Source organism: Pygocentrus nattereri, chromosome 7, assembly GCF_015220715.1.
Source record: "Pygocentrus nattereri isolate fPygNat1 chromosome 7, fPygNat1.pri, whole genome shotgun sequence".
Taxonomy (NCBI): Eukaryota; Metazoa; Chordata; class Actinopteri; order Characiformes; family Serrasalmidae; genus Pygocentrus; species Pygocentrus nattereri.
The window spans coordinates 35,376,369-35,448,457 of NC_051217.1; the positions used below are offsets into that span (position 1 = coordinate 35,376,369).

General features: G+C 39.5%; 1 protein-coding gene across 3 annotated transcripts; it reads left to right on the forward strand.

The window, feature by feature from the left end:
* Positions 1-3,430: 3,430 nt before the first annotated feature.
* Positions 3,431-43,994, forward strand: cfap45 (cilia and flagella associated protein 45). 3 transcript variants are annotated; one of them, XM_017701971.2, is made up of 12 exons: positions 3,436-3,830; positions 7,037-7,174; positions 7,955-8,079; positions 9,323-9,467; positions 12,012-12,182; positions 12,783-12,961; positions 13,053-13,182; positions 19,706-19,852; positions 25,003-25,116; positions 25,704-25,897; positions 31,304-31,528; positions 43,799-43,994. In XM_017701971.2, exons 1-12 carry the CDS (start codon positions 3,732-3,734, stop codon positions 43,872-43,874), a joined length of 1,743 nt encoding a protein of 580 aa, XP_017557460.1. In that variant the 5' UTR covers positions 3,436-3,731; the 3' UTR covers positions 43,875-43,994. The 3 variants fall into 3 exon arrangements, with proteins under 3 accessions (XP_037395623.1, XP_017557460.1, XP_017557461.1); XM_017701972.2 differs by lacking the exon at positions 3,436-3,830 and adding an exon at positions 5,055-5,231; XM_037539726.1 differs by lacking the exon at positions 43,799-43,994 and having other exon boundaries at positions 3,431-3,830; positions 31,304-31,532.
* Positions 43,995-72,089: the final 28,095 nt, after the last annotated feature.

The window sequence follows — 72,089 nt, forward strand, 5'->3', positions numbered from 1 at the left end:
AGCTAGCCATGGCCTACGACTGGAAGATGCTAGTCGATATTGGCCAGCAATTAATCTTTCCACCTGAGATTGCAGCAACCAACCTTAGGCCAGCCATGGTACTCTGATCCCCTTCACTGAAGTCTGTTTATAGCACAGAGCTAACAGTTCCATGGGAGAATTCCACAGAAGAGCCCTATGAGCGCAAGACAATGCACTACACAGAAATGGCAGCAGACACTCAGCAATGAGGATGGAATGCAAAAGTCTATCAAAGGTGGGATGCAGAGGTTTTGTGGCTTCTTCCACCATCAGGCTGCTGAAAGATCTTGGCATCCATGGACAGGCTTTGCGACAGACAATTAGATCAGTCTGAAGTGGCTGAAAGAAGCATCCAGTGGATATGGATCAAGCAGAAGGACCCATGCTGGGCTCAAAGAGCATCAGCATGACCCACTCACTAATCCCCCCCACCTTATTCCTCATTTGAGAACTCAGGTCACAACTCTCCAGGAGGAGGGTGAATAGTATATAGTCAGCTTTAGGCTTGACTCAGGGAACAGGATGTCCTCTGCCTTGCATAGTCCCATGGGCTGTGTCATTTAAACAACCAAACAATTTTCATAATTGGGCATGGGACACAAGCTCAGGTTTGATCACCCTGTAGCTGGTCACCTTTGATGAGGGTTTCTAGTGTTGAAAGGCCGAAATACCCTCTGATTCAAAGGTACACTACTGATGATGTGTCCTGAAATGACATCTTTCCCACATCTAAGACACAGCCCGCGCACCTCTCTCAACATCAAGGCAAACCTCATGTACCATCCATTGGCACAACGGACAGCTTACCATCACGTCCTGTGTTTCATGATTCTTCAAAAAAATCTAGAAAAGCCTGACATTGCTCAGCTGAATGGGGTCACACTGATACAGGAGGATGGAGGAGTTTGTTAACAGTTCGAAAGAGAGCTTTTGGCCTAGACTTAGCAATTTTTATGATGGAGGAGTAATAGTTGGAGCGGGCACTATTAAGGGCATCCCTATATTTGTGGGTGGGTTGACCGTAAAATAGAGAGTGGACAGTAAGTCGCCGACCAATGGCCTTTAGTACCCTTAGTTCAGGAGTCAACCAAAGACACGAGTGGGTGGCAGGGAGAAGTCCATTCTTAAAAGGGGCAAAATCAATAAGCAGTCCAGAGATAGTGTCATTATAAAGTGAAACCATACTCTCAGGGGATGATAGGTTATGTAAGTCAGACAGGGCTGAAGACTGAAGATAAGGAGCAAACAGATTGAGATTGACAGACCTAATATCACGATAGACAACAGAAAAGATTTTTTCACAGGGGGGAGGAGTAGAAATATGAAAACTACATTCAATGAGCTTATGGTCAGAGATACCAGAAATGAACCAGAGACAGAAATATCATTCAAACCAGTAGAGCAGAGTAAATCAAGAATATGACCATGAGTGTGAGTTGGAAAATCAACATGCTGCATCAACACTCTAAAACTGAAAGGAAGTGAGATGTGAAAGAGCATTCAGTATCAACATGGATATTGAAGTCACCAAGCACAATTATGGCAGAGCAAAGAGATGAGATGATTGTGAGGAGTTCATTAATTTCAGACAAGAAGCTTGCAGCAGGTTTGGGAGGGCAATAAACTAACAGGAACAGTAAAGGTGAGGAGGAAACAACCTTCAAAGCAATATATTCAAATGTTGTAGTACTGAATAGGGAAAGTTCTTTGACCATTAAACCGGAATGATAAACCACAGCTAGACCACCTCCTCTCCCTTTGAGTCAGGGCTTTGAGAAATAACTGTAGCCTCGGGGCGTCAGCATGTTTAAACGTAAGTAGTCACCAGGTTGTTGCCAGGTTTCCGAAAGAAAAAACATATCCACTTTTTTCTGGGTGATGAGGTCACTGACTCACGAGGCTTTATTGGTTATGGATCGTGCGTTAAGTTGGGCGAGGTTAAAGCAGCAATGGCTGGGAAGAGAAGGTTCAACCAGTTTTAAAAGTGGACAGAGGTGGCCATGATTTACTCCACGGATGGTCTTAATGTCATGCAGACGAGATGTCCATATAGTTGGGATCCAGGCATCAGAGCCATCACAGCCATAACTAAACGAGGGTCCTCTTTTTGAATGGTGGGTGTAACGTGGACATCAAGCAATTCCGAGTGTCCGGCAGAGATTATATGATGCAGAATCCGAGCACGTATGACAGTCAAGGTGTTTAAGTTCAGTTCATGAGTGTAAAGAACAAAAAAGCACAGCACGACTTGAGGCCAAAAACAAAGACTCTGAACACCTGCCGTGGACATGACAGAAGAGAGTGAACATGCCAGAGCTCAGACCACGCACGTTAGCCAACCAAAACCCACTACACCACCCAACCAAGACTGTGAGAAGCACAAGCAGAAATGCTGCAGCTTACCACAGAACAAACTGGCAACAGCAAGGGGGTATAAACACACTCACCACAGATGCAGTCACGGTGCAGGAGAAGAGGAAGAGGGCTCGTGCAGGTGAGAAGCAGGTATTATAGGCAATATCACAAAGCAAGTTTCAGCTTGCAAGTAAAACACAGAGAGAGAGAAAAGAGAGTATCGATACTGGAGAGTATCGATACTGGAGAGTATCTGTACCAAAAGTCCCACAAAAGAAAAGAAAAACAAAACACCGGCGAGTAGTGGCAGCCAAGCGCACACAGCGTACACTCAAACCACAACCAGGTTTATAGATTTTTGTTAAGTTTGTTTAGTAGTTGTCGATCGAAACTGCTCTAAATGAACAATCCAACAATAAAAGAAGTCCTTTATACAGTGACAGGAAACACAGTAGCTCACAGAAAGGTCTGATTCTAGGCACTGATATTTTGAAATCTTAATATTTTTAATCATTTGTGAATAATATCATGTCATGCCCTCAGGTATTTGAACACAGTACAATCTGGCCCTTTTAGAAAAAACACCTCTGATCTAATCCAAGGCCCAGCAACGTGTCAGTAGTTCTCACTCATTTTCCACAACAAACCCATTAAGTGAGACTGAGTGGTGGATCATTCTCAGCACTGCAGTGACACTGATCTGTAGTGGTGTGTTAGTGTGTGTTGCACTACGAGTACGAGTGGGTGCTGGATCGCTGCTTTGTCCACTCACTATGGTATATTAGACACTTCTTTCTTGTTGTTCCACCTCGTAGAAGTAAAATCATAGACGATAGCTCTTCTTTTGCTGCACAATTAGCCTGTTGGTAGGATAGGTGGGTAAGCAACCAGAGGTCTGTGGGTTTAAATATACTTGGTTGTGCCTTTGAGTGAGGCACCTAACACCCTGCTTCCACAGGTGGCACTGCTCAGCTTGTTGTTGTGTGGTGGAGTGCCACACCACTAGGGACATTATAGGAGACAGCACATCCTGTTTTCACACAAGCATGAGAGAAGAGTGAGTAAAAGAACAATGCAATGGTGACTGAAGACTGAAGTTTTACTTGGCATAACACCATTTTGCATTGTCCAGGTGCACCTGTCTTCCCTTTCAAATTCATGGATTCGCATGTTTGACCATCATATGCTGGTGCTGACAGCAGTGGATTTCCTAGACAAAAGGAAATGTGCTCTACAGGTTCTCTTCTTTGGCACTGAGACAGAGAATTGTCTACAGGCTCCCTGTTGATGCTGAGGCTCCCTGTTTTTTAGCTGAGGCTAAAAAAGTTTTTTTTTGTACTTTATTCGGACAATTCATGGAACTACTATGTCCGATGGATATTGACACTACAAGAGATTGGATAGATCCTGCGTTCCTCCCAAACCAAGTAATGTGGAGAACCCTCCAGCCTGTGGTAAGTAAATATGCTATCATTGTGGTTAAGATGCCCACCTTGCTTATTATGTTAAGTGCCCAGCTAAGTCTGCTACAGGGCAAAAGTGGAGCAGGGACATTTTGGAAAGGTTTGCAGGAGTGTTATACATGTGGCCAAAGAATGCATTTGCCTCTAAAGGACCCACAATGTGACCGATAAATTAAGAAGTGTAACAGAGTCTTCAAAGAACTGCTGACATAGTAGGACGTCCATGTCATTGACTTTCTTATGACATGTCATACCAGAGAGAAGGAGAAGAGAGAGAAGAGAGAAGAGAGAGAGAGATAATGAGAACGAGAACACTGGACCAGATATCCCCATCCCGGACATATAATAACCTGCAGCATGTCAGCTGTCTGATGTCAAAATCTGCAATGCCATGCATCCGGCCCCTGCCTAGTCAACCAACATAAGTGAGTCTGATCTGGCATTAGCAGAACTTGTCTATGAGCCAGACTCCTGTTCCATCTATACCTGCTCCTACTGTAAACTCACTTAGGCGTGAACGCATTCAGGCACAAGTATGATCTGAGGCCTATGTGATAAGAAGCACTAGAAACTAGTAGTTAATGCTAGTAGATCAATAAGGGGCAATAAATTATTAGTACATGAATATGTTTGTGTTTAAGATGCAGTTGTATGTTTTTATGTTGCTTTTCCAATCAGTTAGGCCTTAGTTAGTTAGTTTGTTTATGCATCAATAAATGGTCTATTGCTAGGTTACAGTACATAGTCACTTGTTTATTCACTCAAGGGGACGTGCACCACTGCACTGTCAATATTGTATTTATGCAATTTGCTTCTTATTTTTGTACTGCACATTATTTCTAGTTTTTAGTATATTTAATTGTTTTATTGTATTGTCGATATACCTTCAAAAGGGTTTTATATACACTATATTTCCAAAAGTATTCACTCACGCATCCAATTAATTGAATTCAGGTGTTTCAATCACTTCCATGGCCTCAATGGTGAGCAAGGTTGACTCGGTAAATCTCTCTAGAAAGGCACATTTCACACCAAACCACTCCGAATGATTCTGTGTGCATCTAAACGGTTGAATGATTAAGTAATTTAGCAAAATCGGTGGACTTTCCCTTTAATTCATGCAAGTCTCCCCTACGTTGTGCTCCGTTACCATAGCAACAGCTACAGCCACGGACGCCTTCACTGTTGCTATAGTAACATAACAACAAAGCGCCGTTAGCTCTGTCAGCGCTAGCTGGAGAGTGTAAACACTGTAACTCTCATGACTTCTTATCCTCAAAGCTAACGGTGGGAATTAACGTATCAGGTCGTGTAAACAGGGACTATCTCACGGTTTGTCACGGTGGGTACTCGGCCTTAATGCTCGCTCACTGAAAGCGTCCAAGAAACATGGTAAGTTAAGCCGTTGGATCCGGGTGTTGTAAAAAAGGCTCTTTATCTTTAACACATAAGAGGTGAGAATTCACGATAAGGATGTATGTGTGTTTTTTATGTTGTTCTGTTTTGTTTTATAGCCATAGCTACATTTGTACATGTAACACCACTAGAGACATTAGTAAACACACTAAGTTCAGATCCAGTCATGTGTCATATAATTCCAGATAAAATATAAACAGGGGAGAGAAAAATGATAAAAAATAAATTAATAAATAGATGAAAAAAAAACTTTTTAAAAAGATTTTTTTTGGAGAAACAGGCTACAGACATACAAATCATCAGAAAAAGAGAAAATAAATAGTCATAATGAAACCAACTAGCACAGAGAAATACGAGTTCATTCAAGGAGACAAAAATATAGGACAAAATGATGTAAAATGATCAAATAGAAGGACTATTTGAGTAAAATGAGAAAGGAGGACTCCGGTTCCAGGTTTTCACAGCGCTCTTATTGCAGAAAAAAAGATGAGGTTTTCACAGAGTATTCGGCATCTTTGATACAGTGAGGGGGAAAAGGGTGTGCTCTTTTGCATCTTGCATTTATGGTTATAATACTTGACCAACAAAATGAGTAGATTACATAGAAAATGTTCATTTCTCAAATCATTTTGGTCATTTGTAAACAGTGGTGGACAGTAACTAAGTAAATGTAATTCGTTACTGTACTTAAGTAGTTTTTTCGTGTATCTGTACTTTACTTAAGTTTTTCCATTTTGGGCAACTTTTTGCTTTCACTCCACTACATTTCACAGCCTAATATCTGACTTTTCACTCCACTACATTTTGAGGAATCTGTCGTTCCTTTTGGTTTCTGTGTGTATAAAAACGTAACATGTCAAAACAAAAGAAGCGCAAAGCAAGAACACCAATGATGAACTAACCTAATTTTGTGTAAATAGAGCACAATATAGAAATATGTCCACATATGCAGTCGTGACTGATGTGTCTTTTTTCTGAATTTATACAAACACTTTCATTTTTTCATAAATTAGTTTCGGTTAATTAATGTTTATGAACAGAGGCCTACAGATAAATACAGTAAAGGAAAACTTATTTGTGATCCTGAGTTTAAAGCCAGTTTTTATTCAACTTGTAACTAATTTACAAAGTAATCTTAAACTGAAACTTTGCTTGTGTGTAAAAGTGATTTCAGAGCCACTCGGTTCTCTCTGATGGAAACTGTTTACCTTCAGTGTTTTGTGCTTGTGATCATTTTAATAGACGTCAGCATCACTAATTAATGACGTTCTATTAGAAGACTGGTTTACCAAGAGAGACACTGGAGGACTTTCACCTGAAATGAGTTCATGAAGCGAGTCTTGTTATAAAAATGAAAGCAGGACATCAGAGCCAGAAGTAATCTTTTAGTACTTTTACTTTTGATACTTAAGTACATTTGAAGGGAAATCCTTTAGTACTTTTACTCAAGTTGAGGTCTGGAGTAAGGACTTCTACTTTTACTGGAGTAATATTTTACCTTGGGACTTCTACTTTAACTCCAGTACATGGTTTGTGTACTTCATCCACCTCTGACTGTAAAAACCCAAATAAAACATTTTCAAAACAAAAGTTCAGATTCGCTATAAGTGACCTCCACGATGAATCTCCAGATGTTTTGCCATAGTCTTCGAGTTGGATCACAAGGCCAAAATGGATGAAAGAGTTTCTTATATCAATGGGACCCTTAAATATTGACCCTAAAAGGATTTTCCAGGATAAATGTGGAGAATAAGGGATTTAGTTGTGTTTGTTGTTCGTAGCCTCGCAGCGCGACGTCATCATCCGCGCGACTCTCCTGTGGCGGGAGCAGCAGTAGCAGCGGCGCTCGCTCTCGCCGCTATCGGACGCGCGCGCTGACGTCTCAGGTGGACGAGAGCCTATTTGGAGCACCCAAACAGGTGGGCACGAGTGTTATAAACATGTGTTATAACTGTACTCAAGCGATAATCACGTTAAACCCACTTCCAGGGTGCCTTCATTGTGTTTTACGTTCACAAAAACGTCGCTGAAGACCCGCAGAAGAGCTCCAGTGCGAGGACCGTTACATTCAAGCAGTGGACGCTCCTCTTAGACCACGTTCAGTTTGTTAGATCCCAAAATACAGAAATGCCACCTAGCAAACTGTCTTTTTAGGCTGTCTGTTCAGTTTGCTAGGTGGCATTAGACTCTGTTTGGGATTTTTTGGGTCTGAAGTGAAGTGAGGGTGTGGGAGTTTCCCCAGAACAGGCCAAGAGCTGAACCAACAGAAGTGAGGGAAAAATAAAAACTCCAACTGGAAACAAACTGGAACAAAAGAGCTCAAATGACACTGAAGACAAGACCCATTTCTTTCCTCGCCTAATACATTTTATTACAAGTGAAATTGGTATCATTGGGAAATACAGTAATGTGTAGCTGGAACAGTTGCCAGGTCTTTTTTATGCGGAGGAATTCGTGCCAAGTTGAAAATCAGCTACTACAGTGGAAAAACGTGAAATGCATCACACACTGTTTATTACTTTTCATGGTGACTTGCAGAATACATGCCAAAATGGAAAAAACCCCATTTCCAAAAAAGTTTGATCGTTGTGCAACATGTAAATAAAAGCATTACTTTTATTTTTTCACTGTAGTGATTTGCTTTTCAGTTTGGCACGAATTTCTCTCCATACTTTGTGTGTTCTTATTTTCATTAACAGTCTGCATGTGAGCTTAAAGATGAGGCTAAAGGATCCAGAGCTCTGTCCCACTCTGCTCCGGCTTCCAAATCACAGAAAACAGAGACTGTCCGCATCATCACCAAGGACCTTATCAGGGACCTCAGGCAAGTTGACTGGTTTAACAATTGTATGTCAATGATACGCATCAGTGGGGCTGTTCATTACTGGGTTGGCCTCGATTTCAAAATGCTATTGCTAGATAGCTAAAGCTATGCAGAAGCCATCATTCGGGGACTGTGGGAGAGATCGGGTTGTAGTTTACTGGAAACCCCAAATTTTCCCACACAGCTGATTTGAAACAAGCAGGTTGGGTTTTCTCTTGTGCGTCATTTGCACCTGCCATAGTGTGACTGGCTCAAAGTTTATCATTCTTCGCACATATTCTCTGTAGACACGGAACCACAACATGCGTACCATACATACAAACAAACTTGCATCACTGCTCCTACTGCTTTTACTTACAGTAAGAAACAGAGCATAATTGACCCACCCATTTCTATGCATTTTTATTTGTTCTGCTGCTTTTGTTTGTTGTCATTCATTTACTTATTGTTTGGCCTTCTTTAACAAACACTAATTAGTTAATTAATCAAATTGATTATTGCTATGAAGCAGCTGTTTAATTGATTGTGACGGCACTACTCCTCGTGCCATAAATACACTACGTTGCCAATAGTATCTGCTCATCTGCCTTCACACACATATCAACTTGAGTGACATCCAATTCTTAATCCATAGGGTTTAATATGATGTCAGCTCAACCTTTGCAGCTATAACAGCTTTAACTCTTCTGGGAAGGTTTTCCACAATGTTTAGGAGTGTGTTTATGGGACTTTTTGACCATTCAGCTTCTTGTTAGAATTTTCCTGTTTGACCTTAAATGGTGCAGTAGGTACATTCTGCCACTTCAGGCATCAGAACTGCTGGACTATTTAAGGTGGAATGGGAAAGTTAGCTAGCTAGCTACAGAGACATTAGCATGCTACTAGTGATTTTATTTGTGCTTGTTATTAAGAAAATTACCATAATACACAAACACACTGAAAGAAAATTTTCATATTTGTGGGTTTCTTTGGTCTCTTGTCCAGCCATCTTACCAGCTTTCTCACTCAGTTTGGAGTGTTCATCTGAAAAACCTCAGTTTGGAGGGTCATATAGCCCTAAAACTTCGCCATACCCCCCTCAGCAAAAATTGGGACCCACTACCTCTAGACGTGAATGTGCAAAACAGATGTCTAAGGGCTGAGTGGTAGGCGCGAGGAGTGAAATGGGATTGGGCCCAAGTTTGTTGTTTCGAAGGGAGATTTTAAATGTGCCATAAATACTAAACGATTCCCCTTGAACTAGAATTCGGAACAGAGACCCGTCTGGCCAGTCCATCATCATCTGCACAGAAGAAATTGGACGCATCACAGCTGAGTCTCATGCCCCCGCCAAAGAAGAAAGAGAAGCATCGCTGGAGAGCCAGCGCAGATTTCGGGAGGAGGCTGTGGTGAGTAGACCTCAAAGTTAAAAATAAATGCTATGCTAAAGCTGCACAAATTTACAGTAGAATCAAAATACCAGATGTAACAAAGTGTGTCTGTTTAGAAACACTGGAATCCGCCCTTTGCAGCTCACTCAAGATTCAGCAGCACAGATCCTAACAAAAAAGAAAAGAGACGTTTAGAAAGAACAGCATTGACTAAATGTATGTTTTAGGATAAATTTTAAGGTTCTGTTACTAGTGCTTAAGGCTTTGTTCACGCAGCAGGTAAAAGTGGCCTAAATCCACTTTTTCCTTATATGTGACACAGATGTGTATGTCAAAGTGAACAGATAAACACACTGAATCTGACTCAATTCTGATTTGAGACGATTTCATGTGGTACTGAAATCTGATCTGTATCTGATCTGCAGCAATGCAACTCAGTCCGAACAGCCAGATTGAAATTCATGCGACTTTTGATCAACCTAACTCAATGTTCGTCATAATTTCACACTGCTGAGACTCAAAGATTTAGGCTGATGTTTCTATACTAAAAAATTCGAAGGGGCTAATTGCAGCCGCTTTTTGTTCGAAGAGTTTCGAAAGAAATGTCTGAACATAACCATAGAAGAACAAGTATGCAGCATCAAAGCTGAAAGCAAAGTTTAAACAATCAGAGGACGCAAACCGAAGAAGTGACCATGGCTGAACTTCATGGTCGATCCTTTGATGCTGGCGAAGATGAAACTGAAACTGTTCGCTTACCTCTGGATGAGCCACATGAAGCAGCGTGGAGCTCTGTTCTTTTGCTCATGCGGGTCGGTATAGGAGCTGATCTGTTCAGACTGATGTCGCATACAGATGACATTTAAAATATATTGTGAACAGCCAAACAAAATAGCTGACCTGCTGTGTGAACATGGCTTACATGACATGCTTACCTCACAGAATGTCTTTTTATGTTCCAAAACATGATCTTAGTGCAGAACCTGGCCTTCAGCAAATACCTTCCATAAAATGCTAAAAACATGGAGAGACCTCATTTAGTTATGTTTCTAAACTGTGAAGCTTCCAGAACTGTGGAGAATTCCAGCTTTTATGAGACATTATACAACAGTTAGTTCCAGCCACGCGAACTGATTGGTTGAGAAGCGTTTTAACTGTGCTGTTATTTCACCATAACATTACTCTGCTGAGGTGCCGTTGCTAAGCAACGACTTTGACAGCTGTAGGAGACACTCAAGCCATTTGAATGGTTTTTACTTCTTACTTTGCCATGAACAGAAAATGGGCACTTTTAAGATCACATTTGACCTATAAAACCTGGAATCAGCCAGAAATGAACCAATACTATTTGCCAAACAAAATGGGCTGTAAGATGCTTTACAGACTGGCTGGAACAAAACAACATTACTATTGATCTAGTAAAAATTGACAAAACTGAGCTGAACTTGGTATTGCGGCAGGTTTCTGTCTCAGTTCGTACTTCAAAAGGTGAGGCTTACAGCAGATTGTGCAGTGAGTATTTTTAAATATAATTATAAATATAATTTTAAATATAATTAAAATAACATAGAAAAAAATGTTGGTTTACAGGTCATTCTAAAATTAAATAGAATGAATACACCAATCAGGCATAACATTATGACCACCTCCTAGTTTCTATGCTCATTGTCCATTTTATCAGCTCCATTTACTATATAGGTGCACTTTGTAGTTCTACAGTTACAGACTGTAGTCCATCTGTTTCTCTCATACTTTGTTACCCCCTTTTACCCTGTTCTTCAGTGATCAGGTCAGTACGAGTGGATCACACACAACAGTGCTGGTGGAGTTTTTAAACACTCCTACCTTGTTAGTCCACCTTGTAGATGTAAAGTCAGAGATGATGGCTCATCTGGTGATACAAAGTTTATGTTGATCATCTTCTAGTCCTTCATCAGTGGTTATAGGAAGCTGCCTACAGGATGCTTTTGGCTGAATATTTTTGGTTGGTGGACTATTCTCAGTCCAGCAGTGACACTGAGGTGTTTAATGTTATGCCTGATTGATGTATATCTGCTTTTTAGACAGTGACCCATGATTCTTATCGCCACTGCTATAAAGAAATCTATCAGTTTCTCTGCTGTGCATCAGTTCACATCAAATCACTCTGCATGACTTTAACTATTAATTTATGCAAAATTAAACAGTTCCTTTTTAAATGTAAATAACTTTACCACAACTTTATTTCATCAGGAAAGCAATGGTTTGGTTTCAAAGTTTGCTTCTTTAGCTTTTCATTGGAACTATCTGGGTAATGTTCAGTACTGGGTGGTGGAGTTTATGGTACATTTTCCTCAGAGCTCCAGTGCTGAACTAAAGAAGCAAACATAAGAAATAATTATGGGTTTGTCTTTCTTAATAATGAGAAGACTCATATGTTTAGGGCTTAGTGGATGTAAAGCACATGCAGCGTCAGTACTGTTTGTGTTTGTTTGTCTGTGTGTGTGTGTGTGTGTGTGTGTGTGTGTGTGTGTGTGTGTGTGTGTGTGTGTGTGTGTGTGTGTGTGTGTGTGTGTGTGTCAGAATGCTGCAGAGGAAAGGAAAACGCTCATGCACCAGGCCGATTTGTCCCGTCAAAAGAACCAAGGTCTTAGCGACCTGGAGGCTGAAGCTAGACAGCGTGCTCAGTACCTGCTTGAAAGGGCTAATGCCCTAAGAATGGAGCAAGAGGACGAGGTCAAGAAGCTCAACGAGGTTTGGCTTCATCTCTCTCATTCTTTTTGTTCCAGAGAGAAATTTTGTTCAAATTTCTCAGTTTCAACATTTGATATGTTGTCTTTGTACTATTGTCAATAAAATACAGGCTTTGAATGATCTACACATCATTGCATTTTGTTTTTATTTACATTTTGCACAGCATCCTAACTTTTTTGGAAATGGGGTTGTATGTTTACCTGATATAGCAGCTCACTTTTAGCTTTAAGCGATACTTATTAGTCCCACAAATGAGGAAATTTCACCTCCACATTTTACCGATCTGTGACATGAAACACCCCATACACACTAGTGAGCACACACACTAGGGGGCAGTGAGCACACTTGCCCGGAGCGGTGTGCAGCCCTGTCTACGGTGCCTGGGGAGCAGTTAGGGGTTAGGTGTCTTGCTCAAGGACAACTCAGTCATGTACTGTCGGCACTGGGGATCAAACCGGCAACCTTCCAGTCACAGGGCCAAGCCTGCAACTGCCCCATTTTGCCCTTTTATTGAAGTGTCATAGCTGTTCATTAATGATTTTAAGGAGATCTAATACATTAATAAATTCATTTTAAACTATTTTATAAACCTGTCCACAGTTGATCCTGGGGGCTCAATGCCATGCAGTACGTGAAGCTCAGATCCTGGAGAGGAAGCAGGTTCTAAAAGAGCTACAGGAGGAGGAGAGGAGGCTGGATGCCATGATGGAAGTGGACCGTCGCCGGGCCCTGGAGCTTCAGGAACAGATTGATCAGCTGTGTAAACAACAGAGGATTCAGTGAGGGCGTTTTACATACCTTTCAAGTGACTGTTTGTTGTTTGTGGATGTTTGTCATTCCTGAGCCTGTTCTGTGCATGTTGTGCATTAGAGGAAAGATGTGCATCCTTAAACAAATTGAGGAGCGACTGGAGGAGCGCATGCTAGATGACGAAGTGAAAGAACAGGAGGGGCAGCAAATGCTGGAGAGCCTGGAGAGGATGCAGATGGAAGAGCTGGAGGTAAACACACAGAATCAGATCCCACTTGAACACACAGCCTGCCACATAGCTCGGATAACTAAAGGGGGGATGTGGAGTCAGGGTTTTTTTGGGGGTTTTTTTTGAGAAAAATAAGCTACACTTCTTTTTCTACTTGACACTTCGCCCTAGAGAATCTAAATCTTTTTCTTTAAGTGTTTTCTGTAAGTAGATTAATCTTCCTCATATGACAGTGCAATATCCAGTGGAGTCCCAAAGTCTGAGATCTTATTGAAAATCTGGAATTTTTTTCATTTAAGCTGTGAAATAAACAACAAAGTTTTAGAAACATTTTAGATAGTTAAAATATTTGCTATTTTATGTTAAGAAACTTTATTCTTGTATTGTTGCACTATTTGATCGTGCAGTCTTTCACAGAGTGGTGAACCCCTCCTCATCTTTACTTCTGAAAGACTCAGCCTCTGAGATGCTCTTTTATACCAGTCATGTTACTGACCTGTTGTCAATAAACCACCAGGTGTTTTTTTTTTTTTTTTTTTTTTTTTTTTTTTTTGCATTACACAACTTTACCAGCCTTTTGTTGCTTCCGTCACAACTTTTTTGTAATGTGTTGTTGGCATCAAATTCACAATGGGCAAATACTTTTCAGAAAACAATACAATTTCTTAGTTTCAACATTTGATGTGTTGTCTTTATAATAATTTACGTGATTTGTGTATGATTGCATCCTATTTTAATTTACATTGTGCACAACGTCCCACCTTTTTTGGAAATGGGATTATAGTTCTCAGATAGGTCTGATAAGCTAAATACTCAATTTTGGAATCATACAGACATTAATAATATTTTATATGGTGTTCTCTAGGACTGTAAAAAGTTTATTCTATGGAACAGTGCAGAAAAGTTGACCAATTATGTTGCAGATGCTTGTATGACATTGTAAAATGATATCACTAAGCAGCTTCATAAGTTTCAAATAATTTTCAGGTAGCTGTAAATGTACAGTTGCCAAAAAAGTAAGAATTTCAGAAGAGTTTAGAATGACAGATTCGTGCATCATTGAGAAACTTCTTCTTCTTCTTCTTCTTCTTTCGGCTGCTCCCTTTAGGGGTTGCCACAGCGGATCATCTGCCTCCATCTTGCCCTATCCTCTGCCTCCTCTACTTTTACACCAACCATCTCCATATCCACCATCACTACATCCATAAACCTTCTCCCGGCAGCTCCATCTCCAACATTCTTTGATCAATATATCCACTATTGCTCCTCAACACATGTCCAAACCATCTCAACCTGGCCTCTCTGGCTTTATCTCCAAACTGCTCCACCTTCACTGTCCCTCTGATCTGCTCATTTCTAATCTTGTCCAGGCTTGTCACTCCCAACGAAAATCTCAGCATCTTCATCTCCGCCACCTCCAGCTCAGCCTCCTGTCTTTTAGACAGAGCCACAGTCTCCAAACCATACATCATAGCAGGACGGACTACTGTCTTGTAAACCTTCCCTTTCACTCTTGCTGCTATCCTTCTGTCACACATCAGCCCTGACACCTGTCTCCACCCACTCCATCCTGCCTGCACCCTATTCTTCACCTCTTTTCTACACTGTCCATTGCTCTGGATATGTTGACCCAAGATATTTGAGGTCATCCACCTTTACGACCTCTACTCCTTGCATCTTCACCTTTCCACCTGCCTCCCTCTCATTCATACACATGTATTCCGTCTTGTCTCTACTGACCTTCATTCCTCTCCTCTCCAGTGCAACCCTCCACCTCTCCAGATTCTCTTCCACCTGCTCTCTACTCCCACCACAGATTGCAATGTCATCTGCAAACATCATGGTCCATGGAGCCTCCTGCCTGACCTCATCTGTCAACCTTTCCATTACCATTGCAAACAAGAAGGGGCTCAAAGCTGATCCCTGATGTAACCCAACCTTCACCTTGAAACCATTTGTCACTCCAACTGCACACCTCACCACTGTCTCACTATCCTCATACATGTCCTGCACCACCCTAACATACTTTTCAGCTACACCCGACTTCCTCATACAGTACCACAGTTCTCTTGGCACCATATCATATGCCTTCTCTAGATCCACAAAGACACAATGTAGCTCCTTCTGTCCTTCTCTATACTTCTCTACCAACTCTCTCAACACAAAAATTGCATCTGTGGTACTCTTTCCGGGCATGAAACCAAACTGCTCTCGTCTTAGCCTTGCTTCAACAACTCTTTCCCATACCTTCATGGTGTGGCTCATCAACTTTATACCTCTGTAGTTACTGCAGCTCTGCACATCATCCTTGTTCTTAAAAATGGGGACCAGTACACTGCTTCTCCACTCATCAGGCATCCTCTCACTCTCCAGGATTTTGTTAAACAACCTGGTTAAAAAGTCCACTGCCTTCTCTCCTAAACATCTCCATACCTCCACAGCTATGTCATCTGGACCAACTGCCTTTCCATTCTTCATCCTTTTTAAAGCTGCCCTCACTTCCACTTTCTCTGCACTTCCTGATCCCCTATCTCTCCCTCCATTGTCCTCCTCTCCTCTCTCTCTCGTTTTCCTCATTCATTAGTTCTTCAAAGTACTCCTTCCATCTACTCAACAGTCTCTGTTCACTCACTAGTACATTTCCCTCTCTATCCTTTATCAGCCTAACCTGCTGTACATTCTTTCCAGCTCTCTTTCTCTGTTTAGCCAAACAATACAAGTCCTTTACTCCTTCTTTACTGTCCAGCCTCTCATACAGCTCATCATAGGCCTGAGCCTTTGCCTTTGCCACCATTCTTTTCGCTATGCGACTATCCTCACAGTACTCCTGCCTACTTCCTTCATCTCTCTGGTTATCCCACATTTTCTTACCTGCCTTCTTCTTCTGAATACTCTCCTGGACTTCCTCATTCCACCACCAACTTTCCTTGTCTTCTTTCCTCTGACCAGACGAAACACCCAACACATTCTTGCCAGTTTCTCTCACCACATTAGCTGTAGTTTCCCAGTCCTCAGGTAGCTCCTCACTGCCCCCAAGGGCTTGTTGCAATTTTTCCCTGAACTGCCTGCAACCATCCTCCTCCTTCAGCTTCCACCATCTAATTTTTGGCTCTGTCTTCACTCTCTTCCTCTTCTTTGTTTCTAATCTCATTCTACAGACAACCACCCTATGCTGTCTTGCTACACTTTCCCCTGGCACCACTTTACAATCTCCAGTCTCCTTTAGGTGGCATCTCCTGCTAAGGATATAATCCACCTGTGTGCACCTCCCTCAACTCTTGTATATCACCCTGTGTTCTTCCCTCTTCTGAAAATACGTGTTTTGTCACAAGTTTTACGCCGGATGCCCTTCCTGACGCAACCCTCACCATTTATCCGGGAACATGTTCTAATAGAATTGAATTTTGAAGCAGATAGCTTGGCAAGAAAGTACAGAATTACAGTACAGAATTTATCAACTAATAACTTTTTTTTTGTTTCCAGAACACTTCTAATCTACTAAACATGGTGCACAGAGGTATACAGAGGTGTATGTAGAAACAGATAATCTGATGCCTGTCCTTTTCTGGAATGCTTTGTCTTGGATAGGATCCTAGGACAGGAATGAGTCAGCAGTCAGGGTGTATCCTTATTGGGTCATGTGTATGTGTGATTGTGCACGTAGTTCACAGTGCAAAAGTCTCATGATCTCATGAGATTGCCCTTTATTTATTTAATTTTTTAGTGGGAGATATTCATTTCTTGGGACCCAAGAAAGTCAAGTCAAAATCAACCTTTTTCAGTTCTCTAAAATTGCATTACACTATATCTTTTCATAAAACTTGATAACTTCCTTAACAGTGATATGACTCTGTAAAATCATAGAAGACCAGTTTGAAGCTTTTATAACATCTCTACACTATTTGGGTACAAAGATACTACCCAGGGTCAAATTTGACCCTGTAGTTCAGAGTGGCAATCAAGAATGGGGGTAGAATAGGGGTAAAAAGCAGTGCATATACAGTTAATCATAATTTGTAAAGTCACACACACAGGCACACAGCAACTAAATATTTTAGTGAGAAAGTCTAATCCAAAGAATCCTACCAGAATGGGAAACAGAATCCAGATCAAGTTTATGCCTTGTAAGGTTTTACACGCACACACACGGACCGCAACTAAATATTTATTGTGGGAAAGTCTAATCCAGAGCTACAAGAGTGGGAAACAGAATGCAGATCAAGCAAGTTTATGTAAGATTTTACACACACACACACACACACACACACACACACACACACACACACACACACACACACAGCAATTAATGTATAATCCAAATATACAGTGCAGATGTTGAAATCAGTTCAGAGCACGACAAATGTGCACATATTGCCAAAGGTATTTGCTTGTCTGCCTTGCATATGCATATGAACTTGAGTGACATTCTTAATCCATAGGGTTAATGTGATGTCAGCCCACCCTTTGAAGCTATAACAGCTTCACCTCTTCTGGGAAGGCTTTCCACAAGGTTTAGGAGTTTGTTTATGGGAATTTTGGACCATTCTTCCAATAGTGCTTTTGTGAGGTCAGGCACTGTCATGTTGGACCAGGAACATAGGAAGCCAAGGAAACCCATTCCGTGAAGTTTTCTACATGCTGTTCTTGAGAAAATCTGAAAGCCACATGAAGTTTGGAGGTCTGTAGTGATTGACTCTGCAGAAATTTGGTGTCCGCTGACCCCCGCTCTGTCGTTTTATGTGGTCTACCATTGCTGTGGTTCCCAATCACTTCCACTTTGTTATATTACCACTGACAGTTGACTGTGGAATATTTAGTAGTGACCCATTTTTCCACAAATGTTTGTAGAAGCAGTCTGCATGCCTAGGTGCTCGGTTTTATACACCTGTGGCCATGGAAGTGATTGGAACACCTGAATTCATTATGAATACATATATACATTGACCCCAGGGCCCACAAGATCTTCAATAAAATTTAGATAGGTAGACAGACAGACAGACAGACAGACAGACACTACATTGATCCCGAAGGAAACTTAACAGCCAGTAGCAGACACACAACACTATACAGTAACCGAAAATGGGTGTACACATATAACAATACATGAACCAGATCCTATCTACAGGCGTGTATACAAATAGAAAAAAATACCACAGTCTATGAAAATATCTATAACCTGCGATGAGAGATGCAGTGCAATAATGACTGTACAAAAATTTACAGATGACTGCATATAATGACCACAGAATGAATAAATAAATATGTGCATATATTGTACCCAAAAAAGTGTCTAATGTTCAGATGCGCAAGATGTGCAATGAGGTATGCAGAAAGTGCAACATGTGCAGCACGCTGTCTATACATGCAGATGAATAGATAAACACAGGATAAGCATGAGATTCAGATTCAGTCCTCCTCTCTCCCCCCTTCTCTGCTGGTCCCCCTGGGAAGAGTTGAAGAGCCTGATGGCTCTGGGGACAAAGGATCTTCTGAATCTGTCGGTTGAGCAGCTCTGTGACCGCAACTTGCCACTAAACATGCTCCTCCTGTCCATGATGATGGTGTGCAGTGGGTGGCCATCATCCTTCATAATGGAGAGCAGTTTGTGTAATGTCCTTGTCTCAGCCACCTTGACCACAGAGGCAAGTTCCACATAAGTCAGACTCCACAGTCAGTTTGTAACATGAGTTAGTTTTGACACTTATCATTTATGAGTTTATTCATAATTTGATGTCATCAACACAAATCAAATATCTGTGAAGTAATTACATGCTATAAATGTATAATATCCAGCAGAATAAATAGCACCTACATCCAAAATAGCATGTTATAGTGGCAATAAACACTGAGTAAAAATGGTACCTAAGGGCCAAAAATGAAAACCAGAAATAAACACTATTTTTCAAAGAATGTTTGTAAAAGAGGAAAAAATTGAGGTCAAGGCAAAGTTATTTATGTAGCACTTTTTAAACACTGCATTCATTCAACCCAGGTTATGTGCTTGTTTTTGTTATGCTTTTGCTGCTGCACAGCTTGTGTTGGTCATCCTCTAGTCTTGCATCAGTGGTCACAGGACGCTGTCCACATGACCTTAAAATGGACAATGAGCGTTGAAGCAAGGAAGTGGTCGTAATGTTATGCCTAATCTTTGTAGATCTTATCCTCTTGTCACTCATCGTTCAGTCTATTAGACACTACTACCTTATCAGTCCATCCTGTAGATGTTAGAAGTTAGAGACGATAGCTCATCTGGCTTAAACATTCAGTTTAATTCGAAAGTTGGAAAATAGTCATGTGAAAATTAATTATGACTGTTTTTTGGTATATAAAACCAAACAAACTTTGTAAGTGGACCTCAGGACACAAATAAACTGCAAGAAATGGTAGGACCTGGGCCCTTTAATTGTTCAGCCATAACCTGTCTGTCAGTGCAGTGGACACTGTCAGCGTGAGTTGGATCTCATTGTGTTAGTAATGATTTATATTTCCATTAAATTGCAATGCTGTAATTTGCATTGTTATGCTTTTGGGATTGTGGTCCTAGGCCATGGAGAGAAAGAAAGCAGAGCAGAGAAGGCTCCTGCTAGAGATTCAGAAGATCAACGAGGAGAATCTACTTGCAAAGGAACACAAGAAAGAAGAGGAGAGACTAGCAGACCTTCGTGCTCTGGAGTATACAAGCAAGAAACTGGTAAGTAAAGGTTGTTTTCCAGTAGCCGCTCTGTGCCATAGCGAAGATACATACATCAGCAGTGCTCAAAAGTAGTATTGGGACTCTTCACCATTTGTGTGTTGTTTATTTCTTACTTTCCAAGCTAAAGTTACAATTTATTCATTCTTAAGCATGAGAAAAGTTATAACAACCAGGTTTACTAAAACATGCTTCCAATTTTTCCAAATTTTTCAAAATGTGCATAATTCATTGATTTAAATGTACAGAGTCATTCAGATTGAGTAGATCTGCAATGGTGCATTGTGGGTTTTTGTGTTTATCATGGTAGATTGCTGTTCAGTTTGAAAAACTAACTGTTTTGTCTAACAACACCCTGCATACTCTTCACCTTTAATGTATTTAAAGTAATTAATTAAAAGTATAGTAATTCATTTTTGTTAGTTTTGCAGTGGAAATTATAGTTCATTTTTTAGTTTTAATATTTATTTCAGTTAACGAGCATTTTTTACTGCTAGTTTTCTTTTTAGTAATAGTTCTAGTTACCTGTAGTAGCCCTGAATATAAGAGAGGAAAAAAAAAGTTACAATTTCAAAACTGGATCATTTGATGTTTTCAGTCCTAAACAATTATGCTTTTTGTTGTTAAGTGTTGTTAAAAAGAAAAGGGGATGTTTTGGGGATGAATTTGGGTATAATTAGTAGAGATGTGACTGATCCGATCCTGTTGATATTGAAGTCATTACCTCATCGGATATCAGACAGACAGGGCCGATCCGCTTACCGATTCCAGTCCGTAGTTTGCGCTGGACCATGAACCCACCACAAGGTTACAGACACTTCACCAATTCATATTACATTCCATCGCTTACCATAAACCCGTGGCATCTTCATTCTATAACTGAGTGAGCAAATTACAATAGCTGTTATTAAACATCTTAAACACAACACCAACAATAATATTGATGATATTAAAGTAAAAAGAGCTTTTGTATCGGAATCTGTGTCGGTATTGGCAGCTGTGTATTGGAATCAGACAGGGACTGAAAAAATGTGGATCAGCCCATTATTAGTAATCAGTGCAGTGGTACATCCAGTTGACCTTGCACATTCTGATCATGTCGCAAACTTGACCAAAGTCTGTATATCTGCCTTTACCATATCTAAGATCACTTAACGCTAATTTACAGCCAATCACTATCAATCGACATTGTTTTGGACTTCTGAAATCTCCCACAGCTAACGTCCAAACAATCTGATTGCTTTCTTCTCCTGATATTAGACATTAGAGAGAATTAAGTTTATTAGGCCCTTTTATGGATCAGCAGAATGCTTTTATCTGTTTGTTTTTTTTACATTGAATACTTCGAGACCTTCTCGTGTTTAGCCCCTAGCAGATTATCACTGTTGGTGCTTGATTTACTACTTGTGCTTTTCTTCACTAATAGTTTGACATTTTTGGATGTTTCTGGTGTTTCATTTTTTTTGTTTGGTGGTATGAGTCATCAATAAATTGCATATATGTGTTCATATTTGTGATAAATACCTATAATGAAGTAGTAGGCTACTTGGATCAAAATCTGTACTTTTTTGTTTTCATTTGGCTGTATCCATAAAAAATTGGTTGCATTTTGCTCGCACCGTAGATGCAAGTTCTGTTTAATATTTTGTTGCATATCCCTTCTTTTGAATGACTGCTTGAAATGTTCTAGGCATTAAGTGCATGAGTTTGCACAGCTGATACTCAGCCGGGCTTATTGGATTTTCTCATTTGAATGGTCAGTGTGTGACACTTCATGCCTCTTTCTATTATTTCAGTACATTTTTCACTTTTGATTTTAGTATCATCATATATAAAATATTGATTTTAGTATCATCAGTTCAGCATATCTACAGTCTTTGTTACAGACAGTTTGATGGCAAGAGACAGTGGGCCAGATTCATTACATAACAGCGCTATGCAACACAAAATATGCCACAGTAAGTAAGAGATATTCCCCAAGTAATAGTGGCATCTTTTTTTCATCAGTATTTTCACTTGTGTCCAAGGCCAGAGCCAATCAAAATGCAAATGTAAATGAGCTCTCACATATTAAAGAGCTGCCAAGTGAATTCCAGTAAGCTCCATAATAATAATAATAATAATAATATTTAATAAATTAATTAAATATAATAAAAATATTCAAGATGCTTTTAACTTTTAGTCAAGAAACAGTTTCTTTGTGAAAAAAAAATTATTCCAGAAAAATTTTATGTATATAAAAGTGAAATTTTATCATGTACGATTTAATTTGTCATTGGAAAGAATTAAAAGCTTATTCTAATTGATTATAATTGTAATAGCAATATTTGCTAACATGGGTTAAAGTTTCCCACGCACAAAAAAAATTGACATGCTGAAACTGTAAATGCCTTTTTAGTCATTTTTTCCTTATTGTGGTTGATCTAAAAAAAAAAAAACTATTTTTACACACATGTTAAAATTCAGTTTAAACTAGTAGGCATTTAAACTAAAAAAAATACACTAGTCACAGTGTCATTTATGTTATGTAAATCCACTGTAAATTGAAAAATATCATTATAAAGTAAAACTGCTCTTCAGTTATTTGGATTAAAAGCTAAATCTATTTTTCTTACACTGGAGGAGGATTTACAAGCATTTAATTGGGATAGGAATAAGACTGTTTGTTTGTTTGTTTGTTTGTTTGTTTGTTTGTTTGTTTGTTTGTTTGTTTGTTTGTTTGTTTTAAGTACATTGTCAGTTACATCTGCAAAATTGAAATTCAACAGTTGGAAAGTTTACCAGGGAGAATTGCTACTAGGGAGGTTCAGGCCTTATTTTGTGCCTTATTTTATATGCTTTTCTACGGATTAATACAACTGAGCCTTTTAGTTTTCTACTGTATTGTCTAAAAACGTGAATGTTGACAAAGTTAAAATCTTTTTTAAATCTGGGACAAAATATCTGTGGGGGAAAAAATGTGTGTGCCCCCAACATTGCATACATGTCTTTCACAGATCTATTACCACTCATATTTTAAATGTTTTGCCTAGTTGTAAGATGCCACTATTTGCAAATGTGTCATTCAATGTGTGATGATGGCACAGCAGATACTGATCAAAATACTGACAGCTGAGCCAGTTAGTAAGTTCTGAGAGTTCCCGCAATAGGCCCACAGGCAGTTGTGCATAATGAAAAGATGTGATGATAAGGCTTATCTCTCTATGAATGAAAAAGTAATGTGGCATAAATGATGATCCAGAATCAAGTCCAGGCAGCTGACACATTCGGCCAAGTAACTTCCCTGAGGTTCCACCCTGTTGAGATTTTTATCTTGTTTCATCGTGAGAGAATTACAGGAAACCTCTGAATGTTTATTTTTGTTTCTCCCTTTGAAAAACTTCAGTACAGCGGGTGTCTTTTATGGCAATAAGCACACTAATTTATTTGAATATGTGTAAGTAAAGTGTGTAATGGAAATTTCACTAAACAAGCTAAGTGTTTTGATTGAACAATAAAAGTAACTTCAAATGGAATCGGAAAGCAGCTTTCAGAGAACCGTAAACAGATAATAGTGAACTTTTCCAGAGCACATCAAAGATATAAAAAGATTTCAAAGCATAATTACATAAATAATGCTTAATGCTTATACCTATTACATAAATAGGTTAAATTGACAGAAAAATTGCTGGCCACATTTGTAGGAAACAACAGAAGCAGTAGAAGACTACATCTTAGGATTCATTTGGTCCTAACAAGCAAAAGTATGTGTGATAAGAAAGTAATGTGCTTATGGAGAGAAGAACCATTCCTACAGTCAGGTATTCATTAAGTTTTGGAGATGGGTGTCTTCATGAGGTACTGGCACTCTAGAATAAGTGAAAGACAGATGGATGAATGCAGTTCAATATCAACAGATGAAAACAGCTTCTTACTATCCTGCAGCAACACAGTGAGCCAAAAATGTGATGCAAAGCCACTTTTGGTGCAAGCCACTTTTCCACTTCCCCTCAGTCTATTCTAAATAATTTCGGCACCAGAGAAGGTGGCAGCGTTTCATGATCATGTTCATATATGGTTTCTTCTTTGCATTTTAGAGTTTTAGCTTGCCTTTGTGGAGGCAGCGAAGAACTGTTTTCACAGATATTAGTTTTCAGAAGTGTTTTTGAGCCCATGCAGTGATTTCCACTATGGAATCATGTCTGTTTCTAATGCAGTGATGTCTGAGGGCCCAATGATCACAAATACGGGTCTTGCTCCAGATTCTCTGAATCCTTTAATGTTATTATATACTGTAAATGATGAAAAGCTAAAGTTCTTTGCTATTTCATATTGAGAAACCTTATTATTAAATTTGTTGCATTATCTGCTTGCACAGTCTTTCACAGAGTGGTGAACCCCTCCACATCTTTACTTCTGAAAGACTCTCTGGGATGCTTTTTTTTATATACCCAGGCATGTTACTGACCTGTTGCTAATTAACCAGCAGGTGTGATTTTTCAGCATTACGCAGCTTTACCAGCCTTTCATTGCCCCCAAAAGGAGTCTGGAGAACCAGAATTTTTTCCAAGTCATTTTAGGCCATTTCTTTCAGACAATTTTTCATGATATTTACTTTTATTATTTGATATATTCTTACACTTTACCAATCCCTTGCTCTGTGTCTGCTCGGCAACATTGTAAATGAGGGTCACTCTCAGTGTCTCTGAGATTAAACAATGATTGATTGATTGATTGATTGATTGATTAAATTTATACACAATATAAAGGACAACAAGCATTTTCAAGTTATGTCAAAAACAATAAAAATAGAGATAGGAAGTTTTGTTCTGACAACTGCGACATCATGAAATGTCTTGGTGGTTAAAATATTAATAATAATAAAATTTTTTAAATTCTCCAAAAATGGAAAGATGCAAACATTTGCGCTGAACTGCATCTTTGCTGCCAAATATTTCCCCATACTGCTGTTGTCTTAGATAATAGGTTTTGCACAAACTACATCTTCACCATAATATATATTCATATAATTACTTTTTTTCAACAATGCCCTGTTCTTATGTTCTCTTGCAGTGCAGAGAGAATAGAAAGTGGCCCTATTCCAGGATCACAGGCAGGCATATGAAACTGCTGATCTTTTGACTCTGATAAGATGTGTATCTTTGTCACAGGAGCGAGAAGCGGAGTACGAGGCCGAGCAGAAACTAATAAAAAGAGAGAAGGAGAAAGAAGTTGCACGACTGAGGGCTCTGCAGGAAAGAGACAGAGACCATAAAGCTGAACAGGTAAAGTAGCATCCACTACCCTTCTGTTAGAAGTTCATGCTTTGCCACTGCACATTTCAACTATAACCAATAAATAAGAATTCTGACCTAAAACTAGCATGAAATAAGTTTGTCAAGGTGTGAAATATTCTGTAGTACTACTGTTATGGGACGGCAGGGAGGCGCACCCAAATGCAGAAAGGAAAACCCTTGAGAAATAAAAGATACTCAGAAAAGCAAAGACATTTCCTGTGAGAGGAAGATCACTTTTATGTTTCACCTGTTTGTTCTTTGTGGAACAAACACTTTTTGTTTGGCTTGGAGCCATTTCTTGTTTAAGCCTCCTTCGTAGTTTTGTGCCAGTTTATTCGTTGTTTAACCCTCTTTTTCTTCTTTCTGTAGTTTTGGGGCCATTTCTTTTTTTCAGCCATCTTTTCTTTTTGACTAAATACTTACTTGGTTTTATTAGTTGATCAGTTAAATCAGGTAAAACACAAACGCATTTAAGTAAACACACAGGCAGGGCCAGAATTGAAACACACAGTACAAGGGAGAACAGAACAAAACATCAATATATGTAATACTTAGGCAAATTTTGTGCATTCCAGGATGAGCTCCGAGCCCGTAGGAACCAGGAGGCTGCAGAGAGGGAATGGAGACGGAAGGAGAAAGAGCAGGCCAGGAAGAAGCTGGAGGAGGAGGATAGGCTGAAGGCTGCTCGTCTAGAGCAGGTCACCCACAAGGAACACATGCTGTCCATTGAAGCGGGCCGAGAGAGGGCAGAATTTGAGAGAGTCCTGAGGTACACAGCACACGCTTTGTTGATGTCCTTTTATATTCTTTTTGTTGTTGTACTTAATTTCTTATAGTTTTTAAATAATATTTAGGCCTGTCATAATCAAGAGATTTTGGCTGTTGATTAATAGAGACACACACACACACGAACACAGTTTCTAAACATCTTTCTGGGTCACTATGGAGCCTATCCCAGCGGTCATTGCGCAGAAGGCAGGATAATTGCCATGTCAGTCATTGCCAATAACTATTTCAATTCATTCCATTTGATTGTTCTATACAGCTCTTTCAGTGCAAGCCTGAAGTGGCCAAACTGGTTGATTAGCTATTTTTATTCCTGCTCGTCAAAATTTTGTAGCTCTTAACTGAACTCACATTTAATAACCATTACTCACCACTGCTATATATCAACGTCACAGCACAAAGTCATAAGTTGTACCCTTTTTTGTAAACCGCATGACATCTCAATTCATGTTTTCTCTGTTTTATTTGCGTGACTTTGCCTCAACAATGTCAGCTTCATATGAGCAACCAACTGCTCTGGCTCTGTTGGTCAGTGATGGATCTCAGTATTTGAACACCAGCTAGCAGACATTTGGATTCCTCAAAGTTGATGTAGTAGTTTGAGGGTTGAACCACAGTATATCTGACACTTCTGCAGTGTGATTTTCTTGCACTAGAGAAACCGAGTCCTCCTTTTAGGTATGTTTAAACCGAAATCTGTGCTTTTTTGTCTTGTTTGATCTACAGTATCATCAATTCGCTGTTCTGTGCGAGTAACGGCGTGCTGCTTCAAGTTAGCCAGGTGCCAAAAACAGCTAGCCTGGGAAGCTAATGTTCTCCCACTCCCCAGTGCCACACATACAGAATCCTCAGTTTGCTCTCGTTTAAATCAGGGCTGTAATCAAGATGAACCACTTCTTTCTTTCACTTTTGTTGCTTGTGACCGCACTAATACTAAAATATGACTGAGCTCTGTAACAGTGCTGTAGTTGAGAGGAACAGAATTTTGATTTAACACTGCTTAAGCTTGTTAGGATGTACAGAAAGAGGTGAGTTCACTAGGACAGTACAGTAACACGACTGATCTCGTCACTCACACTTGGTCACAGGAGAACAGATCGCTGGTCGCTCCACTCAGACAGGGAGCATCTAACCACACGTTTCAAATATTGTGAAAGTATATTGTATTGTAATAATTGTGACAGGCCTATTGTAATGCGGAGCGAGGAGGCGGACGCATATGCTGAGAAGTGATTTTTATTGAAGGCAAATCCAGGGTCATGGTCATGACAGTCCAGGTTCAAAAAGCCAACATGGAGAGATTGGGGTTCAGACATGACAAAAATGAAAACATTACTCCAAACAGGCCAGAAAACTCTTCGAACAATACATACACTTCAAGCACAAACCTTACATCAAACATGAATCATATCAAACAAACAAATACCAACAAGAAACTCAGGAAAACACAGGGCTTAAGTACAAACAGGGATAACGATGGATAACTGGACGCAGGTGGAAAACACAGGTGGGAACAATCGGGGTGGAGTCACAAAACAAGGGGGCCGGACTGGGAAGAAATGTAGTATTGTAGTTTATTGTATTGTATCTTATTGTTATTGTATTGCATTGAATGGCACAGAGTTCTGCGTTCAACTCTGTTTCTTTTCTCTTGGTGTCTGCAGTGACATATTTGTTTCTAGCAGTATCTGAGCTCAGGACTGTCTTTTTCTCTAAGCTATTGGTAACTAGCAAAGATACTTTCTCTAGATTGACAAAGCACTTCTTGTCTGGATAAGAGCGTCTGCTAAATGCTGTAAATGTAAATCAAAACGAAAGCACATGACAGGTTAAAAGGTGAACAAAAGCACATGAGGAGACTGGGAGGGGCCAATCGTGACACCTATTATGATTAGTCAGCTGTGGGATTAGAGCTTTCTGTGGGCTCCCATGTCTATCACTACATAAAAGAAATTCCATGCAGCCTTAATTGTTGGATGCCCTGTGATGATTTTAAGCCTGTGCATGCTGACATGAAGACGTTAGAATTAAGTCCTTATGAAGTCTATAATTGGATATTGAATGGCTAGAATGAACTTGATCCAGTTTGGATCCTTTATTTTGTTTTTGTGCTGCTTCTGTGTATTTGATGCACCAACTACGCTAAATGGGAAATTACCTGCAGCCTACAGCAGTGCGAAACATGGTTTAAACTTGTGTAGTGTTGAACTGTTTTAAGAGGATTTAAACACAAGTGTTTAAATACAAACTAGTTTCGTTTCATCTAAACATGTCCATTGTAAAATGCAAGTTCATGGCAAAATACTGTTCTCTGTGCCAAAACCATGTGCTAAATACACTTCCATAGTAAATAATAAAGCCAATTCTTCAGCTCAGTCAGAAAGTTTGGTCAAAAGCTAGTGGTAAACACCGTAAGATGGTCAATACGAAAGAGTAGGTTTAAAAAAAAACAAAACATTGCTCTATAAATGTCACATTATGCACATATTAAAATGAACTGATTTTATTGATTTTGCTTCATTTTCAGAGTAGCGTAATCTAAATTATGCAGCTATTTTATATATGAAAATAGAAGTAGCCGGTCAGACTACGCATCAGCTGATGCTCAGTATAAAAGGACTCGTAACTATAAGATGATGCCTAAAGACTGTGTCGAAAACTGATTCACCTTCTATGGTAAACCAGTCCTGAATAGTCCACCTACTAAAGCAAAGCAATCCTGTGGTCTAAATTGACCGCTGATGACACCAGAACTGATGAAGTCAAATATGCTGAAAGACTGTGGAAGAGTCATGCAATTTAAAAACAATGTTTTTTTTTCCCAACAAATCAGTTTGAATAAAAAAGATATTTAATGCATTTTATAGTTCTGTGTGTGTGTGTGTGTGTGTGTGTGTGTGTGTGTGTGTGTGTGTGTGTTGCCATGTGAAGTATTAAAATGGTATTAAAAGCATTGAGAATTTGCAAAAAAAAATGTGTGAAGTTGTTAAAGTAGAAAAGTAGATTTAAAAGCCAAAATAACAGCTTTTTTGCTTCAGCAGTAAAGATTTAACACTTTCCTTTATATGCTGATAAACAAGTGCCCCAACCCTTTTGCTGAGAACAGTCTACACCCTACTTTTCTCATCATGAGAGAATTTGAGGAATGTCTGGGAAATAAGAGCATGCATTCCATAGCGTTGAACATCATAGGGCACAGAGGGTGTTTATACAGATGGATTGTAGGTGATGTCCACAAGCTATTTGGGTTATTGCTAGGAAAATACAGGGCCAAACTTGCAAGCGTTGTGTGCCACATTCCAATAGTAGCAGGTTAGCAAAGGTGTGGTGTGGAAATAAGGGAGGGAGGAATGTTCTAAAACTGTTCCTAGAACATGTTTGCAATTGGCACCAGGGATTACTCCATAAGTTCCAATAATTAAATGTCAGTATGTGATAGCTGTACAAAATATAAACAGGCATGTTTTCATCCCCATATATTTGAGTAACTGAGTGACTTTTCTGTAGATCCTCAATCATAATCTTAATATACAGCAATCAGCCATAACATTATGACTTGTTTTTGCGCTTATTGTCCATTTTACCAGCTCCACTTACTATATAGGTGCACTTTGTAGTTCTACAATTTTGTTAGCCCCCTTTCAACCTGTTCTTTAGTGGTCAGGACCCTCATGGACCCTCACAGAGCAGGTACTATTTGGGTAGTAAATCATTCTCAGCACTGACACTGAGATGTTTAAAAAATCCAGCAGCACTGCTGTGTCTGATCCACTCATACCAGCACAACACATACTAACACACCACCACCACATCAGTGTTACTGCAGTACTGAGAATGAGTGTTGATGTAATATCATCTGTAAGGCATGGTAATTTCACTGTTTTTTTTTTTTTGTTTTTTTTTTTTACAGTCAGACAGAACAATGATCTCAGTATTACAACAAAACACTTTTTAAACTGCCCTGGTTTCTCTAATGGTTCTTTGTTCATATGAGGTAATCTCTGTTTTGTCTGTGTGCTGCCTGCATGTAACAAATGCACTTCCTCCTCCATCACAGTCTGATCAGAGAACTATTTTTGCCCGTGGGATTGAAAAACAAAAGAAAGGGAAAAGCAGAAATGAGACGTATTGTGCAGTGAGGTTAAAGGGAAATTGTATTAGACAGAATTTCTTAGACAGAAAGTCACAGCCCCTTAAATGGCCATTTATCTCCAAGATCGCAACCAAACCATACTGGTGTCACCACTGCTAGCCAAAGTAGGTAGCTGACAGGCACTGACAGCAACACCTTTTACTTAAAAAAAAAAATGCGTTTAATAAATAGCTATCTTTTGATTCTAAAACAACAAAGTTTGAGAAAAACAATACAAAGGAATTGACCTGTTTAGGCAGGATAAGTTAGCGAGTCAGCTCATGGCTGGTGTCTCAGGGTTGCGTCTGCGTTGTGAAAAGCAGAGATGTTGGCAGGTTTTAGGAGGTGTGTTTAGCTGTTATAATAATATAACAAAGTTATTTTTTAGTTTATTTGAAAACGAATGAAGGTCACTATCTGGAGTATTTTTGGAAGTTGCTTTTTTATTGGCTTTCCAAAGCCTTATAATTTTATAATGTCTTTTAATATTAACCAGACATTTTTTTAATTGGTTTATGAGCTGATATGATTCACAAAACATAAGTAACAAAGCAAAAGTGCTTTACTCAGGTAAAAGTACTATGATTTAATTATGCTCTAAAAAGTACCAGAGAAAATTGCACTCAAGTACAGTAATGAGTGTAAGTGTAATTCATAACTGTCCCCATCTACAGAAACTGTTCTTTGCCTACAGTAAGTGAAAAATTCTAAAGTATTGAATTCCAAATATACTGGCTCCATTTCACTGGATGAGGTTCATGAGAAATATGATATTATTATTAATATGATAATATTATATATGACATGATAATATTAAATATAAATTAACTTCATACTGGTGCTGAACACAACTGATAAAATTCAATAGCACAACATCTTCCAGTATATCACAGTATCAGATGACTTTTGCATTAATAAAGTAAATGATCCCCTGCTTCCTTGATAGTGCTATTTTGTGCTAAGAATGTTTTACAAATCTGATGTAAATAGTTTTAACTGGACCGTTTGGCTTTGTTCTGCTTCTCATAAAATATCATCAGGGAATCTTACTCAGGATCTGTTTATTTTTGAAGTATTATGAACTGTTCTTTCAAAACAGTTTTTATATTTAAATATAAGTTTGTCATCTTTTAAAACACCTAAAGCAAACAATATCATTATGTGACTTCAATCCTAGAATAGATGACATATTGCCCAGCTCATAGAACTGCTTCATTTTCTGAGTTTGGGGATTCACTCTCTCTCACTGCACTGCAGGACACAGCAAGAGCTGATTGCACGAGAGAAGGAGAAGGAGGAGGGTCACCGGCAGCAGGTCCTCCGCCATGCTGAGGGCGTACGACAGCAGATCCGCGAGCGTGAGATGCTGGCCATCGCCCGCCGCAGAGAGATATTCCGCGAGGGGGAAAAACTGGACGAGGAGTCACGGAGCCGCAGAGTTCGACTGGATGAGATCAAGGACAAGAAACTGAAGGAGCTAAGGTGAGTCCCAAATGGTTCAATACACTTAAAATAGAACTGTGATCAGTTAGAATTTTTAAGGTTGATGTTAGCAATAGCCATTTTGCCAATTGACTGTCGTTAGCTGCTTTGAAATTATTTAAAGTCGAATTACTGTCAGAAATGGGGTCCTACACAAGAAGACCTTGAACACACCAGAGGAACCAAGGATGATAAACTGAAATTTAATGGGAGGTTTTGGGGTGGGCGGTACGGTGGCGCAGTGGGTAGCGCTGTCACCTCACAGCAAGAAGGGCCTGGGTTTGAAAGTGTGTGTGTGTCTATATAAATATATATTACTGTATAGTAAGTGGAGCTGATAAAATTGACAATGAGTGTAGAAACAAGGAGGTGCTCATAGTGTTATGTCTGATTGGTGTGTATTACAGGTAATTATACTTCATGAAATCCTGACAGGGCAACTGGTATTATGAAAGAGCCTCGTGAAAAAAATCTGTGATACTAAAAAACAATTACTCCTTCAAATGTGTCCTGGGTACTGCGCCCATCCTGCCAATGCCTGCCAGAGTTATGCACTTGTTCAAATATCTTTCACCTGCCTAAACGTGCATACTATGAATATTGTGTGTCTGCAGGCGCGATGAAACCATCCCATCAACCTTTTGACCTCCTGACTGCCAGAAGCACTTAACCTGTTCTAAGTAATAACGAACCCTATTCTAAAAAAGTTATGACTGTAGGTAAAATCCAAATAACAGCAGAAGGCAAAAGGCTAATTCCTATTGGACTGTTTTCTTTGGTAAACAGTACAAAGCCAAGAACTTTAAAGTAGTTAACCTATTTTTTGTATATAAAAGTAAATATTGTATATTAAAAAAATCATAAACATGCTTGATTTGTCAGCTAATGTAATGGAGAGAACAGCCTTAGTATCTGTAAACTTAAATTTAGCAGGCATGTAACACCACATAGGGCCTTTAATGTCTAGGTGTCAACCAATATGTTTTTTAATTTGATACCGATTATTGGTAATCAAAGATGCTGATAACAGAAATTCATTTGTCATTTTATCCTATTTACTAAATAAGTAGATGTTTGACGTGTGTCCAACTCCTTCTCACAACTTAAATAATACTAGAATTGTACAAAAATGAAGTGCTTCAAGCTTTAGACAATATTGGCTGCAGAAATTGTAGCTTAAACATTTTAAAGTAATCTTTAAGAAAATACAAAGATAAAAAAAAATAACTAATAGCTCTCAATCATGTTTAATAGTCAGTGACATTTGTAAGAAAATGGAGCTTGAAAAGGGGTTCAAAATGTTTAACTTAATACAAACATATTGTATTCACACAATTTTATATAAAACATACGTATTATGAGTCACTGACAGTGTTAATCACACCTCAGGTGCGCAGCTTGCCTTTTCAGTATATGGATGCAAACGAGAAAACCTAGATACAGACTAAAACCTGTATAAAGCCTATGTTTACCAAATACAATATAACTGTAACCCCAGTAAAATATTATCATAATACATTTGCCATATATTTTGCCATCATGCAGCTAAAATTGTCACTACTTCGTAAAAAGCAAGAACAAGAGAATATGAATGTTAATGTGTTTTGTTAAATTATCTTGTTCAACTAAAAATGTATTTCATGTGATAATAAGCAGTAGTTGGACGTCTTGAATGTATCAGACATACTATATTTCAAAAGGATTCGCTCGTCTGCCTTCACACGCATATGAACTTGAGTGACATCCCATTCTTAATCCATAGGATTTAATATGATGTCGGCCCACCCTTTCCAGCTATAACAGCTTCAACTCTTCTGGAAAGGTTTTCCACAAGGTTTAGGAGTGTGTTTATGGGAATTCTTGACTATTCTTCCAATAACACATTTGTGAGGTCAGACAGTGATATTAGATGAGAAGACCTGGCTCGCAGTCTCCGCTCCATAATCCCCCCTCCACCAAACTTTACACTTGGCACAATGCAGTCAGACAAGTACGACTCTCCTCGCAACTGCCAAACGCAAACTACCACTTTGTGGCCGAATTGCTGTCGTTCTCATTTTCAATTCCGATTCGAAACACTTTCATATGTGGTATTGAAATCCGATCCATATCTGATCTGCGGCAACGCGACTCTGCCTGAACAGCCAGATCGGAATTCATGTGACTTTTCTTCATTTTTACTCATTGCAGCCGCTTCGAGTTTGAAGAGGTTTCGAATGAAACAGCTGAGCTCAGCCGGAGGAGCCAAAGGCTGCAGTGTTTAAAGAATCTTGAGGACATGAACCAAAGAAGTGGCAGTGGCCAAATAACCTGCCCTTTTTACGAAGAACTCAAACAAACTGATGAATCTGTTCAGACTGATGTTGCATACGTGTCACATTTAAAAGATAATGTGAACAGCCAGACAAAAAAAAAACAGATTTGGTGAGAAAATCATATTTGGGCCAATTTTACCTGCTGTGTAAATGTAGCCTTGGATGCAGCTGCTCGACCATGGAAACCTATTCCATGAAGCTCTCTACGCAATGTTCTTGAGCTAATCTGAAGGCCATATGAAGTTTGCAGGTCTGTAACGATTGACTCAGCAGAAAGTCAGTGACCTCTGCACACTCTGCGCCTCAGCATCAGCTGACCCCTTGCTGTCAATTTACATAGCGACGAGTTGCTGTCGCTCCCAATCGCTTCCACTTTGTTGTAATACCACTGACAGTTGACTGGAATATTTAGTAGCGAGGAAATTTCATTACTGGACTTGTTGAGCTCCTGAGAGCGACCGATTCTTTCACAAATGTTTGTTGAAGCAGTCTGCAGGCCTAGGTGATTGGTTTTATACACCTGTGGCACTGGAAGTGATTGGAACAGCTGAATTCAATTATTTGGATGAGTGAGTGAATACTTTTTGAAATATAGTGTATTCTGATTGGCTTGTGAAAATGCAATGCATGCTTCAGTGGAAAAAGCTCATTTAGGCTAAGCAGAGTGGTGGAATCTTTGGAAGTAGTGAGCTGCAGTTGTCTGTACTCTTAATGAGCGAAATAGAAACAAAAAGGACCAGAAATGATGTATAACCTATGTGTTAAATGTAAAACTACAGGTTATGATTTTATGATATGTCTGTATAGTTAGCCATTAAGCTCTGCTGTCGGCTCACACATCCTGAAAGCTTTTAGACTCCTACATCAGCAGTTTGGGTCTGCACAGTATGTCTTTTCCTGCTCACAGAAACCTCAGCTCCCATACAAACATGTGGTGTTTCATGCAGGGCTTCAGCTGCATGCAGGAGTCACATCTCTCTGGGTAGATGAAGTAAAATTCTATGAATTTGTGGTACAGATGCGAAGATACATTGCATTTTCTCTCTCTCTCGCTCTCTCTCGCTCTCTCTCCCGCACGCCCCTGGCACATCACTATTTTAGTTACAGCTTAAAACCTATGGTACTATTAAACACGGTTGATTTTGTCACAGCGTCAATACAAGAAAAAGACTGACCTAGAAGGGCCATCCTGACCACCTCATACTAAATAACTGAGATCACGCACCTCATTATTTTATTCTGACATTTTGATATGTGTCTGCTACAGTGAAACGAATGAAAAGTTGTTTGGTGTGAGGCTGACGCAAGTTATTCACCTCTGACATGTTGTTAACTTTTTCTCACGCTGTGGGAGCAAAGCAGGCACTGCCTCATTTCCTCCTGCGTCTCTGAACTGCAAAGCACTTTGGAGTTTCTCACCATGGAGCAGGACATAGAGACAGACTACAGGAGTGCTGGTTGGTTGTACTCTAGACGTCATCCATATTTCAAGCAATCCAGTAGCCCTGTAGACGGGACACTGGGCCAGACTACAGAAGTGTGTTTTGCTGATCCCGGTTGTGTCAGATCTGCAGAGAAAAAACAAAAAGTGCTTTTATCAGCAGCAAAGCAAACTCATATGCTGCTAATTGGAAAAATGCTAAATGTCTGCTCCGATTAGCAGTTGGGCCAATAATTGGTCGACCCCTAATGTATACTCTTATTCTAAGTTTACATCATCTTTCAGACCTTTCACTTTTAACAACCTCCAGTAATTGTTGGGAACTGAGGACACCACCTGGCGCAGTTCTGAAAATTACATTTTTTTTTTCCCTCTCTTGCTTGAAAATACTTGCTCAACAGTCCGGAGTCACCATTGATGTTCATTGTATGTGTTATCCTGAAAAATATATGGTCAGGATAACATCACCTATTCACCTGCTTACCTGTGGAAAGTTTCACAACAGGTATTTTTGATTATGCCACCAACTTCCTAGTCTTGCATTACCCCTGTCCCAGCGTTGTCAAACTATTTGAATAAATAAAACATAATAAAAGTTAGCATTTTGTTACAACAGCAACATTATACAAAATTGAGGACCCTAAGATCGAATTCTAAAGGAAATAGGATGTAGATTTTGGTAACTGCAAGAGAAAGAGCTCTCTTTGTTTGCCTACAAACAGCTGGTTCATTGTTTCATATTTGCCTTACCAAAATTGGGTTGCCAGTTTTCTTCAATGTTTCCTTGTTAAATAACCCATTTAAATTTGGTAGCGTATCAGATTAGTCTGATTTGAAATCAGGCTGCTACATTTTGCGAAACATGCAAATCAACTGACAAGTAGACTATTATTTCTCATTTAGTTGTTTCCTGTTCAGCACAAAAAAACTGCTGTGAAAGCCGCAATTTTGCATATCCATGGTTCATTTCCTTAGTGGAAACTATGACATCAGTGTTTACAAAAAGCCAGCTGTATAAACCAGGCCATGTCAGGGGAGCAGGTAGAAGAGCGGCATGATTTTGCTTTGAGCACGGGATGACTTTTCAGAAAGGTAGAGCACCTGTGTTCTCTCTCACTCCAAAATCACTCCAGTATTGTTCATCATCATCAGCATCACTTTTATGTATATAGAGCTTTTCCCATGCTCAAGGACGCTTTACAATCAAAAAACGTCAACCTATTAAACAACAACATATTAAACACAAGCTTTTCCTGTACTGACTACCCTGTGCAACACGCGTGATGCGGCAGTTACTGCTACAGCTCGCTCACCACGGCCATTCATACACATTGTTCAGCAGATCTACACACCGAAAAATGCTCACAGGGCACAACAAAGTAATCTATACATTACACAGAGTTAGTCTCATGTCATCCATTTTGCTGTGTGAATGATAAAGAAAATGGTGTTAAACACACATACATTTATTTACCCTCGATCGTTTTTAGCTTGTGATTTTGACGTTTTTTGTTTATTAATGGCCATAAATGATATAATTCATGAAATAAAGTATATAGTGTCTTGTCCATGCATTCAAGACATAAAATAAATGTCATAAGAATTAATCATATTACATTTACATGCGGCCTAATAATCCTTTAATAATCCGACTAATAGGAATAGAATACATCCGTGTATACACTTTAATCAGAATAGCCTAGTCAGATTGAGGCCATTCGGAATATAGTTTCTAGCCAATTGAACAAGGTGAGTGATCCTGTATATAATCCATTAAATAGAAGAATAATATATAAGAAGAATAAACACACCCCTCAATGGAGTGGGGTTTCTCTCATGTGTGAGTGAGGAGCAAGCAAAGAGTGGAAAACAGAAAACCCAGAGTAGAGCTGGACCAGAGAGATTCACAGATTGCTTTGAATGAGGAGTGGAAATGTCTGCTGCTCCACTCCCATGCTGTGGTTCAGACTGTTGATGATGCATGATGTCTGTTAGGATGTAAAAATTCAAATACATGATGTGATGACAGCCTGCATCATGCCAATATTTTGTGAAACGAAGTGTTTATGTTTACAGCTTGAACCGGCAGCTCAGGCGAAAAAAGGCAGGCTTCATTAGTCATGCCCCACCCCCAGGTCTAGGAGCTTGTCATTTCATAAGTACTTTTGATGGTGGGAAATGGCTATGACTAAAGGTAGGAGAAAAGTGGGTAGAAAAGCCATTTAAACAGCTGTGAAAGGCACATAACTCACACTCCCATAATGCCACAATCAGAGCTTTGGCCATCTGCAGTAGCCCCTTTCGTGTTCCAGCTGTAATTTCTGAAATTTCCTCCATGTTAAACAGCAATGAAAGTTAAAGAGCAATGATTCATAGACCACTGCTGTTCAGTTAACTTCCTGATGGCCAGTCCTGATGTACAGTTCAGTACCTTTTATTGTCTCTAAAGGCCAGAACAATAAATCGCTTTAAAATGTAAAAATATTGCATTAAAGTATATAAATATACACAGTCATGTCACATTATTATGACCACTTCTTACTTTCAATTGCGGCAGCACGTAGCTCAAGCAGCTTATGGTCTGGGGAATGTTTTCGTGGCTTTCTCTGGGCCCGCTCATCCATGTGGAAGGCACCATCAGCCAATTTGAATATGAATCCATTCTTGCCGATCACGAACACCCATAAATGCCGATTGTCTTCCCTGGGGTGGTTGTGCTCTTCAAGCAAGAATTATGAGAACTAACCCGGTCCCCTAATTCTCCAGACCTGAACCCAACTGAGCATCAGTGGGGCCACTTTGATTGTCGTTTTTGCTCTATGGATCCTCCCCTGCGCCTCCTCCAGCAGCTGTGGGATGCATTGCAGTCAGCCTGGCTCCAGATACCCGTGACAACCTACCAGGACCTTATTGAGTCACTCCCAGCCCGTCTAACTGCTGTCTGTGCTGCACACAGCGGTCACTCTGGATATTAGCTGGTGGTCATAATAATGTGACTCAACTGTGTATAATTTCCCCCACATTGAAACTAGACACAGAGTGCTATGCAAAGCTTGTGTGAGTATTTCTTTGTTGTTTTCATTGTGCTTTATAAAACAGTGCATGTGACAAAAAGATGGACAGAGAGTGATGTGCATGACTTGGACGTTCGTAACCCAATGTGAGCTGCTTTCGGAAATTCTAGAATGACCTGTGATGAAGCAGAAAAATGAACTAATCCTTTTAACGTCTGTAAACCATTATTGTTACAGTTGGACACAGTTATGCATGTATTTGAATGAATTTATTGGGTAAGCCACATTTAATTCATAGCTTGATTGCGTCATTAAGAAGACCAGATCACCATGTTGATAAGTCAAAATATTCAGTAACTGCATGAAATAAATGTAAATTTGTATTTATCCATTTACTTTTTTAAAAGCTCAGCTCAAAAAAACAGAAATTGTGTTTTATGATCTACACTTATTGCTGTATGCTTACAGCTTCCTATTGAAAGCCAAATCTTAGACGCTCTTTATATTTTTAAATAAAAGTAATTTTTACAGAACAGATCTCTGAAGAGACGCCATCTGTTTATAGTTTATAGTCCAGAGTAGTGGAAAAATGGGTCAATTTTCAGTAGACCAAAAAAAAGTGTTCAGCTTCTTTTATTATAAGGGTTTAAAATGATCTATTTGACTGGAATGAAGACAGTTATAGCTCTCATATGACACCCATCTTTTGAATGTAGTTTATCAAATATGAAAGTTATGAAGAGTATGACTAAGTGCGTTTCAGAACCACCAGTGGTCTCAAGGTGCTGCAGTTACATTGAGGTGCTTTAAACGTAGAATGATTTGTATCAGCTTACCTCAGTAAATGCATTAATTTAGTTTAATAAACACATAATTAATTAACAAATATCTTAAATTTTCACTTGGAGGTGTAAAATGAGCAGCTAACATGCAGCACAGCAGAGCAGCTGTTGAATCCGTCTCACTGGCTGATCTAATGCCACGTTCCAAACCACACACGTCTGTACTTTACCTTATATGTGCTTTTTTACACACTATTTAGTGTGTTGGTGTATATATCAGTTAATACACTTCAAAAATGAAATTTAAACAACACAAGTCTTTACTGCCTTTGCTGGATCAGTTATGGCATTATCCCATTACGAACCGCCACAGCACAGCTGAATGAACTTGATGTTGCATACCAAAATGGTGTCAGCATGTGTTTGTTGGACTGCTGTGAGCAAGTTTTGCAGCCATGTGTAGTAGACAAAATAAACAAGCAAGCACAAAAGCACATATTGTGAGCAAACACAAATCACGGGCTAAGAAGTTGAGAAACACCAAAGAAACGCCAACATGTAAACAGCACAGTCAAACATTCATATCACAAATATCACCTGGCATCAGATTAATTACTTTGTAATTGAATACTTTAGTACTCCCAGAAATGTGTACAGTGAATAACATGCGCAGTACATGTTAATTTGGTTGAACTGTCTCATTCTGGGCTGTCAAACTGAAGCTGGTATTTAGGTGACCCTTCCAGACATGGCATCATGTGGTTAAATGTCCAAACCAACAGAATGGATATGTTTTCTAACTGTATTTATATTGAACGCATCAAGAATTTTAGATTGTAATATGGTAAACATACAAATGGTTGTGAAATAACTGATTCCATTGGGATTCTGGTCCATGTTGACATGATTGTAACATGTAATGTCTGCAGATTTTTCAGGTGCACTTTGATGCTGTAAATCTCACATTTTACCACATCCCAAAGGTGTTTTATTAGAATTGGATTCAGCGACTTGAAAGGTACTGCAGTAACACTGATGTGGTGGTGGTGTGTTAGTGTGTGTTGTGCTGGTCTGAGGGGATTTTAAACACCTCAGTGTCACTGCTGGACTGAGAATAGTCCACCTACCAAAAATATCCAGCCAACAGCTTCCTGTAGTGGTCCTGTGACCACTGATGAAGGACTAGAGGATGACCAACACAAACTGTGCATAGCAGATGAGCATGTATCTAGGACTTTACATCTACAAGGTGGACTGACAAGGTAGGAGTGTCTAATAGAGTGAACAGTAAGTGGATACAGTGTTTAAAAACTCCAGCAGCACTGCTGTGCCTGATCCACTCATACCAGCACAACACACACTAAGACCACCTCCATGTCAGTGTTACTGCAGTGCTGAGATCAACCACCTAAACAGTACCTGCTCTGTGAGAAATGCTTGATGCATAATATGTGAATCACAGCCTCAACAGACATGTATGGGAACCATTTTAAATAAAGCTGGTTCGTTAAGAAAAACTGCAAATGCTGCAAACCAAGTACTGAGCAGACATGCTAAGAAACTGAGCAGCACTGCAAACACTGTGCATTGAAACTAAACCAGGCTGTGATGTACATGGCAGGACAATATGGTCTCTAATCCAAGAAAGTAGCCAGACAGACACTGCGATTTTCTAAATCTTGTGCTTTGGTGACTCACGCTTTACGTTTGAGTCGCCCATTGTATTCGGCCAAAGCCTGCAATTTATATACTCACACTGTACGCAAACACTCAGTCCGACTGACATGACGCAACATGGGTGCTCTTACTGCACTTAAAAAGCAGCCCCTACAGACCCTCTGTCTGCAGTACAATGTTACATTCAAAACACCATGCTGTGCCTCCTGATCAAAACACTGGCTGTTTCTCAAATGGCTCCCTGCATATGCACATATCCCTACAGTGCGCCGCATATAAAAATAGCTGTTCCTGCACCCATACAGTGCATCACATGTCTATTGAATAGTCTTCTGAGATTCATCCATGTGTGCACAGTTCCATACTGGACAAACGGGGCAAAATTTTGGTGTAGAAGCCAGATTCAGCCATTGACAAATCGCTACAAGAGCTGTGAGACATGGGACAAAAATTCTGTGGCAGTGCTAACATCACACGGCTTAAGTCACACAGTATCATCTGACGCTGGTGCACTTTTAAGGGTAGGAAGACAAGCAAATGCACGTGGTATTGTCCTGGTACCCAACACTCAGTTTTGTGCTATGATGCTTCATAGTGTGTTTACGCATTATCATGCTTGAAGCCTTTAGAAGATGGATAGGTTGTGGCCATTAAGGGAAGTACAATGCTTAAATAGGTCATGACATTCAAGTAATGATTCACTGGTATTATTTGGCCCAAAGTGTGGCCCAAGAAAAATTTCCCACACCATTTCACCACCTGAACCAGCCTGGACTGTTAACACAAGGCAGGCTGGCTTCATGCTGGTCACACAAAATTTAGTTGTTTTTCCATTATGCATGAAGCTATTATTGTTTTAAAAAGATGCTGTATTGAAACTTGCTTCAAATGGACATACAGCAGTTTGGGAAGAAACAGTTCACATATTCTACAGTTGCACTTCTGAGGGCTAAAGGGCAGAGGCTCAGGCCCAAGTAGAAACTGTCTTAATGGAATAAAAAGGCCAAACATATTAAAAACTGATTCCTGAATTGCCTTTCTTTTTGAGCTTTTTCTAATCTAATAAAGAACAAAATATATCTAATGCAGGATTAGTAGGAGGGTTATGCCTTTTTATTTAGCCAAAAATAAGTGTTTGGACAATTGAACAGATGTATTTTTGATAATCCTTCAATTAAATATGGGATGGGCTAATATGGTAAGTTCAGAACATATGAGGCCCAGTTAGGATGTTGTTGTTTTAGTTTGTATGTTGAAAAAGTTTACATCTAAGCTTGGCCTTATGTTGGTATCCTAGCCTAGCCCTGTGGTTTATGTTCTACCCTGGCCTCATGTTTGTGTTCTAGCCTAGCCTCGTGTTTGTATCTTAGACTACTCTTTTTTTTTTAGTTGTATCCTTTGAGCAGCAGTCCCCAAACCTGGTCCTGGAGATCTACTTCACTGCAGTGTTTAACACCAACACTAATCTAGGTACATGAGTCAGGTAATGAAGATCTTCAGGATTATCTAAATATCAGAGCCAGCAGTGTTGAATCTGAACTTTTGGTAGATCTCTTTGGACCTTGTACAATGATTTTTAGATTTGCAGAAATGAACAGACCTTGCACAGGCACCTTATTCCCCTGCCTCACACTTCAAAAAATCCCCAGGGTCTCATACGGTCGGTTTCTTGCTTCTATGCAGAGACAGGCTTGACAAAATACTGAGAATAGGCAGTGTTGCAGAAAAGAGGAAAAAGCTGGAGTACATCAAAAGTTGGCAGACCTCACACGAGAGCAGAAGACAATGATGAAACTTAGTGTAAGAACCTGTGCAAACAGTTCAGACAGGGCCTTATTATTTAATCAAAAATAGAGGGTTGTTATAAAATGGTGTGTATATGCTGACATGAAATTTAGTCTGTTTTCTGGTAGTTTTTTCAACATAAATGAGTGTCTGGGACCACTCGGGGGGCGGGGGGGTACTTTAAAAGTACAAAGTCGTCACAGTGAGAAAAAAGAAATCCTGTACAGAAAAAAAAGAAGCATCAGTAATCGTTTTATAATTTGGTTGAATGCTTGAGATCATGAAACTACTTTTTACTTTATTTCTTTTTCTTCAACGGTTGTCCAAGGAAACACATGCCATTTTTAAATGATTTATTTTTACTTTTTATTGAAGGAAAAATGCTGTTTAACTCTATATAGCCCATGTATGAAAAAGTACTTGCCCCCTTAACTACTGGTTATAGTGAACTGTGCTGCCTATCACTGCATAAAACAATAGAAACAGATGATTTAAAAAGATGTTAAGACGTTCTGGGGTTTGTCTTAAAGTTAAGAAAATATTTAGGATATTTTGGCAACTTAGGATGTTCCTGTAATACAGTTTTCTTATCTGGAAATATGATTATAGACTTAAGAACTGTTGTTCTGCAATGGCTCCTGTCCTAATGTCAGTCTTAACTGAAGTTACCAGAACAATAAAGCAGATAAGACATGATCTCAGACTTAAGAATTTTCTCTAAAATGGCTCCAGACCTAAATCATGTAGCTTCAAAGAATCTACGAAGAACTTTGTTTCAGAACACTTTGTAGTAAAGATATAAAATAGGTGGTTTGTTTGTTTTGTTTTTTTAGTGGTTGCTCATGTTCGATTTTGGTTACTAATCTCTGGTTAACAGCTTGTTTCCAGTGAATACACAACAGTTTATTGTAGTACAGTTTTGTTTTGTGGAAAGAAAAATTTGCATTTACTGTTACATTTGTCATTGACAAAACAGATGGAATATGAAAGCACAGACTTGAATGTGTTGTTGCTTAACCCTGAAGTGATGAAACAAGCCAATCCTCTCGTGGTTAGGTCTTTCTTATAAATCTTTCCTTTTTATTTGCTTGGACATGGCTCCACACCAAGCAAAATAAACAAATGCCTATGGCTCCCAGATGTGTTCTTTCTGTCTCTTTTTAAAAATTTTTGCCTTTTCATGAAACACAGATGGAATTTTTGCATAGCTTAATGAGTTAGATAACCACTAACAGTAAAATATTCCTGTGTTTCAGGGCGGCCGGACTTCCAGAAAAATACTGCAATGAAGTGGAGCGGAAAATTCAAGCCCTGCCCACCGTTGTGCGTTGAACAAGGCAGTGAAATGAAGATTTTATCCATATTATTCTTCCCATGTCTAAACCAAAGACGTAACCATACTCTAAACTGTCTTCTATCACTTAATATGAGTAAATAAAACTTTGGAAACAAGCTGCTCTCTGAGTATTTTATTCCTTGTCTTTGCCATTAGGTGCATATGGTTACGCCTAAACCTAGGTCAGAGCCCTTCTGTGGTAATGCATTTCTGCTAGCATCCCTCTGCAATTCTAGTTGTATGTTAGCACCAAGCTGCCTGCGATTTGTATGTATATATATATTTTTTGGTCGGTTTAATGGACTTCAAACATTATCCAACAGTTATTTCCGTCCACACAAGCTTATTGGTTGAGAAGCGTTCTAACTGTGCTGTTATTTCACCATAACATCACAGGTTTTTCACAAACACTATCACTCCACTGAGATGCCGTTGCTAAGCAACGACAGCTGTAGGAGACATTCAAGCCATCTGAACATTTTTACTTCTTACTTTGCCACAAACAGGATATGGACACTTTTAAGATCACATTTGACCGACGGCCAATTTGGTCAGACTCTGAAGATGAGACAGGTAAACAGCTTAAGGTAAGATGCTTTACAGACTGGCTGGAACAAAACATTAATATTAATCTGGCAAAAATTGACTGAGCTGAACCTGATATTGCGGCAGTTTTATTGCTCAGTCTGTTTTGGTCACGCTGAAGATCAGAGCACACGTTTGGTGAATGGTATTGGGTTCATTTCTGGCTGATTCCAGGTTGTTTAGGTGTTCTTCTGTCACAGCTGCCAACAGAAAAGCTGCTCGATGGTGATGACAGTTTGGGAATTTAGTGTAATATAATGGTTTTCACAATTTTTTAACAGAAAATTCTCATGTTTGTGGGTTTCTTTGGTCTCTTGTGCTTCATCTTGCCAGTTTTTCTTTTTTCTCATAACATTCTGCTTGGAGTCTCTGAAAAACCTCCGTTTGTTGGGTCATATAGCTCCAACACTTTGCCTTACCCCTCTATTTCAACAAGAATTGGGACATCCTACCCTTAGGCATAAAAGCACATAACAGAGGGCTGTGATAGGGGTGAGGGGTGAAATGGGATGGGCCACTGATGACTGAAACATGAATAAAAAGGATGTTGTTTGAATCTGTGACATCAAGTTTATATTGAGTCATTGTTGAATGACCAGTTCAGTTTTGGCTCCTTCTGACTTTGAAGGAATGCAAAACAATCACCTAAAAGGGTGACTAGTTTATGGCTCAGTTTGATGAGCTGTGCTCACTTTGTTTGGATAATTGTTCTTTTAGAATAATCCAGCGTTATGTGGCTATGTGGTTAAGAGCTACTTTAAGCTACAGATACAGAAACCTGAAGAAATGAAAAGAGAAACAGGGATGATACAGTTAAGCCGTTGGCTCCTACTATGCTCTATGGCATATATAAAAAGGCTGAACAGGCCCAGTTGACCTGTATTTGAGATCAAGAAGACAAGAGGATGAGATCTAAGTGACTTTGAAAGAGGGTTCATGGTGAGCAGGTGGCAGGACTTTAGCCACAATGATTGCTCAACTGGCCACGGTTTCAGTAGGAACAGTGACTAAAGCAACATCCGCATTTGGATTTATGGAAAAGACATCAGTGAATGCGGCTGGAGATTGTAAGTGAAAGTACTTATTCACCAGGCCTGATGCAATTTGTGAGGAAAAACAGTGAGAGCAGTTGTTATGTAGCATGTTAGTGTAGATTGCTATGAACGAAAATGTTGAAAATTATATGATATGTCCTTCACATTCACCAGATCTCAGTCCAGCTGAAACCAGTGGGAGATTTGGACTCAAATGTCAAGCGCTCTCCCCACCACATCCTAAAAAAACAATTATGGGAATACAGTGCTGTGTTGGTCAAAGTGACCATTATGTAGGAAAAAGAAAAAACAGAAAACAACTGGAACAGAAAGTTAAACAACTAAATATAACTTTCTTCAGTATTTAATCTGTCATCCCTTTGCTTTTATTACCAGTGGTGGGCAAAGTACACAAATCACGTACTTGAGTTAAAGTAGAGACACCCAAGGAAAATATTACTCCAGTAAAAGTAGAAGTCCTTACTCTAGACCTCAACTTGAGTAAAAGTACTAAAAGATTAATTGTGACTCTGATGTCCTGTTATTATTTTTGCAATAAGACTCTTGCTTCATCAACTCATTTTAGGTGAAAATACTCCAGTCTCTCTCTTGATGACATCTATTAAAATTATCATAAGCACAAAACACTGAAGGCAAACAGTTTCCATCAGGTAGAATTGAGTGGCTCTGAAATCACTTTTTACAAACAAGCAAAGTTTCAGTTTAAGATTTATTTGCAACTTAGTAACAAGTTTAAGTTCCATAAAAACCATGCTGGAATTCTCTGAGCTCCTGAGAGTGACCCATTCTTTCACACATGTTTGTAGAAGCAGTCTGCAGGCCTAGGTGCTTGGTTTTATACACCTCTGGCCTTGGAAGTAATTGGAACACCTGAATTCAGTGATTTGGATGGGTGAGTGAACACTTCTATATGCAATATAGTGTATTTCTATATTGTGGTCTATTTACACAAAGTTCTCCCAAGATTTTATGCTGCTGCACTGAAGTTGAACCGTGTGCTTGCACTGGATCGGTATGTTCAACCGGTCAAAACAAGCTCAAAACAAAGTGACCGCTGCGCCCTGATTGGTGCTCTTGCTTTGCACTTCTTTTGTTTTGACATGTTATGTTTTTATACACACATAAACCAAAAGGAACGACAGATTTCTCAAAATGTAGTGGAGTTAAAAAGTAAGATATTTGACTTTGAAATGTAGTGGAGTGAAAGTATAAAGTACCCAAACATGGAAATACTTCAGTAAAGTACAGATATACAAAAAAATACCTAAGCACAGTAACAAATTACATTTACTTTGTTACTGTCCACCACTGTTTATTACAGCTTCCTTTTTTTTTTCGGCAGACTCGATTTCAGTTTTTCAAAGAAATCTGCAGGGATGTTTTTCCACATCTCTAAAGTTCAGTCGTAGAAGTTGGTTGTGCTACTACTACTACTACACTACACACTACTGCATTACTTCATGTTTTTTCCTCTTATTCTCCAGGGTATATTTTGGTTTGTCCATCTGAATTTACATGACCAAATCGTAAGGCAAATTATTCAATAACTGCATGAAACAAAGGTTTGTTTGTTTTCTTTTTGTTTTTGTTTTTTTGTGAAAGCTCCCCTCAAATCTAATTAATTAGAATGTGTTTTGTGAGCATACACATATTGCTATATGCTTACAATTTACTACTGAAATGCCAACTGTTCGTAGTTTATAGCCCAGGGTCGACTTTCAGTACAAAAGAAAATTTGTTCGGCTTCTTTTATTTTAAGGGTTAAAATTACATCACCATCTATTTGACTGGAAAGAAGACAGTCACAGCCTCACACGACACCCATCCTTTGAATGTAGCTTATGAAATATGAATGTTATGAAAAATATGACAAAGTGTAATGTTTAGCTGGTTGTATGTTAATGGTAGCTATTATTCACTTAGTTATTGATAATAAGTGCCATATTTCATGTATAAATGCTGCTATAATTAATAACAGTCATTCAGAACTTGGGAGTCTGTGTGTGTTCTACTGTTTAACACATGGACTCCACACATTGAAACTGACACTTGCTGGTGGAATTGTGTCATCTGTGCTATGGCCATGAATGTGGGATTGTTTGTACTTAATTTACCGTGTCCAGATGTTTGTGGTATTTGTTAGGCCCAGCACTATAGACAATAAAAGTGCTTAATTGAGTGTGATTGCATACACACTAATGATATGATCATCATCAGACTTCGGCAGTTTGTTGATTGTTCAAATGGTCATGTAAACAGCATACTCCGATCTCTTTGATTTTTAAAAAAAATCAGATGAGGAGAGCTGGATTTTAGCTAAGTAAAAGTTATTCTTACTCTGATTTCTTTCATTTTTTCATTCTGCACATGTGTGAAAACAGAATGCGGTCTCAGAAACTGCAAGCAGAGTTTAACGCACCACCCGCAAGATTGCAAAAGACACTTTTAGGGGGAGTGCTGAAATGAACTGCTTGACGAAATGAAGAATTTAAATATTCATGTTTGATGAAGTGACTCGATAAAAAAAAAAAAAAAGCCACGGGACTACTTTATATTCATGTCTTATACATGTCTAATTGAAATATTACTCCAACACAAATGACCATTGAATTTTTTAAAATACTGGAGTACTAGGTTTTAAAAAAACTGAAGCATTCAAAAGTACCTTTTTAATGTTAACACTTGTTTTGTGCCCACAATATATTTGCAGAACCTAATTACTCTGAATTTGTGATATTTCAAGAAAAAAGTCATAACATTTTGAGAAAAAAGTCACAATATGTCAATTAAAACAGTCGTAATATTTTGAGTAAAAGGGTGTTAATATTTCAAGAAAAAAGTCGTAGAATTACATAAAAGTGCCATTAATAGCAAGAAAAGTTGCAGTATTATGGCAAAAGGCTTTGCAAAGTGAAGGCAGCACCTTAAATGAGGTGCACTGAGATGGTTTAGTTATACTTTCATATTGATTCACCCATAAAGAAACACTCAGTCTTCCGGTCTCTCCTGCACATCAGCACCAGCCTATTATTAGTATAAGAAATGGCTGAGCAGGAAACTGTTTATCTAGAATAAAGAGCCAGACGGACTCGGAGGAAACTGTCTGTCTGTGTTGTTGAAGGAGAATCTCAGACAGGGTCGTCTACACGGCTATCGGAGCTACATCTCCACACCATTCAAAGAGGGCGTGGAGTTTCACAGACAATGAGAATGACGAACAAAATGATCCACAAAGAGACAGGAGTGAGTGGAGCTCCGGCGCCAGTACAGCAACCGAGACCCCCTATGCGTTATGGCAGCCCCCTACAGTTAGCCCACTTTATCCTCTAAATATTATGCTTTTTTTCTCAAAGTCTACAATTTTTTTTTATTTATTAATAGTGGCCCTAAAAGGCTGCCATACTCAAATAGACCCAGTTTTACCATAATCTTATTCCTAAAGTGCACTGATTAATGAGATTTTCTGCAGTTATTGGAATATTTAGTGAATATAAACACACTTATTGATGTAATTCATGTATGTAATGAATTGTTGTTAATTACATGTAGAATGTACATGCATGTTATGCCCTCTGATCTGTTTGGACCTAATTGCCAGATGTTTTTCTTGCCCTTTGCAGAAAGTGACACTAGCAGCATTCAATTCTGAGGGTGAGTTCTGAAGGGAAGCACAACAGTCAGAGGCTGTAAATAACACACAGATGCATCCAGCTTTCCAGCCAGCTTCCTGGCTGGCTTATAACCATTTTACATGCCTTCAGAGTAAAATAATCTGCCCTCAGAAAAGTTGGACGGTGTGCATTTCCCACTGGAACAGTAAATAGGTTCAGCATGTGGGGCTTCCTGCTACTGTGTTCTCTATTACTATGATAAAGAAACTCCATGCTGCCTTTACTGTTGTATGCACAACCCTACAATGAATAGTGAGGACAGCTGAAAAGATCAGGGTCTCTCTCCCCTCCATCATGGACATCTACATCACACACTGCATCCGTGAAGCCACCAGCATTGTAGACGACCCCATCCATCCCTCACATGGATCTTTTTTCCACTGCTGCCATCTGGCAGAAGGTACCAGGGCATCCGTGCCATCACTGTCAGACTCTGCAACAGCTTTGTCCCTCAAGCAATCAGGTTTTTACAACTTACAGGGACTGATCTAAGCCCCCCTCACACACACACACACACACACACCTCTTTTGATCTGCAACATTGCTGCTCACACTTTATTTACACTGATTACTCAAGTACTACCTCAATTAATGTATGCTATCTGACTGTATACATTCATAGATCACAGCATGTTAAATATCTCTGCACCTTATTCTCACTACCTCATGCTCAGAAATGAGTGCTCTGCTGGCGCTGCACTGTCCTGTCTGTTTACCGTGTCTAATGTCTAATTTATTGTTTGCACACTATGTCTGCATGTTTGTACTTTGCATTCCATGTTGCACCATGTTGGTCCTGGAGGAAAGTCATTTCACTCCACTGTGTATTTGCGCATAGATGAAATGACAATAAAAGTCACTTGACTTGGCACGGCATGACATGACACGGCATGAAAAGGCGATTGCATAATAATCACGTTATTAAAGGTAGATTAAAAGGAAGAAAAACAAGCACATTTTGCCTCAACTTTAAACACTAAAGTAAAACAGAACAAACCTGGCTCTAATGTATGAGCAGGAATGTTCTGTTAAGTTAAGTTCTTAATGATTTTACTGATCTGCAGATGTAAGTACTCTCTTACTCATTTTGCTGAGTTGCTTGAGCCCTCATTCTGTTAGAAGGAGCCGCCTCTGCTCGTACACCTTTCTCCCTGGGCAAATAAGCCAGTGCAAATCCTTTTGATCTGTTTGATATGTCATATGTTTACCATCTAACCCTTTATGAAGTGTGGTTTCTAATGTTCTTCTTGGCTTGTCTGGATTGGGCAAAAACCACAACATGAAGGGAAATGTAAGCTTTGAAGTAATAGATGAAGGCCTAGATCAAAAGAATGGGCCTAATTGAGTGGGACTGTGGTCCTGGCTCAGACGCTGCAGCTGAGAGGCTCTGAAGCCCAGCCAGGACGTCAAAGCCATGCAGGACAAAATGATTGTCCTCACATGAAGTGCCCATTTTCTTTTCCAAGTTTCCGGAGGGCTTCTGCTGCTGTTAGACTGTGTGTGAAAACCAGTGGCAGGCGAAGTACACAAACCATGTACTTGAGTTAAAGTAGAGATACCAAAGGTAAAATATTACTCCAGTAAAAGTAGAAGTTCCTCCCTTTAGACCTCCACTTGAGTAAAAGTACGAAAGTATTTGCCTTCAAATGTACTTAAGTAAGGTGAAAGCACTGGAATATTAATTATGGCTATTATCATTTTTGTAACAACACATTTGCTTCAACAACTCATTTTAGGTGAAAATATACGCTGATGTCTATTAAAATGATCAAAAGCACAAAACACTGAAGGCAAACAACTTCCATCAGGTAGAACCGAGTGGCTCTGAAATAACTTTGCAAACAAGCACAGTTTCAGTTTAAGATTTATGTGTAACTTAATTACAAGTTTAAATTGAATAAAAACTTGGTTTAAACACAGATTCACAAATGAGTGGCCTTTACTATGTTGATCTGTAGGTCTCTGTTCATAAACATAAACTAGCAAAAACACATTTACTATAAAATGAAAGTGTTTGTATAAATTCAGAAATAAAAGATACGTCAGTCACGACTGCATATGTGGACATATTTCTATATTGTGCTCTATTTACACAAAGTTAGGTTAGTTCATCATTTATGTTGAATAAACACTGCCAAAATTTTACACTGCTGCACTGACGTTGAATCGTTTGCTTGCGCTGGGTCAGTATAACCAACAGGTCAAAACAACCTCAAAACAAAGTGATCGCTGGGCCCTGATTGGTGTTCTTGTTTTGCACTTCTTTCAAAAAGTAAGCAAAAAATAAGAAGTAAGATAAGAGCAAAAAAGAAAAAAGCAAAAAGTAAGATATTTGACTTTGAAATGTAGTTCAGTGAAAGTAAAAAGTAAACCAAAATGGAAAAACTTCAGTACAGGTACACATAAAAATACTTAAGTACAGTAACAAATTACATTTACTTAGTTACTGTCCACCACTGACACACGCATACTCCTCTTTTTGATGCTCTACTTGCACTACCTGGAACATTGCTGCTAATACTATGTTCTACTGAAGTACTGTATATTCTTACCTCAGTAACTGCTGAGCTCACGCATGTTAATAATCTGGCTGTGTGACTCACAGATCACAGCATCTTAAATATCTCTGCACCTTATTCCACTACCTCATACTCAGAAATGAGTGCTGTGTCGTTGCTGCACTGTCCTGTATGTTTACTGTGTGTAACGTCTGTTTTATTCATCATATTTATTGTACTGTTTCTAGTTTAACTTTTGCACACTTATGTCTGCACGTTTGCACTTTGTACTGTCTATTTGGTTCTCCATGTTGTTTCTGGAGGACTGTAATTTCACTCCCCTGTGTACTTGTACATAGATGGAATGACAGTAAAAGGCTCTTGAATCTTGTACAACCAGCACTGCTCCCAGTAGAACCTCCTCCACCCCATTAGACCTCACACACCTACAGAAGGTATCACCATTTCCTGCGTGCAATAAAATCAATAATTCATGTGCATCCATCCATCCATCCATTTTCTAAGCCGCTTCTCCGTCAGGGTCACGGGGGGGAGCTGGAGCCAACCCAGCAGTCTTCGGGCGGAAGGCAGGATACACCCTGGACAGGTCGCCAATCCATCGCAGGGCAGACACACAGACACAGACAGTCACTCACACACTCACACCTAGGGGCAGTTTAGCATGTCCAATTGGCCTGACTGCATGTCTTTGGACTGTGGGAGGAAACCGGAGAACCCGGAGGAAACCCATGCAGACACGGGGAGAACATGCAAACTCCACACAGAGAGGACCCTGGTCACCCGGCCGGGGAATCGAACCCAGGCCCTCCTTGCTGTGAGGCGACAGCGCTACCCACCACGCCACCGTGCCGCCCTAATTCATGTGCAATGCATGTAAAATATTCTTAAAGAATTTTTGCTCTTTTACTAATAATATAAATAATTTTTGGAGGCAGCTGTGGGCTGAAAGTTAGTGAACCAGCCTTGTGACCAGAAGGTTGCTGGTTCGATCCCCTGAGCTGACAGGACGTGACTGAAGTGCCCTTGGGCAAGACACCTAACCCCCAACTGCTCACTGGGTGCCATGGATAGGGCTGCCCACCACTCCACGCAAGTGTGCTCACAGCCCCCTAGTGTGTGTGTTCACTACTGTGTATGTGGTGCGTCAATGCACCGATAGGTTAAATTGCAGAGGTGAATTTCCCCATTGTGGGACTAATAAAGGGTAAACTTAAATATTTAAACAAAGAAATGTACGAAACAAAATACTCGTCGAATGCACTTTACTGTTTGAATACCTTCTAAAATGAATTTATTCAGGTATTTTAATTTTAAGTATTAGCAAATGAACCTTATGGAACATAGCAAAAGTATGTGTTGTTGGAATTGATACTCTGTATAAATTCAGTTTGATGATTTGATATAAATCAAACTTCATATAAATTTGGTAAATACTTTCAGAATGCATTTGTTTTCCATGTTGGTCTCCTGTACTTGACTGAAATGGTATCAAGATGTGTTGCTGAAGAATGGCTGTGACGTCACTGCTGTATGAGTGGAAATAGCTCAAAATTCTTTTTAAAGGTCAGTTTTCAGGCAAATCTGACAGCTGTTTGTGGGACGTATTGCTGCCAGCAGAGCCCTATAGCTCAGATTTCCTGAATGTTTCCTGTTAGTTGAGATCATACTTGTTCTGCCAGTGTCAGCAGCTCAGTATAACTGTGACCTTTTGATAGAAAACAAAATAAAATCAAAATTGCACAATTCACTCAGTGTCTTTACCTCAAGGGTCAGGTTCCAGTACTCTCTGCGACCCAGAAGGACAAGTGGTTTAGATGATGTGTGTGTGTGTGCAGACAGTACTAGGTCAAGGCCAGTACAGTGGCTCCGTGTGCTGATGCAAGCTGGGAACGTTATGAGTGTGAGCCAAAAGTCAGCCAAAAGTCAACCAAGCTGATTGCTGCACTGTATTTAGAGGAGAGCATTTCTCTGGTTTAAAAGTTCATGAAGCAGGTTAGAAGTTCATGAGGTGCCTGAGAGTTCATGAAGGAGGTTTAGAAATAATGAGGGTTAAGAGTTCATGAGGGTTTAATTATGTGCCTGGGGCATAAACTGATGCAAGCAGAGGAGGAGGTTGTTCCACGGCCATGAAATGTGGGAGGTTAAGCCAATGATTTCTTAAAATTTTGGTTCTGTCCTTCCAGTTTGGCAGTGGTAAATGATATTAATAGGAAAGGATTTGAGGCCCTTTCTGGAAGGGCTTGTGTGGTCTAGGGAACTTCAGAGCTAAGTTGTTGGGAGCAATATGCTCCTGGTAAGGTCTCCAAGGGCAAACAGGTCTTGAGTGAAGACTCAGACTAACTCGGTCCAAAAACCCTCAATGAAAAAAGGACACCGAAGACCGTGTACACTGCCCAAGAGAGGGTCACCAGGACCTGCCCCTGGAGCCAGGCCTGCGAGTGCCTGGTGGCCGGGCAGCCCACATAACCGGGCTGGGCTCAGCCCAAAGAGGCAATGTAGGGGGAACATGTGGGCCCACCACCCACAAGGTGCAGTGCCATATAGGCAGAGGGGGATGGCAGGGACGCCCTTGATGGCATAGACCTCTGCAGCAGAACTTGGTACAGAACTTGGATGTCTAGGTATTTCTGGTGATCTGTGTTTTACACACTATTACATTGAGAGGACATTTTTGAAGTGTTGGATCTCTTCTCTACAACAAAACTCCCATTTGGTGTCATATGTCCTGCAGAATGCACGTTCCTCTGGGAGCTGTTGAATCTTGTTCATGCACCACAAGCTTGGAATGAACTGAAAGGCATACCTAAAAGGGAATTCACCTTTCTTTTTTTTTTTTAATTTCAGAATAATTCATTCCTTGAGATGTACAGAGTGGTTTGATGTGAAGAGGTCAGTTGGTTCACAGAAACTTTTGGTCTCGGATGTCTTTACAGTGGTGGTGATAGGAACCAGGGGTCGCCATGACTACAACACAAATAGACAACTTATTTACTATCCAAAACCAGTGAACCTAAACACTCCTGAGTCTTGATATGTAATGCTGATGATGGTAAAATAGTCATAACTCTAAAAAAAATCATTAGATTACATTTTCTTTGCAGATTAGTTTGCCCCTCCACCATGAATAGATAAAGTTCATTTTAAGCCAAACCTTTATCACATAACTATCATAAAACAATGTGTCAGACATCAGGCAGCATATATCATAACTACAGGGTCAGTCAAAAGTCACAGGACACCGTTTTATTTTATTTTATTTTTTATGTTGAAGGTGGTGCTTGTTGCAGATTTTCTCAACATGCACAATTTGTTTGAGATGACCCCAGAGATAAAAGTCAATAATAAAATAAAATAAAACAGTGCCCTGTGACTTGTGACTCACCCTGTACTTCCTGTAATAATGTCTTTAAGGGAGATTTTAGAGTTAACATAAACATCTGGTTCCAGTCACCACCAATGTAAACAATTCTGACTCTGTAAATTCTTCTGGAACAGAGCGTTGCACACCAAACTGCTCTGGATGACTCTGTTTACATCTCAACTGTTTAATTCTGCAGATTTCTTTTTAATTGGATGTAGTTTCCTTTTAAGTCAAAATCATTACCCTGTCTTGACATGTTTAAAAATATTTCAACATGTCTTTACTTTTAACATGCACTTTATTTCAGCTCCCAATTGCCTTATGTTTTGTATCTGTTTGTTGTATTCTTGGTAAGCTTTTGAAGTGTTCTCTTTTGATCTGTCCTCTTTGAATCCTGTGTATAAAACCTTTTTATCTCATTTGCACCATCTTGACCAGGATTTCCTGGCCGAATGTGACCTTCCTGGCTAAATGAAGGTTAAATTAATGGAATTAGTAAATTTCTCTGGTCTTAAGCTCTGATGTGTTGTTTTTTTTTTCAGCCTACTTGGAGGAATGGAATTCGGAAGCGGTGGCTGCCAGACGTGGGCTGGATGCTGAAAAATCATGCAAAACCAGCCAAAAATGAAGGTCACTGAAGTGTTGAGTGGAAGATTGTGGTTACAGGCTCTGGGTTTGTGACTTGGACATGGAAAGAATATCTGAGGGAGTTCTGCTGTGCTTTGTATCCATTAATATTGTTTTGATATTGCTTGTGTTTAATAAATAATCATATTACATACACTAACATCATACTTTACATCATGAAGCATTCCCCTTTTGTTTATACTCAATTTATAATTGAGTATAAACGATTCATCCAGACAGGCTTAATACTGGCTAATGTCTGTGTTTCCAGTGTTTTTGATTTTAGCTCATTTTTCATGAAAGTACAGTATATACAAAGTTCAAACCCTTAAAATCCCAGGCTTATGACATACTAAGACTTATTATTCACTTATTATAACTACAGGGCTGAGCTGTGCTATAGTTGTAGCATAACTAAACTAGTTATATTTATAGTATGTAGTAAAACTTTGGCAGTTATTTAAGGGGTTAAGGGACTTTTCTTGTTGGAAGGTTATATTGGGTGGGGCCTTATAGGTCAAGTATAGGTATGTTTGGAATATCTTGACCTCTTTGGTCCAATAAATGTACTGGTCTTGCAGAAATATGTTGTGAATTTGGTGTGACAGATATGTGGAGAATTTTTAATCCTAACGGGAAGAAATGTACACATTTCTCCTCTTTGCGCCGAACTTCATCAACAGTACAATGGTGAATAATATTACTAATTATTCCATTGGGGATACTGTAATCTCTGATCATGCCTCAGTACATTTAATGTATAACCCTACCACTGTTGAACCTCAGTCGCAATCTTGGTGATTTCCCACTTACTATGTAGTATTTGGGGATTTGGAGACCTCTCTGGTGGAAATATGTCATTTGAAGTGGTATTTGAAGAGAACTCAGTCAAAACTCAGTGAAGGACGTGTCTTTCGAGGATGTGAGTGAATCTGTGAGGATGTGAGTGTCAGGAACACCATATTTCATATTTATTAACAATGCAGATTCCACAGATCCTTCTCTGATATATGAAACTTTAAAGGCATATGCTAAAGCAATGCTTGTCAACCAGTCAGCTGTGATCAATCTCCAAGACCAGTCGATCAAGGTAAATCATATGGCTGCTTCAGTCATTGTGTTTAAGTTATTGTAGCTGCATCATTCTGCATCTGCAGTGGTTCGCTAGCTAGTTAAGTAGGAACTTATAATGCTGTAACTGTTACGGGATATAAGGTGTGACAAAGGGATGCCATTTGCCTCAGCCTTAGGCAGAGGAGTGCACAGGTGTGCCAGGTTGGGCCTAATCAGCCCAAGGGCTTTGGGGAATTGGAGTTCTTTGAACTTGTGGTGCTGGTGGCGCAGGCTGGGCCCTTATAGTAACTTGCATATCTTGGCTAGCAATTGATTTTTCCTCAAACTTGACTCAGAGAGTAACATTGGGTGAAGAAGCGCCATCGAAGATGAAAGCAAAGAAGTACAATTTCACCAGGAGTGGAAGAATGACTTTTCGTTCACCACAGTTAAGGACAGAGCCATTTACCTGATATGTCTACAGAGTGTAGCTTTGCCCAAAAGAGGCAACTTGAAGCACCATTACTCCACAATGCACACTGCATCTGAAATTTATGGACAACAAGAGGTTCAGTTCGCTCAAAAAAGTTGAAGACTTTTTTTTTTTTTTTTTACCAGACTGCTGGAAAAGGGGAAAGCCAATACAGAGGCTACTTCTCGCATTAGCTACCAGATGGAGAGTCGGTCAAAGAGGCCAAGACGATCGCTGCTAATTCATTATTCAGAGACTTTAAAAACAAAGACGGCAACCATGGGTAATATGTCACTTGGATCAGCAACTGTAGCAAGAGTGAAGTCATTGTCAGAAGCCGAAGCCAAATCCAAACAGGTACTCAAAGATTTATCTCTGTGAATTTTCTCTGCAATTTGATGAATCTGTGGATATAACTGACATGGCCCAGATTGTTGTGTTTATTCATGTGGTGTTTAATGATCAGTATCAAGGAAGTCTTTCTCACCCTTTTACGGTTGAGCGAGAGAAGATGAGCTGAGGATCTATACCATGCAATAGATGGAGCACCGGTAAGGCATGGTGTGGATGCTGGTTTCATCGCACTTTGTAGGAGGGATCCCACTATCTCTCTGTTTATGTTATTCATCAGCCAGCAAAGTAGTAGATTTCTGTAGTAGATGTAATGACTGTTGTGGGAAACTCTATTCACTCTTCAGCATCACTTATTTAAGTCATTATGTGATGAGCTCGACTGAGAATATAGAGACTTTATGTTGCATGTGGTGTATGTGCTGGTTAAGTCATGGGAAGCTGCTCCAGGGAATCATTGATTTGCTGACAGAGTTTACAAATTTTTTGAAGTCAGGAAATGAGAATACAGGGTAGTTGGTGGCTAGTATGTGACACATGGCTGATCGGGCTCGATGTCCAAGCTGAATGAGCTAAATTGTGAACTGCAGGGAAGGAACAGAGACACACATGATTAGTGCTATGAAGGCCTTCAAACATCTCAAACAAAGACTCTTTCCATCCTGAAAACCTTTACATCCATGTGGATATAAAGGAAGAGGAGTTCTGTAGGTGGTCTGAAGAGATTAACAAGATAGAAGACCTCATGACGTCCATTTCAAAGTCTTCTCTTACCACCAAGATTGAGGATCTGTCAGCAAAATTCAAACAGATATTTGATTTCCCAAAGCCAGCTGACGTAGGAAAGGGCTTTGAGATGAAAGTCAGGTCAAGAGACAAGGCCTTTTGGAGACGTGTTAATCTTAAGAGATAAACATCTCTTTCATCTTGCACACTTAAGGTGAAGGCCTTCTTTGGGTCTACATATCTATGTGAGATGGCATATTCACAGATGGAAATCATCAAGTCCAAGTACCGCACTCGCGTAACAGATACTTATCTGACTTACATTGACTGGTTCAAGCTATAGCCTGGACTACACAGCTCAAGCAGATCATGTGCAGACCTAGGTATCTCACTCAGCTGTACATTAATAATATAAGTAAAGAGTTTCATTTCATGTTATTGGAGTTTATGGGGACGTGCACAGCTTTTCTATTTTAAGTAGTTCTTTCAAAAAGGTGATCTTATACCTAGAAAGTTCCTGACCACTCTGCTAGAGGGTTAATAATCTCCTCTATTGTCTCTCAATAAAGAGAAGAGATAATCTGGCCCAGATCAACCTGGAAAAAGGAAATAACTGATTTAGAGAATAAATTAATTGAGGCTATAGGGAAAACTACAGCAAAAAAAACATGCACCTCTTCATGCTTTATTAACACAGAAAGCTGGCACAGAGAAATACCTGGCTAAGTTTATCTAAAGGAGGAAAGAGTCGACTTTTGTAGAGGCAATTAAGGATAAAACTAGGACATCAGTGAGGTCTTTAAGCAGTACTACTGGAACCTATGTAAACCACAGTGAGTGTGTTTACATGCAGTTAATAATCCAATAACTTCAGAAAGTCTGATTTTGTCAGTAATCTGATCAACACGTTTACATGATCTTGAGTAATCAGATAATGGGGAAACTCTGGGTCTACATTAGTCAGACAGTAATCGGATTTCTGCTTTGCAACCGGCCAATAAACTCACAGAAAAAGACAAACGTAACGTAAAACTCAAATTCATGCCACAGATCTTATAAAGCACTGCGCCACTTTACCTGAAAATCTAGAAGATGAAAAATGTTTAAATCTTTAATTTCGTCAAGCGTGTATTTCACTCCGAAGTATTTTGCTGAGTCTCACGATGACTCTGCTCACTTATTTCTGTTATTTTTCTGTTCTGCACATGCTCAGACTGAGAAATCTGAAAGAAATCAGAGTAAGAGTTTACACACACTGAGAAATCTGATTGCTTCTTAATCCGGATTTCTAGACCTTACTCCGTTCTAAGAAATCTAAAATTAATAGTGCATGTAAACGCATTGAGTGTCTTAGCTCTGGTTCCTTAATGTCTTCTTTCTTAGACAGACTTTCACCTACTTTAAAACATATCCAACAAGATGATACATCAGTCCTGAGCCACTTACAGAGAGTGAGCTAACAGAGGCAATCATGGGTTCAGCGTAGAGTTTATAAATCTTTTTAGGTGTACTTCAACATTCAAAATGGGGATATATTTTTCAAAAAACAATCAAATTTCTCAGTTTCAATATTTGATTTGTTGTCTTCGTAGTATTTTCCTTTTAAAATATGGTTTAAATGATTGGCACATCATTGCATTTCATTTTTATTTACATTCTGCACAGCGTCCCAACTTTTTTTGGAAATGGGGTTGTAGATGATGTTCTGCCCTACAGACCAGGTAAATCAGTGGTCGCCAACCCTGGTGCTTCATGCAGCATCTATTTTCAACCACAATCAGCCACACCTGCAGCAGCTAATTAACATCTTGACAAATCATTGATTGGCTGGTAGTGTTAGATTAGCATGTCTGATGCAAGTTGGAACCAAACTCTGCAGGAAGGTAGATCTTCAGGAGGAGGGTTGCTGACCACTGCTGTAAAAGGTTGAAAGATTAGGACAATTTGTATATGTACATTAGAAGATGAAATACGGTGAGCACCAGCTGTCGAAATGCAACTTCTTCCAATGTCATGTGACATCAGCCTGAAATTTTTTTTTGTTTCCAGCAGGACTAAATTTATCAGATGGTCGCTGAGATTGATGGGAATTCAGCTTGTAATTTTCTCTGAGGAGGAATAAACATGTGGATGTAAAATTCACACAAAGGAAATTACCCTATGACCTGTAATAGCCACCTTTACAGGGCTAAAGATGGAAGCATTAAGGACTGTTTATCCGACAGGAGCAGGAAGTTCATTTGATGACGGCTTGCAACTCCTGACTTTCCTCTTCCTTACCGTATATATGCCACCTCCTTGTTTCTACGCTCATTGTCCATTTTATCAGCTCCACTTATCAAACAGCTGCACTTTGTAGTTCTACAGTTACAGACTGTAGTCCATCTGTTTCACTGACACTTTGTTAGCCCCCTTTTACCCTGTTCTTCAGTGGTCAAGACCCCCAGGGACCCTGACAGAGCAGGTACTATTTGGGTGGTGGATCATTCCCAGCACTGAAGTAACACTGATATGTTGTTGTGCTGGTCTGAGTGGATCAGACACAGCAGCGCTGCTGGATTTATTAAACACCTCAGTGTCACTGCTGGACAGAGAATAGTCCACCCAACAGCATCCTGTGCAGGTGTTATGTGGGAGGTGGATCATTCTCAGCACTGAAGTGACACAGAAGCTGCTTGAATTATAGATTCAAGATGCTGGAAGGAGGTAAATAGTGTATACAGTGGTTTATTTTTGGGAAATTATATTTTATTTAGTAGACAACCTCTTGGGGGGCTATGTTTTATTGTCTTTGACAGCGTGTGCGGGCTTGTGCCAAAGGATAAGGTGAGTAAAAGCATGACAGAACTTGTAATGTTGCCAAGAATTAAATTGCTTCTGATTGCTGCTTTACAGTTTTATAAGGAGTTCAAAGGCACCCAAAGCAGAGAATCTCATGCCATCCTGCTTGTCACAAATAGTTATATGAGAACTGAATCTGAATCTCATGCCAAGTCATAGGTTTTTTTCCATCTGCACATCTGGACTTTACTGTACATATTGCACTTTCTGTACTCCCTTTATCCTTTTCATTCATTTATCACGCATCTTGCACATCTGGAGAGCGTCCAGACACCTGGACACTTTATTTCAGTTTCTGCACATATTTATTCAGTACTGTCATTATATGCTGTTACATGTGTCTCCCCACACAGTCGTTATTGCACTGGGTTTTTTATCTTAGGTCATAGATCTTATTACAGATTTTCCTTCTATCTTTCTGTCTGTTTGTCTGTCTGTCTGTCTGTTAACTGTTGTTCTTCAAGTCCCATGGTGCGTCACGCAACAGCTGCAGAACACATAGAGTGCAGAATCGTACTGAAGAGTTCAGTGACTTTAAACCTGCCACTGTCATTGGACGCCCACTTTTACCGTTCTGCTAGATCTGCCTCTGTGAATAAAACTAGGAGCAACAACAGCTCAGCCATGAAGCGGAAGACCATGCAAAAGTACAGAGATGGGCTGCTCTGCTGTGAATAGTGCATAAAAGTGCCTGTGGATGCAACATAAAATGGTATCATAGCTGAGTAGCTGAACACAAGCCTAAGATCACTACGTGCAATGCCAAGCGCTTTCCGGAAGGGTGTAAATAAAGTCACCACTGAACTCCACACTGCATGAAAAAGTATATTTCCAGGAGTAAACGTGCATCAGAAATGGCCAAAGACACTCAGGCTTTTACGTTTATGTTAACCAGGTGTCACGGCTTTGGTACGCTACCAGGTTGGCCTGGAAACAAACCACTTTCACACACAGGAATTAAAGGACAGCTGGACACTCCTGCTCCTCCTTCTCAGAGACTACTGAATATACTTGCACACGCCATCAACTGCGCATGCGCCAACAGCGGCGCATGGCAATCGAGAGTGCTCATTCTCTACGATGCTTTAATTTAAAAACATTGTTTATATTGTCGGGAAAATGTCCTTGAACCTTAATTAATAAAAGGTTTGTTACAATCATTAGCTTGGAAATTATTAAAATAGAGTTATAAGCACTAAAACTGATTTACCAGAGGAGCAGGCCTAACATTTCCATATATGTAATGCTGTGAACTCCACTTGAAATAGAGCAGGGTATTGTATGAAAGCAGCCTTTGTGGTAGGAAAACACCTGGAAGGTCAGGGAGAGTGAGAAAACACTGCTTGTACAGTAGAAGCTACCTGGGAATAGGAAGACTAGTTGATAAGAGTTGGTAAGAACCAGTCTTTGAGCCAAATTAATAAGAAAGTGTTACAAACAACAGGCACAGGGAGGACAGGAGGGCCTAATAAAACAAGGCCAAGAAAATTCATTAAAAAAACATCTCGAGTTGGATGGGAAATAATGGTTACCACACATCTCAGGAAAATTAGACATATTGGGAATCAAATTGGGTCCGGGGACATTTTAAAAAAGGAGGGGCGATAAAGTGAAATGTGTTTGTATTGTCTGTACATTTGGCTTTCCGGAGACCATCTTGTCACTTGGAACTTAATAAACAAAGAAGGGACCCTCTTTCTCTCCTTCAAAACAGGAACCTTTGTGTTTCTGTAGTTAAAGTGCACAATAAACTAGCATCTTCATGCAGTCGATGAGCTAATACTAATAATTAAAAATACTGGTTTAATTAAAATGATCCTTTTTTCCCAAAACCATTGCATTTTTAAGATAATTTAAAACTGAAATGAAGCCAACAAATAGTATGTTTTTTAAGAGCACGCTTTCATTTAATTGCTTGAACAGACAGGTGTATTAAAATGTATTCAAATAGATATGATTATTCTTCATTTATTGTATAATTACCAACAATATTGTAATGCTCATCAACAAATCACAAAAACATTCCATATAAATGAAGATGATATAACTGTTCCCTAAAATAAATAAACTCCTTCTCAACCAGTCATTCTTGACATGGCTTTTTAAAGGTCCTGGTGGCTTTTTAAACAGCTTATATAGAAAACCACTGCACAGCTGTGTGAGCTCACTACTACAAAATGCAAGTGGTTTTCACAACATAGCCCATATGATCTGAATCCCTCATTAGGTTAACCACGATTTCTTTCCACTGTGGCCTGGGAACAGGAGCATATTTCGCATATTTCTATTTTTATATATGCCTTTAGATAGGATTTTGTATATATTCCTCTTTTTATAGTGTTTCATCCTCATTATTATAACTGTTCTTTGTTGTGTGACTTATATTGGCTGCTGCATTTGTTGGCGCCATGCAGGCAAAGATATTTTAGACAATTATACTTGCCACTTTGTGGCAGCAATTAGATGAAGGCCTATCCTGTTCCAGCAGGACTGTGCGTCTGTGCGCAAAGCCGCTCCATAAAGACATGGTTTTACCAGTAGGGTGTGGAGGAGCTTCAATAGCCTACACAGAGCTCTGACCTCAACCCCAACTGAATGCGTTTGGCACGACTTCGAATGATGATTTAGAGTCAGACTCTGTCATCCAACGTCAATGTCTGACCTCATGCCCATGGTTTTTGAAAGGGATGGCATCAACGCACTGACTAATCACACCGCTTCAGGGAAGAAGCTGTTGAATGACTGGAACAGATACTGTGGTAACTTCGGACAGATGGAGAGGGGTGGGAAGGATCTTCCCCAAAGTTGGTGGTTTTGCGAATGCAGTGCTTGCGTTAGGAGGTGTTGATGATGATTATATCGACTCAGTGAAATAATGCAAAGCAACTTTTTAATGTACACTTTTAATAAGATGGTTCTTTAAGGGTTCTTTAGTAAAGACAGTGGGTCTGTATAGTATTCTTCAATGGTTCTTTGCATGGTGAAATGGTTCTTCAGGTTGATGGAGAATGGGTAATATATGTTTGTATATAGAAGCTTTTTAAAAAGGGTTCTAGACAGCTCCAAAAAGTTCTTTTATTGTTACGTCAAGCTCAACCCTTTTTGGTACAACACATTCTCCATCAATCTAAAGAACCATTTCACCATGCAGGGAACCCTTCAAGCATGCAAATGGTTCTTTGAGTGTTCATGGTTCTGTAGAACCATTGTCTTTACTAAAGAACCCTTGAAGAACCATCATTTTAATAATGAAGAATTCAAACCTAAAAAAAATCTTCAGACTAACTACTGCCTGCTCTGCTTTTCATGGCATTGTTTACATAATCAAAAATTAATAAACTAACTTCAGTTTGAAAGAAAACAGAGCAAATAATTACAAATTTATAGATTTATATCAAGCTTAATGCCAGCACTTGTTGATGCTTTGTAGTCCAATATTCTGTCATTGACGTTAATCTTAAAATATAATAATGTTGAAAATGAATAAAAATGAACAATATAAACATAATTTCCTTTCATTTCTATAAAATAATCAGTAACTACAGCTAAAACAACTCCAGTTGAGAATGAGAAACTAAGAGGGGCATCCATACAGAGAAAATGTTTAGAGAACATTTGTAGAAACCTTGTGATACAGATCAAAAATACACAAAATGAACAAGTGTCAACATTGAGAACTTGCTGGTAGGACATTAAAAACCCAGCAGTCATTTCCTTCACACAATGCAGGTGTTTTAAAATGTATAATCAGTTCATCTTAACTCATCACATAGATCTTTGTCCTCTCTTGAACGAGTGAGGGACGTGCAGCATCCTGTTTCTTCTCATACGGATTCTGCTTGGAAGATATCATTGTTTATCTTTTACGGACACGGTCTCTACATTTGAATGTCAGAATGCTGGTCATATTTTCTGCAATAGACAGTTCTTTCATTGTTCTTATCATATCAGACACGTCTCAGACATTTGGACAGAGTCAATGGTTCTTTGTTCACATGGAATTTATAACCTCGCTTCCATCTAGAGGTCATTTCTTTTCCATCACTGCCAAGCAGTCTTAATGAATTTTATTGTACGCCCAGGCACTTCCACTTCCTCAGCCTATTTTGGTTCGGACTTTGGGCCATATTATGTTTCAGACAGACCCTGTGTGGGACAGCAACCATGTCTGTGGAGGTAATAAAGATGAAATGGATGTTCTCCATTGTGTTCACTCACACACTATACTGCCAACAGTATTCGTTCGTCTGCCTTCACACTCCTATGAACTTGAGTGACATCCGATTCTTAATCCATAGGGTTTAATATGATGTCAGCCCACCCTTTGCAGCTATAACAGCTTCAACTCTTCTGGGAAGGCTTTCCACAAGGTTTAGGAGTTTGTTTATGGGAATTCTTGACCAGTCTTCCAGAAGCGCATTTGTGAGATCAGACACTGGCGTTGGACAAGAAGGCCTGCCTCGCAGCCTCCACTCTAATTCATCCCAAAGGTGTTCTATCAGGTTGAGTTCAGGACTCTGTGCAGGCCTGTCAAGTTCTTCCACACCAGATTTGTTCATCTATATCTTTATGCTTGGTAATCTGAAGGCCACATGAAGTTTGGAGGTCCTTGGTTTTATACACCTGTGGCCATGGAAGTGAATGGACCACCTGAATTCAGTGATTTGGATGATTGAGTGAATACTTTTGGCAATATTTTTGTCCTGAACTGGACATGTCACTGTGTTAAAAACATTTTGTGTTATTGTTAAAGCAGGTAACACAGGTGGGTGTTCTGTAATTTATCACATCACTTTCAGAGCCATCCTATCTGGATTAAGCGGCTAAGATGATGGTGATGAGCATGGAGCTGAAAAAATTATTCATCCCTGCGAGACCTGCTAGACCACCAAAACAGTCAGCATCAGATAAGCAGTACTTAAAGCTTTCATCTTTGAGAGATGATGATCTCCACTCTGGCCTCAGATCCAAAAAGCTCTGCCGGTCTCCTGTGACAAGACAGCTCAGCACTAAGTGTCTGAAAGAATGTGCAGCTGTCAGAAAGCTCTTACCAAGAAAAATGGAAATAAAAACAAAAACGTTTGCAGCTCTAATAAGGACTCTGCTGCTTTTCTTTGTGAGAAGCAGCATATCGTCGCTGTTCAAAGGAAAACAAGTATCTCCAAAATAGTAACTTCACAGAAGAAGGCAAAAACACTCCCACCTTTCAATGTAAGTCAATGTAAAGAGATTTTGTTCCAAGTGACTTTAGAGCACTGCATTTTTTACACAACATCTGGTTGACAGCTGGTGTGTTAAAATGATGAAGAAAACTAAAAGTCGACAAAAATGGAGATACATAGTTTTCATTGGACTGAAGTCAGCTGAAGTCAGATATTCACCAGCTTCTCGTTTGAATTTTCCCGTTTCACCTTTAATAGAAAAGCAGTTCTGATGTCTGAGGTGCCACAATGTAACTGCCATATCATTTAAGGTGGAACAGAAAATGTAGCTAACTACCAAGATATCAGTGTACTACTAGCAATTTTTATGCTTGTTAGGAAGAAAAGGACCATAATACATTAAAATGACATTAAACTAACATAACAATGTTTGTAGTCATTTTTAGCACACAAAATACTTAGATTTGTAGGTTACTTTGGTCCCTTACTCAGCCATCTTGCCATTTTCTCTTCTCATATCACTCTGTTTGGAGTCTCTGAAAAACCTCCATTTGGAGGGTCATGGCGCCCTACCCCTCTAGCTCAAGAAACACTGGGATGTTCAACTCCAAGATGTGAACATGCAAAAAGGGCTAAGTGGTAGGGGCGAGGGGTGAAGTGGGATTGGGCCGTATCTTAGCAGATATAGCTTTATGCCAATTATATGTAAAACAGAAAATCTGCACATACAATGGCTGATTCATCCTTACAGATCAAAGCTATTGTACAACGATGGAAAAACCCAGTTCCAACCACTAAACCACAGGCCGAGCCCATGTCTAATAGGAAACATGGTGTATTGGAAATTGTCAGCATCCTTCTCCAGGAACATACAGCACCAAGCCTCACTGAGACACAAAAGCCAGAGAATAATTGTACTTAAGTGTGAGGAATATATTCTTAAACACAACATTCTATATTTAAAAATTCAGATTTGATAGCGACAGATAATCTACATCCAGTGGTGGACAGTAACTAAGTAAATGTAATTCGTTACTGTACTTAAGTAGTTTTTTTGTATATCTGTACTTTACTGAAGTTTTTCCATTTTGGGTGGCTTTTTACTTTCACTACACTACATTTCAAAGTCAAATATCTTACTTTTTACTCCTCTACATTTTGAGACATCTGTCTTTGGTTTTGGTTTATGTATGTATAAAAACATAAAAATCAAAATCAAATAAAAGAAGTTTGAAGCCAGAAAACCAATCAGAGCACAGCAGTCACTTTGTTTTGAGCTTGTTTTGACCTGTTGGACATAAATGATGAACTAACCTAACTTTTTGTAAATAGACCACAATATAGAAATATGTACACATATGCAGTCATGACTGACGTCTTTTTCTGAATTTATACAAACACTTTCATTTTATAGTACATTTGTTTTGGCTAGTTTATGTTTATGAACACAGACCTACAGGTGCAACATAGTAAAGGAAACTCATTTGTGATCCTGAGTTTAAGGCAAGTTTTTATTAAACTTAAACTTGTAACTGAGTTTCAAATAAATCTTAAACTGAAACTTTCCTTGTGTGTAAAAAGTGATTTCAGAGCCACTCGGTTCTCCCTGATGGAAACTGTCTGCCTTCAGTGTTTTGTGCTCATGATAATTTTAATAGACATCAGCGTCACTAATTAATGACGTTCTATTAGAAGACTGGTTTACCAAGAGAGACGCTGGAGGACTTTCACCTAAAACGAGTTCATGAAGTGAGTCTTGTTACAGTAATGATAACAGAACATCAGAGCCCTAATAATTTTTCTTTTTTGTACTTTTACTTTTGATACTTAAGTGCATTAGAAGGCAAATGCTTTTGTACTTTTACTCAAGTGGAGGTCTAAAGGGAGGAACTTCTACTTTTACTGGAGTAATATTTTACCTTGAGTATCTTTACTTTAACTCCAGTACATGGTTTGTGTACTTCGTCCACCACTGTCTACATCACTTCCAAACCCTAATAATGTAATGATTGGATTGACTAGGGAATCACTTAAACTGTAGAATCACAGGCACACATTGTCTAAGCCTCTTATCCTTCATAGTCGCAGGGGTGACTGGAGCCTATACCAGCGGTCACTTGGCGAAAGACTTTAGAATCAATTAAGCCGACTTAATTCCTACTTCCAACGGCGCGGCGAGTAGCTGCAGCGGCCACTTCGAGAATAGCAAAACGGTGCTTTTTTGCTCATGTAACCTGACCAAAAACTAGATATCATGACTGTTTCAACCAGCACCATCATCTACCATCGTCAGAGCCTGCTACAGCTGAGAAATCCACAATCTCTGCTTTCAAGCGAACTACTTGTAGAGCTGCGCGAGCTAGGCCTGCTATGGTCCCCGGCGCTACGTGAGCCTGCTGGCCGAAAGCGATGCGCGAGGAGGCAGAAGCGAGGCAAGCGAGCCGGCATGCGTGCTAGGCTAATAGCTAACCCCACACAACCAGCCATTCCATCGCTCCTTCTCTCCAATATTTGTTCCTCGGAGAATAAATTGGACTACCTCCAGATTCAGTGGGCTACCCAGCGTGAGTTCAGAGACTGCTGTGTTTTCGTTTTTACGGAGACGTGGATGACAAGCTCCACTCTGGACTTAGCCGTTCAGCTCGATGGCCTGTTGTGTTTCCGTACGGACAGAGACGCTGAACTGTGCGGTAAGACTCGAGGTAGAGGCCTGTGTGTTTACATCAACATATATCATATATCATATATATATCATACATATATAGCTAATATAATGCTAACGCCGCACTGAACGAGCTGTACAGTGCTATCAGCGATCTGCAAAACACACACCCAGATGGACTGTTTATTGTTGCTGGTGATTTCAACCATGCCAGTCTGAAGTCAGTACTCCCCAGATTTCATCTGTATTTGGAGTTTGCAACCCGTGGGGCTAACCTGCTGGATCTTGTTTACACAAACATCCCTTCTGGGTACAGGGCTGAGCCCCGCCCCCACTACGGCTACTCAGACCACATCTCTGTGATGCTCATTCTAGCATACAGAATGCTCATCAGACGTGCCAAACCAGACCAGAAGCAAGTGAGAACCTGGCCGCCAGGAGCTATCTCTGCTCTTCAGGACTGTTTTGAGCACACTGACTGGGAGATGTTCAGAGTAGCAGCTACTACCAGTGACTCCATCAACCTGGAGGAGTACACAGAATCAGCGACTGGCTACATCAGCAAGTGCATTGATGATGTTACTGTCTCCAAAACCGTCACAACTCACCCCAGCCAGAAACCATGGATGACTGCAGAGGTGCGCATGCTGCTGAGAACCCGTGACAAGGCTTTCAAGTCAAGGGACAAAGCAAGCTTCAGGGTGGCAAGAACCAAGCTCTCCCGGGCCATCAAAGAGGCTAAGCGTGCCTACTCAAAGAAAATCCATGATGATTTTCAAAACACTGCTGACACACCGTACATGTGGCAAGGCATCCAGGCCAACACCAACTACAAGTCACTTCCACCTGCTTGTGACAGTGATGCCTTCTATGCTCCATTTGAGCCACAGAACGACACGAAAAGCACCAGGATCTGACAGCATACCAGGCAGAGTGCTCAGAGAATGCACCGCACAAGCACTGCAGTTGTTCCAACATGCTTCAAGTCCAAAAAAAATTAAAAAATAAACTCACCCCTTGGTATAATGATCACACTCGAGCTTTAAAACAGACTGCCAGAAAACTAGAGCGAAAATGGCATCTGACTAAATTAGAAGTGTTCCAGTCTGCCTTATAGACTATAGAAGAGCTCTTACTGCAGCACGCTCAGCCTATCTCTCCTCTCTCATAGAAAACAATAAGAACAATCCCAGACTACTATTTAGCACAATTTCTAAACTAACATCGAACAAAACAGTCACTGAACTCCAGATGCCATCAGCCTATAGCAGCAATGATTTTATGAATTTCTTTAGTGATAAAATCGAAAAAATTAGACAGAAAATTCTGAACACAGTTAAACTCCACAAACCTGCTGGCTTATAATTCCAGTCTAGACCCTGAGAATATTACAGTCACTGCAGAGAGGCTGGAATCGTTTACACTAGTTAAACTAGTTAAAATAGTTTCTTCTGCAAAATCATCTACCTGTATTTTGGACCCAATTCCTACAGGTCTACTCAAGGAAATCTTACCAGAAATAACCAGTCCTATTCTGTCAATAATAAACTCCTCTCTTAGCCTTGGATACATCCCAAAAACCTTTAAACTTGCAGTAATTAGACCGCTGATTAAAAAAGATAACCTCGATCCCTGTGAACTATCAAATTATAGACCTATCTCAAATCTCCCCTTTATATCTAAGATCCTGGAAAAAGTGGTAACCAAACAATTAAGCTCTTATTTGCATAGGAATAATCTACATGGAAAAATTTCAGTCTGGTTTTAGGCCACATCACAGTACAGAAACAGCACTAGTAAAAATTATAAATGATCTTTTATTATTCACGGACCAAGGAAATGTGTCTTTGCTAGTCCTCCTTGACCTTAGTGCCGCATTTGACACAATAGACCACTCTATCCTACTAGATAGACTAGAAAACCTTGTAGGGGTAACAGGAACAGCTCTTTCCTGGTTCAGGTCCTACCTCACTCATCGCTATCAGTTTAAACTTGCTACTCACTCTTGATCCAGACTCAGAGACCTTCATTATTACTTGTCATCCAGCGATTTACACCACAATGTAAAGGGTGAATCATCTGTTCTTGCAAAAGTAATGTATGGTGTTCCACAAGGCTCTGTTTTAGGACCTATTTTATTCACAATATATATGCTACCATTAGGCACCATTATCAGTAAACACGGCATAAATTTCCACTGCTATGTCGATGACACCCAGTTATATATATCAAGCTTTATATTATATATATCAAGCAAACCAGATGATAAAATTATACTTGGCAAGATTGAGGACTGTATAAAAGACATAAAAGATTGGATGTCAAGAAATTTTCTGCTACTTAACTCAGATAAAATAGAGGTCCTGCTTCTTGGTTCAAAATGAGCTAGAAACAAACTGTTTGACTTAACACTTAACAATCTCTCAGTTGCATGAAGCTTATCTGTTAAAAATCTTGGTGTTGTGATAGACGCTGATCTGTGCTTCGATGCACATATAACTAATATCACTAGAACAGCCTTCCTGCATCTCCGCAATATCGCTAAATTAAGAAATTCATTATCTCTACAGGACACAGAAAAGCTAGTTCATGCATTCATTACTTCAAGGCTAGATTATTGTAATGCCCTGCTGTCTGGATGTCCCAGCAAAAGCCTTAACAAGCTTCAGCTAGTCCAGAAGGCTGCAGCCAGAGTCTCACAAGAACCAGAAAGTTCGACCTTATTAGGCCAGTTTTATCAACCCTGCACTGGTTACCAGTTAAATTTCGCATTGATTATAAAATTCTATTACTGACTTATAAAGCTCTAAACGGACTCGCCCCTCAGTACCTGAGTGAGCTTCTCTCCCACTATGAACCATCACGCCTACTTAGATCACAAGGCGCTGGCTCACTACTGGTACCTAGAATTAATAAAGTTACTTCAGGGGGGAGAGCTTTCTCATACAAAGCCCCCCAGCTCTGGAATAATCTTCCTGTTAATGTTCAGGAATCAGACACAGCCTCAGTCTTTAAGTCTAGGCTAAAAACTTACTTGTACAGTCAAGCATTTGGTGATTAGTCTTCCCTGTCAGATCTAGACCTGCTGGAGTCTCTGCTGCTCTGTTTTACTGTAATCTGTGGTCA

Bases quoted from the DNA above. Each gene is read 5' to 3' on its own strand.
- cfap45 (XM_017701971.2), top strand. From the start codon at position 3,732: ATGGAACTACTATGTCCGATGGATATTGACACTACAAGAGATTGGATA. The intron at 12,962-13,052 runs GTGAGGGCGTTT...GTTGTGCATTAG, and splicing joins TGTAAACAACAGAGGATTCA to AGGAAAGATGTGCATCCTTA. The intron at 25,117-25,703 runs GTAAAGTAGCAT...TGTGCATTCCAG, and splicing joins GAGACCATAAAGCTGAACAG to GATGAGCTCCGAGCCCGTAG.